We start from the raw sequence: 69,950 nt of genomic DNA, 5'->3' as shown, positions 1-69,950 counted from the left end.
TCTGCTTCCATGGTAATGTAACTATGAACTTCAGTGTGCTTCTGTAGTTCCTGTAGGTCAGATTGGAAATGTGTGCCCTAGACTCAATGAGCATCTCTTCCCTGTGGGTTTCCTTACAGTTGACTAGGCCGAAGGTTGTATAAAGATGGCGAAGCCCAATATGGTGGATCAGCTAATACAGGTGTCGGCAACCTGCGGCTCTCCAGATGTTCATGGACTACAATTCCCATCAGCCCCTGCCAGCATGGCCAATTGGATCCACCCCCCCCCCCCCCCACCCCCCCCCCCCCCCACCCCCCCCCCCCCCCACCCCCCCCCCCCCCCACCCCCCCCCCCCCCCACCCCCCCCCCCCCCCACCCCCCCCCCCCCCCACCCCCCCCCCCCCCCACCCCCCCCCCCCCCCACCCCCCCCCCCCCCCACCCCCCCCCCCCCCCACCCCCCCCCCCCCCCACCCCCCCCCCCCCCCACCCCCCCCCCCCCCCACCCCCCCCCCCCCCCACCCCCCCCCCCCCCCACCCCCCCCCCCCCCCACCCCCCCCCCCCCCCACCCCCCCCCCCCCCCACCCCCCCCCCCCCCCACCCCCCCCCCCCCCCACCCCCCCCCCCCCCCACCCCCCCCCCCCCCCACCCCCCCCCCCCCCCACCCCCCCCCCCCCCCACCCCCCCCCCCCCCCACCCCCCCCCCCCCCCACCCCCCCCCCCCCCCACCCCCCCCCCCCCCCACCCCCCCCCCCCCCCACCCCCCCCCCCCCCCACCCCCCCCCCCCCCCACCCCCCCCCCCCCCCACCCCCCCCCCCCCCCACCCCCCCCCCCCCCCACCCCCCCCCCCCCCCACCCCCCCCCCCCCCCACCCCCCCCCCCCCCCACCCCCCCCCCCCCCCACCCCCCCCCCCCCCCACCCCCCCCCCCCCCCACCCCCCCCCCCCCCCACCCCCCCCCCCCCCCACCCCCCCCCCCCCCCACCCCCCCCCCCCCCCACCCCCCCCCCCCCCCACCCCCCCCCCCCCCCACCCCCCCCCCCCCCCACCCCCCCCCCCCCCCACCCCCCCCCCCCCCCACCCCCCCCCCCCCCCACCCCCCCCCCCCCCCACCCCCCCCCCCCCCCACCCCCCCCCCCCCCCACCCCCCCCCCCCCCCACCCCCCCCCCCCCCCACCCCCCCCCCCCCCCACCCCCCCCCCCCCCCACCCCCCCCCCCCCCCACCCCCCCCCCCCCCCACCCCCCCCCCCCCCCACCCCCCCCCCCCCCCACCCCCCCCCCCCCCCACCCCCCCCCCCCCCCACCCCCCCCCCCCCCCACCCCCCCCCCCCCCCACCCCCCCCCCCCCCCACCCCCCCCCCCCCCCACCCCCCCCCCCCCCCACCCCCCCCCCCCCCCACCCCCCCCCCCCCCCACCCCCCCCCCCCCCCACCCCCCCCCCCCCCCACCCCCCCCCCCCCCCACCCCCCCCCCCCCCCACCCCCCCCCCCCCCCACCCCCCCCCCCCCCCACCCCCCCCCCCCCCCACCCCCCCCCCCCCCCACCCCCCCCCCCCCCCACCCCCCCCCCCCCCCACCCCCCCCCCCCCCCACCCCCCCCCCCCCCCACCCCCCCCCCCCCCCACCCCCCCCCCCCCCCACCCCCCCCCCCCCCCACCCCCCCCCCCCCCCACCCCCCCCCCCCCCCACCCCCCCCCCCCCCCACCCCCCCCCCCCCCCACCCCCCCCCCCCCCCACCCCCCCCCCCCCCCACCCCCCCCCCCCCCCACCCCCCCCCCCCCCCACCCCCCCCCCCCCCCACCCCCCCCCCCCCCCACCCCCCCCCCCCCCCACCCCCCCCCCCCCCCACCCCCCCCCCCCCCCACCCCCCCCCCCCCCCACCCCCCCCCCCCCCCACCCCCCCCCCCCCCCACCCCCCCCCCCCCCCACCCCCCCCCCCCCCCACCCCCCCCCCCCCCCACCCCCCCCCCCCCCCACCCCCCCCCCCCCCCACCCCCCCCCCCCCCCACCCCCCCCCCCCCCCACCCCCCCCCCCCCCCACCCCCCCCCCCCCCCACCCCCCCCCCCCCCCACCCCCCCCCCCCCCCACCCCCCCCCCCCCCCACCCCCCCCCCCCCCCACCCCCCCCCCCCCCCACCCCCCCCCCCCCCCACCCCCCCCCCCCCCCACCCCCCCCCCCCCCCACCCCCCCCCCCCCCCACCCCCCCCCCCCCCCACCCCCCCCCCCCCCCACCCCCCCCCCCCCCCACCCCCCCCCCCCCCCACCCCCCCCCCCCCCCACCCCCCCCCCCCCCCACCCCCCCCCCCCCCCACCCCCCCCCCCCCCCACCCCCCCCCCCCCCCACCCCCCCCCCCCCCCACCCCCCCCCCCCCCCACCCCCCCCCCCCCCCACCCCCCCCCCCCCCCACCCCCCCCCCCCCCCACCCCCCCCCCCCCCCACCCCCCCCCCCCCCCACCCCCCCCCCCCCCCACCCCCCCCCCCCCCCACCCCCCCCCCCCCCCACCCCCCCCCCCCCCCACCCCCCCCCCCCCCCACCCCCCCCCCCCCCCACCCCCCCCCCCCCCCACCCCCCCCCCCCCCCACCCCCCCCCCCCCCCACCCCCCCCCCCCCCCACCCCCCCCCCCCCCCACCCCCCCCCCCCCCCACCCCCCCCCCCCCCCACCCCCCCCCCCCCCCACCCCCCCCCCCCCCCACCCCCCCCCCCCCCCACCCCCCCCCCCCCCCACCCCCCCCCCCCCCCACCCCCCCCCCCCCCCACCCCCCCCCCCCCCCACCCCCCCCCCCCCCCACCCCCCCCCCCCCCCACCCCCCCCCCCCCCCACCCCCCCCCCCCCCCACCCCCCCCCCCCCCCACCCCCCCCCCCCCCCACCCCCCCCCCCCCCCACCCCCCCCCCCCCCCACCCCCCCCCCCCCCCACCCCCCCCCCCCCCCACCCCCCCCCCCCCCCACCCCCCCCCCCCCCCACCCCCCCCCCCCCCCACCCCCCCCCCCCCCCACCCCCCCCCCCCCCCACCCCCCCCCCCCCCCACCCCCCCCCCCCCCCACCCCCCCCCCCCCCCACCCCCCCCCCCCCCCACCCCCCCCCCCCCCCACCCCCCCCCCCCCCCACCCCCCCCCCCCCCCACCCCCCCCCCCCCCCACCCCCCCCCCCCCCCACCCCCCCCCCCCCCCACCCCCCCCCCCCCCCACCCCCCCCCCCCCCCACCCCCCCCCCCCCCCACCCCCCCCCCCCCCCACCCCCCCCCCCCCCCACCCCCCCCCCCCCCCACCCCCCCCCCCCCCCACCCCCCCCCCCCCCCACCCCCCCCCCCCCCCACCCCCCCCCCCCCCCACCCCCCCCCCCCCCCACCCCCCCCCCCCCCCACCCCCCCCCCCCCCCACCCCCCCCCCCCCCCACCCCCCCCCCCCCCCACCCCCCCCCCCCCCCACCCCCCCCCCCCCCCACCCCCCCCCCCCCCCACCCCCCCCCCCCCCCACCCCCCCCCCCCCCCACCCCCCCCCCCCCCCACCCCCCCCCCCCCCCACCCCCCCCCCCCCCCACCCCCCCCCCCCCCCACCCCCCCCCCCCCCCACCCCCCCCCCCCCCCACCCCCCCCCCCCCCCACCCCCCCCCCCCCCCACCCCCCCCCCCCCCCACCCCCCCCCCCCCCCACCCCCCCCCCCCCCCACCCCCCCCCCCCCCCACCCCCCCCCCCCCCCACCCCCCCCCCCCCCCACCCCCCCCCCCCCCCACCCCCCCCCCCCCCCACCCCCCCCCCCCCCCACCCCCCCCCCCCCCCACCCCCCCCCCCCCCCACCCCCCCCCCCCCCCACCCCCCCCCCCCCCCACCCCCCCCCCCCCCCACCCCCCCCCCCCCCCACCCCCCCCCCCCCCCACCCCCCCCCCCCCCCACCCCCCCCCCCCCCCACCCCCCCCCCCCCCCACCCCCCCCCCCCCCCACCCCCCCCCCCCCCCACCCCCCCCCCCCCCCACCCCCCCCCCCCCCCACCCCCCCCCCCCCCCACCCCCCCCCCCCCCCACCCCCCCCCCCCCCCACCCCCCCCCCCCCCCACCCCCCCCCCCCCCCACCCCCCCCCCCCCCCACCCCCCCCCCCCCCCACCCCCCCCCCCCCCCACCCCCCCCCCCCCCCACCCCCCCCCCCCCCCACCCCCCCCCCCCCCCACCCCCCCCCCCCCCCACCCCCCCCCCCCCCCACCCCCCCCCCCCCCCACCCCCCCCCCCCCCCACCCCCCCCCCCCCCCACCCCCCCCCCCCCCCACCCCCCCCCCCCCCCACCCCCCCCCCCCCCCACCCCCCCCCCCCCCCACCCCCCCCCCCCCCCACCCCCCCCCCCCCCCACCCCCCCCCCCCCCCACCCCCCCCCCCCCCCACCCCCCCCCCCCCCCACCCCCCCCCCCCCCCACCCCCCCCCCCCCCCACCCCCCCCCCCCCCCACCCCCCCCCCCCCCCACCCCCCCCCCCCCCCACCCCCCCCCCCCCCCACCCCCCCCCCCCCCCACCCCCCCCCCCCCCCACCCCCCCCCCCCCCCACCCCCCCCCCCCCCCACCCCCCCCCCCCCCCACCCCCCCCCCCCCCCACCCCCCCCCCCCCCCACCCCCCCCCCCCCCCACCCCCCCCCCCCCCCACCCCCCCCCCCCCCCACCCCCCCCCCCCCCCACCCCCCCCCCCCCCCACCCCCCCCCCCCCCCACCCCCCCCCCCCCCCACCCCCCCCCCCCCCCACCCCCCCCCCCCCCCACCCCCCCCCCCCCCCACCCCCCCCCCCCCCCACCCCCCCCCCCCCCCACCCCCCCCCCCCCCCACCCCCCCCCCCCCCCACCCCCCCCCCCCCCCACCCCCCCCCCCCCCCACCCCCCCCCCCCCCCACCCCCCCCCCCCCCCACCCCCCCCCCCCCCCACCCCCCCCCCCCCCCACCCCCCCCCCCCCCCACCCCCCCCCCCCCCCACCCCCCCCCCCCCCCACCCCCCCCCCCCCCCACCCCCCCCCCCCCCCACCCCCCCCCCCCCCCACCCCCCCCCCCCCCCACCCCCCCCCCCCCCCACCCCCCCCCCCCCCCACCCCCCCCCCCCCCCACCCCCCCCCCCCCCCACCCCCCCCCCCCCCCACCCCCCCCCCCCCCCACCCCCCCCCCCCCCCACCCCCCCCCCCCCCCACCCCCCCCCCCCCCCACCCCCCCCCCCCCCCACCCCCCCCCCCCCCCACCCCCCCCCCCCCCCACCCCCCCCCCCCCCCACCCCCCCCCCCCCCCACCCCCCCCCCCCCCCACCCCCCCCCCCCCCCACCCCCCCCCCCCCCCACCCCCCCCCCCCCCCACCCCCCCCCCCCCCCACCCCCCCCCCCCCCCACCCCCCCCCCCCCCCACCCCCCCCCCCCCCCACCCCCCCCCCCCCCCACCCCCCCCCCCCCCCACCCCCCCCCCCCCCCACCCCCCCCCCCCCCCACCCCCCCCCCCCCCCACCCCCCCCCCCCCCCACCCCCCCCCCCCCCCACCCCCCCCCCCCCCCACCCCCCCCCCCCCCCACCCCCCCCCCCCCCCACCCCCCCCCCCCCCCACCCCCCCCCCCCCCCACCCCCCCCCCCCCCCACCCCCCCCCCCCCCCACCCCCCCCCCCCCCCACCCCCCCCCCCCCCCACCCCCCCCCCCCCCCACCCCCCCCCCCCCCCACCCCCCCCCCCCCCCACCCCCCCCCCCCCCCACCCCCCCCCCCCCCCACCCCCCCCCCCCCCCACCCCCCCCCCCCCCCACCCCCCCCCCCCCCCACCCCCCCCCCCCCCCACCCCCCCCCCCCCCCACCCCCCCCCCCCCCCACCCCCCCCCCCCCCCACCCCCCCCCCCCCCCACCCCCCCCCCCCCCCACCCCCCCCCCCCCCCACCCCCCCCCCCCCCCACCCCCCCCCCCCCCCACCCCCCCCCCCCCCCACCCCCCCCCCCCCCCACCCCCCCCCCCCCCCACCCCCCCCCCCCCCCACCCCCCCCCCCCCCCACCCCCCCCCCCCCCCACCCCCCCCCCCCCCCACCCCCCCCCCCCCCCACCCCCCCCCCCCCCCACCCCCCCCCCCCCCCACCCCCCCCCCCCCCCACCCCCCCCCCCCCCCACCCCCCCCCCCCCCCACCCCCCCCCCCCCCCACCCCCCCCCCCCCCCACCCCCCCCCCCCCCCACCCCCCCCCCCCCCCACCCCCCCCCCCCCCCACCCCCCCCCCCCCCCACCCCCCCCCCCCCCCACCCCCCCCCCCCCCCACCCCCCCCCCCCCCCACCCCCCCCCCCCCCCACCCCCCCCCCCCCCCACCCCCCCCCCCCCCCACCCCCCCCCCCCCCCACCCCCCCCCCCCCCCACCCCCCCCCCCCCCCACCCCCCCCCCCCCCCACCCCCCCCCCCCCCCACCCCCCCCCCCCCCCACCCCCCCCCCCCCCCACCCCCCCCCCCCCCCACCCCCCCCCCCCCCCACCCCCCCCCCCCCCCACCCCCCCCCCCCCCCACCCCCCCCCCCCCCCACCCCCCCCCCCCCCCACCCCCCCCCCCCCCCACCCCCCCCCCCCCCCACCCCCCCCCCCCCCCACCCCCCCCCCCCCCCACCCCCCCCCCCCCCCACCCCCCCCCCCCCCCACCCCCCCCCCCCCCCACCCCCCCCCCCCCCCACCCCCCCCCCCCCCCACCCCCCCCCCCCCCCACCCCCCCCCCCCCCCACCCCCCCCCCCCCCCACCCCCCCCCCCCCCCACCCCCCCCCCCCCCCACCCCCCCCCCCCCCCACCCCCCCCCCCCCCCACCCCCCCCCCCCCCCACCCCCCCCCCCCCCCACCCCCCCCCCCCCCCACCCCCCCCCCCCCCCACCCCCCCCCCCCCCCACCCCCCCCCCCCCCCACCCCCCCCCCCCCCCACCCCCCCCCCCCCCCACCCCCCCCCCCCCCCACCCCCCCCCCCCCCCACCCCCCCCCCCCCCCACCCCCCCCCCCCCCCACCCCCCCCCCCCCCCACCCCCCCCCCCCCCCACCCCCCCCCCCCCCCACCCCCCCCCCCCCCCACCCCCCCCCCCCCCCACCCCCCCCCCCCCCCACCCCCCCCCCCCCCCACCCCCCCCCCCCCCCACCCCCCCCCCCCCCCACCCCCCCCCCCCCCCACCCCCCCCCCCCCCCACCCCCCCCCCCCCCCACCCCCCCCCCCCCCCACCCCCCCCCCCCCCCACCCCCCCCCCCCCCCACCCCCCCCCCCCCCCACCCCCCCCCCCCCCCACCCCCCCCCCCCCCCACCCCCCCCCCCCCCCACCCCCCCCCCCCCCCACCCCCCCCCCCCCCCACCCCCCCCCCCCCCCACCCCCCCCCCCCCCCACCCCCCCCCCCCCCCACCCCCCCCCCCCCCCACCCCCCCCCCCCCCCACCCCCCCCCCCCCCCACCCCCCCCCCCCCCCACCCCCCCCCCCCCCCACCCCCCCCCCCCCCCACCCCCCCCCCCCCCCACCCCCCCCCCCCCCCACCCCCCCCCCCCCCCACCCCCCCCCCCCCCCACCCCCCCCCCCCCCCACCCCCCCCCCCCCCCACCCCCCCCCCCCCCCACCCCCCCCCCCCCCCACCCCCCCCCCCCCCCACCCCCCCCCCCCCCCACCCCCCCCCCCCCCCACCCCCCCCCCCCCCCACCCCCCCCCCCCCCCACCCCCCCCCCCCCCCACCCCCCCCCCCCCCCACCCCCCCCCCCCCCCACCCCCCCCCCCCCCCACCCCCCCCCCCCCCCACCCCCCCCCCCCCCCACCCCCCCCCCCCCCCACCCCCCCCCCCCCCCACCCCCCCCCCCCCCCACCCCCCCCCCCCCCCACCCCCCCCCCCCCCCACCCCCCCCCCCCCCCACCCCCCCCCCCCCCCACCCCCCCCCCCCCCCACCCCCCCCCCCCCCCACCCCCCCCCCCCCCCACCCCCCCCCCCCCCCACCCCCCCCCCCCCCCACCCCCCCCCCCCCCCACCCCCCCCCCCCCCCACCCCCCCCCCCCCCCACCCCCCCCCCCCCCCACCCCCCCCCCCCCCCACCCCCCCCCCCCCCCACCCCCCCCCCCCCCCACCCCCCCCCCCCCCCACCCCCCCCCCCCCCCACCCCCCCCCCCCCCCACCCCCCCCCCCCCCCACCCCCCCCCCCCCCCACCCCCCCCCCCCCCCACCCCCCCCCCCCCCCACCCCCCCCCCCCCCCACCCCCCCCCCCCCCCACCCCCCCCCCCCCCCACCCCCCCCCCCCCCCACCCCCCCCCCCCCCCACCCCCCCCCCCCCCCACCCCCCCCCCCCCCCACCCCCCCCCCCCCCCACCCCCCCCCCCCCCCACCCCCCCCCCCCCCCACCCCCCCCCCCCCCCACCCCCCCCCCCCCCCACCCCCCCCCCCCCCCACCCCCCCCCCCCCCCACCCCCCCCCCCCCCCACCCCCCCCCCCCCCCACCCCCCCCCCCCCCCACCCCCCCCCCCCCCCACCCCCCCCCCCCCCCACCCCCCCCCCCCCCCACCCCCCCCCCCCCCCACCCCCCCCCCCCCCCACCCCCCCCCCCCCCCACCCCCCCCCCCCCCCACCCCCCCCCCCCCCCACCCCCCCCCCCCCCCACCCCCCCCCCCCCCCACCCCCCCCCCCCCCCACCCCCCCCCCCCCCCACCCCCCCCCCCCCCCACCCCCCCCCCCCCCCACCCCCCCCCCCCCCCACCCCCCCCCCCCCCCACCCCCCCCCCCCCCCACCCCCCCCCCCCCCCACCCCCCCCCCCCCCCACCCCCCCCCCCCCCCACCCCCCCCCCCCCCCACCCCCCCCCCCCCCCACCCCCCCCCCCCCCCACCCCCCCCCCCCCCCACCCCCCCCCCCCCCCACCCCCCCCCCCCCCCACCCCCCCCCCCCCCCACCCCCCCCCCCCCCCACCCCCCCCCCCCCCCACCCCCCCCCCCCCCCACCCCCCCCCCCCCCCACCCCCCCCCCCCCCCACCCCCCCCCCCCCCCACCCCCCCCCCCCCCCACCCCCCCCCCCCCCCACCCCCCCCCCCCCCCACCCCCCCCCCCCCCCACCCCCCCCCCCCCCCACCCCCCCCCCCCCCCACCCCCCCCCCCCCCCACCCCCCCCCCCCCCCACCCCCCCCCCCCCCCACCCCCCCCCCCCCCCACCCCCCCCCCCCCCCACCCCCCCCCCCCCCCACCCCCCCCCCCCCCCACCCCCCCCCCCCCCCACCCCCCCCCCCCCCCACCCCCCCCCCCCCCCACCCCCCCCCCCCCCCACCCCCCCCCCCCCCCACCCCCCCCCCCCCCCACCCCCCCCCCCCCCCACCCCCCCCCCCCCCCACCCCCCCCCCCCCCCACCCCCCCCCCCCCCCACCCCCCCCCCCCCCCACCCCCCCCCCCCCCCACCCCCCCCCCCCCCCACCCCCCCCCCCCCCCACCCCCCCCCCCCCCCACCCCCCCCCCCCCCCACCCCCCCCCCCCCCCACCCCCCCCCCCCCCCACCCCCCCCCCCCCCCACCCCCCCCCCCCCCCACCCCCCCCCCCCCCCACCCCCCCCCCCCCCCACCCCCCCCCCCCCCCACCCCCCCCCCCCCCCACCCCCCCCCCCCCCCACCCCCCCCCCCCCCCACCCCCCCCCCCCCCCACCCCCCCCCCCCCCCACCCCCCCCCCCCCCCACCCCCCCCCCCCCCCACCCCCCCCCCCCCCCACCCCCCCCCCCCCCCACCCCCCCCCCCCCCCACCCCCCCCCCCCCCCACCCCCCCCCCCCCCCACCCCCCCCCCCCCCCACCCCCCCCCCCCCCCACCCCCCCCCCCCCCCACCCCCCCCCCCCCCCACCCCCCCCCCCCCCCACCCCCCCCCCCCCCCACCCCCCCCCCCCCCCACCCCCCCCCCCCCCCACCCCCCCCCCCCCCCACCCCCCCCCCCCCCCACCCCCCCCCCCCCCCACCCCCCCCCCCCCCCACCCCCCCCCCCCCCCACCCCCCCCCCCCCCCACCCCCCCCCCCCCCCACCCCCCCCCCCCCCCACCCCCCCCCCCCCCCACCCCCCCCCCCCCCCACCCCCCCCCCCCCCCACCCCCCCCCCCCCCCACCCCCCCCCCCCCCCACCCCCCCCCCCCCCCACCCCCCCCCCCCCCCACCCCCCCCCCCCCCCACCCCCCCCCCCCCCCACCCCCCCCCCCCCCCACCCCCCCCCCCCCCCACCCCCCCCCCCCCCCACCCCCCCCCCCCCCCACCCCCCCCCCCCCCCACCCCCCCCCCCCCCCACCCCCCCCCCCCCCCACCCCCCCCCCCCCCCACCCCCCCCCCCCCCCACCCCCCCCCCCCCCCACCCCCCCCCCCCCCCACCCCCCCCCCCCCCCACCCCCCCCCCCCCCCACCCCCCCCCCCCCCCACCCCCCCCCCCCCCCACCCCCCCCCCCCCCCACCCCCCCCCCCCCCCACCCCCCCCCCCCCCCACCCCCCCCCCCCCCCACCCCCCCCCCCCCCCACCCCCCCCCCCCCCCACCCCCCCCCCCCCCCACCCCCCCCCCCCCCCACCCCCCCCCCCCCCCACCCCCCCCCCCCCCCACCCCCCCCCCCCCCCACCCCCCCCCCCCCCCACCCCCCCCCCCCCCCACCCCCCCCCCCCCCCACCCCCCCCCCCCCCCACCCCCCCCCCCCCCCACCCCCCCCCCCCCCCACCCCCCCCCCCCCCCACCCCCCCCCCCCCCCACCCCCCCCCCCCCCCACCCCCCCCCCCCCCCACCCCCCCCCCCCCCCACCCCCCCCCCCCCCCACCCCCCCCCCCCCCCACCCCCCCCCCCCCCCACCCCCCCCCCCCCCCACCCCCCCCCCCCCCCACCCCCCCCCCCCCCCACCCCCCCCCCCCCCCACCCCCCCCCCCCCCCACCCCCCCCCCCCCCCACCCCCCCCCCCCCCCACCCCCCCCCCCCCCCACCCCCCCCCCCCCCCACCCCCCCCCCCCCCCACCCCCCCCCCCCCCCACCCCCCCCCCCCCCCACCCCCCCCCCCCCCCACCCCCCCCCCCCCCCACCCCCCCCCCCCCCCACCCCCCCCCCCCCCCACCCCCCCCCCCCCCCACCCCCCCCCCCCCCCACCCCCCCCCCCCCCCACCCCCCCCCCCCCCCACCCCCCCCCCCCCCCACCCCCCCCCCCCCCCACCCCCCCCCCCCCCCACCCCCCCCCCCCCCCACCCCCCCCCCCCCCCACCCCCCCCCCCCCCCACCCCCCCCCCCCCCCACCCCCCCCCCCCCCCACCCCCCCCCCCCCCCACCCCCCCCCCCCCCCACCCCCCCCCCCCCCCACCCCCCCCCCCCCCCACCCCCCCCCCCCCCCACCCCCCCCCCCCCCCACCCCCCCCCCCCCCCACCCCCCCCCCCCCCCACCCCCCCCCCCCCCCACCCCCCCCCCCCCCCACCCCCCCCCCCCCCCACCCCCCCCCCCCCCCACCCCCCCCCCCCCCCACCCCCCCCCCCCCCCACCCCCCCCCCCCCCCACCCCCCCCCCCCCCCACCCCCCCCCCCCCCCACCCCCCCCCCCCCCCACCCCCCCCCCCCCCCACCCCCCCCCCCCCCCACCCCCCCCCCCCCCCACCCCCCCCCCCCCCCACCCCCCCCCCCCCCCACCCCCCCCCCCCCCCACCCCCCCCCCCCCCCACCCCCCCCCCCCCCCACCCCCCCCCCCCCCCACCCCCCCCCCCCCCCACCCCCCCCCCCCCCCACCCCCCCCCCCCCCCACCCCCCCCCCCCCCCACCCCCCCCCCCCCCCACCCCCCCCCCCCCCCACCCCCCCCCCCCCCCACCCCCCCCCCCCCCCACCCCCCCCCCCCCCCACCCCCCCCCCCCCCCACCCCCCCCCCCCCCCACCCCCCCCCCCCCCCACCCCCCCCCCCCCCCACCCCCCCCCCCCCCCACCCCCCCCCCCCCCCACCCCCCCCCCCCCCCACCCCCCCCCCCCCCCACCCCCCCCCCCCCCCACCCCCCCCCCCCCCCACCCCCCCCCCCCCCCACCCCCCCCCCCCCCCACCCCCCCCCCCCCCCACCCCCCCCCCCCCCCACCCCCCCCCCCCCCCACCCCCCCCCCCCCCCACCCCCCCCCCCCCCCACCCCCCCCCCCCCCCACCCCCCCCCCCCCCCACCCCCCCCCCCCCCCACCCCCCCCCCCCCCCACCCCCCCCCCCCCCCACCCCCCCCCCCCCCCACCCCCCCCCCCCCCCACCCCCCCCCCCCCCCACCCCCCCCCCCCCCCACCCCCCCCCCCCCCCACCCCCCCCCCCCCCCACCCCCCCCCCCCCCCACCCCCCCCCCCCCCCACCCCCCCCCCCCCCCACCCCCCCCCCCCCCCACCCCCCCCCCCCCCCACCCCCCCCCCCCCCCACCCCCCCCCCCCCCCACCCCCCCCCCCCCCCACCCCCCCCCCCCCCCACCCCCCCCCCCCCCCACCCCCCCCCCCCCCCACCCCCCCCCCCCCCCACCCCCCCCCCCCCCCACCCCCCCCCCCCCCCACCCCCCCCCCCCCCCACCCCCCCCCCCCCCCACCCCCCCCCCCCCCCACCCCCCCCCCCCCCCACCCCCCCCCCCCCCCACCCCCCCCCCCCCCCACCCCCCCCCCCCCCCACCCCCCCCCCCCCCCACCCCCCCCCCCCCCCACCCCCCCCCCCCCCCACCCCCCCCCCCCCCCACCCCCCCCCCCCCCCACCCCCCCCCCCCCCCACCCCCCCCCCCCCCCACCCCCCCCCCCCCCCACCCCCCCCCCCCCCCACCCCCCCCCCCCCCCACCCCCCCCCCCCCCCACCCCCCCCCCCCCCCACCCCCCCCCCCCCCCACCCCCCCCCCCCCCCACCCCCCCCCCCCCCCACCCCCCCCCCCCCCCACCCCCCCCCCCCCCCACCCCCCCCCCCCCCCACCCCCCCCCCCCCCCACCCCCCCCCCCCCCCACCCCCCCCCCCCCCCACCCCCCCCCCCCCCCACCCCCCCCCCCCCCCACCCCCCCCCCCCCCCACCCCCCCCCCCCCCCACCCCCCCCCCCCCCCACCCCCCCCCCCCCCCACCCCCCCCCCCCCCCACCCCCCCCCCCCCCCACCCCCCCCCCCCCCCACCCCCCCCCCCCCCCACCCCCCCCCCCCCCCACCCCCCCCCCCCCCCACCCCCCCCCCCCCCCACCCCCCCCCCCCCCCACCCCCCCCCCCCCCCACCCCCCCCCCCCCCCACCCCCCCCCCCCCCCACCCCCCCCCCCCCCCACCCCCCCCCCCCCCCACCCCCCCCCCCCCCCACCCCCCCCCCCCCCCACCCCCCCCCCCCCCCACCCCCCCCCCCCCCCACCCCCCCCCCCCCCCACCCCCCCCCCCCCCCACCCCCCCCCCCCCCCACCCCCCCCCCCCCCCACCCCCCCCCCCCCCCACCCCCCCCCCCCCCCACCCCCCCCCCCCCCCACCCCCCCCCCCCCCCACCCCCCCCCCCCCCCACCCCCCCCCCCCCCCACCCCCCCCCCCCCCCACCCCCCCCCCCCCCCACCCCCCCCCCCCCCCACCCCCCCCCCCCCCCACCCCCCCCCCCCCCCACCCCCCCCCCCCCCCACCCCCCCCCCCCCCCACCCCCCCCCCCCCCCACCCCCCCCCCCCCCCACCCCCCCCCCCCCCCACCCCCCCCCCCCCCCACCCCCCCCCCCCCCCACCCCCCCCCCCCCCCACCCCCCCCCCCCCCCACCCCCCCCCCCCCCCACCCCCCCCCCCCCCCACCCCCCCCCCCCCCCACCCCCCCCCCCCCCCACCCCCCCCCCCCCCCACCCCCCCCCCCCCCCACCCCCCCCCCCCCCCACCCCCCCCCCCCCCCACCCCCCCCCCCCCCCACCCCCCCCCCCCCCCACCCCCCCCCCCCCCCACCCCCCCCCCCCCCCACCCCCCCCCCCCCCCACCCCCCCCCCCCCCCACCCCCCCCCCCCCCCACCCCCCCCCCCCCCCACCCCCCCCCCCCCCCACCCCCCCCCCCCCCCACCCCCCCCCCCCCCCACCCCCCCCCCCCCCCACCCCCCCCCCCCCCCACCCCCCCCCCCCCCCACCCCCCCCCCCCCCCACCCCCCCCCCCCCCCACCCCCCCCCCCCCCCACCCCCCCCCCCCCCCACCCCCCCCCCCCCCCACCCCCCCCCCCCCCCACCCCCCCCCCCCCCCACCCCCCCCCCCCCCCACCCCCCCCCCCCCCCACCCCCCCCCCCCCCCACCCCCCCCCCCCCCCACCCCCCCCCCCCCCCACCCCCCCCCCCCCCCACCCCCCCCCCCCCCCACCCCCCCCCCCCCCCACCCCCCCCCCCCCCCACCCCCCCCCCCCCCCACCCCCCCCCCCCCCCACCCCCCCCCCCCCCCACCCCCCCCCCCCCCCACCCCCCCCCCCCCCCACCCCCCCCCCCCCCCACCCCCCCCCCCCCCCACCCCCCCCCCCCCCCACCCCCCCCCCCCCCCACCCCCCCCCCCCCCCACCCCCCCCCCCCCCCACCCCCCCCCCCCCCCACCCCCCCCCCCCCCCACCCCCCCCCCCCCCCACCCCCCCCCCCCCCCACCCCCCCCCCCCCCCACCCCCCCCCCCCCCCACCCCCCCCCCCCCCCACCCCCCCCCCCCCCCACCCCCCCCCCCCCCCACCCCCCCCCCCCCCCACCCCCCCCCCCCCCCACCCCCCCCCCCCCCCACCCCCCCCCCCCCCCACCCCCCCCCCCCCCCACCCCCCCCCCCCCCCACCCCCCCCCCCCCCCACCCCCCCCCCCCCCCACCCCCCCCCCCCCCCACCCCCCCCCCCCCCCACCCCCCCCCCCCCCCACCCCCCCCCCCCCCCACCCCCCCCCCCCCCCACCCCCCCCCCCCCCCACCCCCCCCCCCCCCCACCCCCCCCCCCCCCCACCCCCCCCCCCCCCCACCCCCCCCCCCCCCCACCCCCCCCCCCCCCCACCCCCCCCCCCCCCCACCCCCCCCCCCCCCCACCCCCCCCCCCCCCCACCCCCCCCCCCCCCCACCCCCCCCCCCCCCCACCCCCCCCCCCCCCCACCCCCCCCCCCCCCCACCCCCCCCCCCCCCCACCCCCCCCCCCCCCCACCCCCCCCCCCCCCCACCCCCCCCCCCCCCCACCCCCCCCCCCCCCCACCCCCCCCCCCCCCCACCCCCCCCCCCCCCCACCCCCCCCCCCCCCCACCCCCCCCCCCCCCCACCCCCCCCCCCCCCCACCCCCCCCCCCCCCCACCCCCCCCCCCCCCCACCCCCCCCCCCCCCCACCCCCCCCCCCCCCCACCCCCCCCCCCCCCCACCCCCCCCCCCCCCCACCCCCCCCCCCCCCCACCCCCCCCCCCCCCCACCCCCCCCCCCCCCCACCCCCCCCCCCCCCCACCCCCCCCCCCCCCCACCCCCCCCCCCCCCCACCCCCCCCCCCCCCCACCCCCCCCCCCCCCCACCCCCCCCCCCCCCCACCCCCCCCCCCCCCCACCCCCCCCCCCCCCCACCCCCCCCCCCCCCCACCCCCCCCCCCCCCCACCCCCCCCCCCCCCCACCCCCCCCCCCCCCCACCCCCCCCCCCCCCCACCCCCCCCCCCCCCCACCCCCCCCCCCCCCCACCCCCCCCCCCCCCCACCCCCCCCCCCCCCCACCCCCCCCCCCCCCCACCCCCCCCCCCCCCCACCCCCCCCCCCCCCCACCCCCCCCCCCCCCCACCCCCCCCCCCCCCCACCCCCCCCCCCCCCCACCCCCCCCCCCCCCCACCCCCCCCCCCCCCCACCCCCCCCCCCCCCCACCCCCCCCCCCCCCCACCCCCCCCCCCCCCCACCCCCCCCCCCCCCCACCCCCCCCCCCCCCCACCCCCCCCCCCCCCCACCCCCCCCCCCCCCCACCCCCCCCCCCCCCCACCCCCCCCCCCCCCCACCCCCCCCCCCCCCCACCCCCCCCCCCCCCCACCCCCCCCCCCCCCCACCCCCCCCCCCCCCCACCCCCCCCCCCCCCCACCCCCCCCCCCCCCCACCCCCCCCCCCCCCCACCCCCCCCCCCCCCCACCCCCCCCCCCCCCCACCCCCCCCCCCCCCCACCCCCCCCCCCCCCCACCCCCCCCCCCCCCCACCCCCCCCCCCCCCCACCCCCCCCCCCCCCCACCCCCCCCCCCCCCCACCCCCCCCCCCCCCCACCCCCCCCCCCCCCCACCCCCCCCCCCCCCCACCCCCCCCCCCCCCCACCCCCCCCCCCCCCCACCCCCCCCCCCCCCCACCCCCCCCCCCCCCCACCCCCCCCCCCCCCCACCCCCCCCCCCCCCCACCCCCCCCCCCCCCCACCCCCCCCCCCCCCCACCCCCCCCCCCCCCCACCCCCCCCCCCCCCCACCCCCCCCCCCCCCCACCCCCCCCCCCCCCCACCCCCCCCCCCCCCCACCCCCCCCCCCCCCCACCCCCCCCCCCCCCCACCCCCCCCCCCCCCCACCCCCCCCCCCCCCCACCCCCCCCCCCCCCCACCCCCCCCCCCCCCCACCCCCCCCCCCCCCCACCCCCCCCCCCCCCCACCCCCCCCCCCCCCCACCCCCCCCCCCCCCCACCCCCCCCCCCCCCCACCCCCCCCCCCCCCCACCCCCCCCCCCCCCCACCCCCCCCCCCCCCCACCCCCCCCCCCCCCCACCCCCCCCCCCCCCCACCCCCCCCCCCCCCCACCCCCCCCCCCCCCCACCCCCCCCCCCCCCCACCCCCCCCCCCCCCCACCCCCCCCCCCCCCCACCCCCCCCCCCCCCCACCCCCCCCCCCCCCCACCCCCCCCCCCCCCCACCCCCCCCCCCCCCCACCCCCCCCCCCCCCCACCCCCCCCCCCCCCCACCCCCCCCCCCCCCCACCCCCCCCCCCCCCCACCCCCCCCCCCCCCCACCCCCCCCCCCCCCCACCCCCCCCCCCCCCCACCCCCCCCCCCCCCCACCCCCCCCCCCCCCCACCCCCCCCCCCCCCCACCCCCCCCCCCCCCCACCCCCCCCCCCCCCCACCCCCCCCCCCCCCCACCCCCCCCCCCCCCCACCCCCCCCCCCCCCCACCCCCCCCCCCCCCCACCCCCCCCCCCCCCCACCCCCCCCCCCCCCCACCCCCCCCCCCCCCCACCCCCCCCCCCCCCCACCCCCCCCCCCCCCCACCCCCCCCCCCCCCCACCCCCCCCCCCCCCCACCCCCCCCCCCCCCCACCCCCCCCCCCCCCCACCCCCCCCCCCCCCCACCCCCCCCCCCCCCCACCCCCCCCCCCCCCCACCCCCCCCCCCCCCCACCCCCCCCCCCCCCCACCCCCCCCCCCCCCCACCCCCCCCCCCCCCCACCCCCCCCCCCCCCCACCCCCCCCCCCCCCCACCCCCCCCCCCCCCCACCCCCCCCCCCCCCCACCCCCCCCCCCCCCCACCCCCCCCCCCCCCCACCCCCCCCCCCCCCCACCCCCCCCCCCCCCCACCCCCCCCCCCCCCCACCCCCCCCCCCCCCCACCCCCCCCCCCCCCCACCCCCCCCCCCCCCCACCCCCCCCCCCCCCCACCCCCCCCCCCCCCCACCCCCCCCCCCCCCCACCCCCCCCCCCCCCCACCCCCCCCCCCCCCCACCCCCCCCCCCCCCCACCCCCCCCCCCCCCCACCCCCCCCCCCCCCCACCCCCCCCCCCCCCCACCCCCCCCCCCCCCCACCCCCCCCCCCCCCCACCCCCCCCCCCCCCCACCCCCCCCCCCCCCCACCCCCCCCCCCCCCCACCCCCCCCCCCCCCCACCCCCCCCCCCCCCCACCCCCCCCCCCCCCCACCCCCCCCCCCCCCCACCCCCCCCCCCCCCCACCCCCCCCCCCCCCCACCCCCCCCCCCCCCCACCCCCCCCCCCCCCCACCCCCCCCCCCCCCCACCCCCCCCCCCCCCCACCCCCCCCCCCCCCCACCCCCCCCCCCCCCCACCCCCCCCCCCCCCCACCCCCCCCCCCCCCCACCCCCCCCCCCCCCCACCCCCCCCCCCCCCCACCCCCCCCCCCCCCCACCCCCCCCCCCCCCCACCCCCCCCCCCCCCCACCCCCCCCCCCCCCCACCCCCCCCCCCCCCCACCCCCCCCCCCCCCCACCCCCCCCCCCCCCCACCCCCCCCCCCCCCCACCCCCCCCCCCCCCCACCCCCCCCCCCCCCCACCCCCCCCCCCCCCCACCCCCCCCCCCCCCCACCCCCCCCCCCCCCCACCCCCCCCCCCCCCCACCCCCCCCCCCCCCCACCCCCCCCCCCCCCCACCCCCCCCCCCCCCCACCCCCCCCCCCCCCCACCCCCCCCCCCCCCCACCCCCCCCCCCCCCCACCCCCCCCCCCCCCCACCCCCCCCCCCCCCCACCCCCCCCCCCCCCCACCCCCCCCCCCCCCCACCCCCCCCCCCCCCCACCCCCCCCCCCCCCCACCCCCCCCCCCCCCCACCCCCCCCCCCCCCCACCCCCCCCCCCCCCCACCCCCCCCCCCCCCCACCCCCCCCCCCCCCCACCCCCCCCCCCCCCCACCCCCCCCCCCCCCCACCCCCCCCCCCCCCCACCCCCCCCCCCCCCCACCCCCCCCCCCCCCCACCCCCCCCCCCCCCCACCCCCCCCCCCCCCCACCCCCCCCCCCCCCCACCCCCCCCCCCCCCCACCCCCCCCCCCCCCCACCCCCCCCCCCCCCCACCCCCCCCCCCCCCCACCCCCCCCCCCCCCCACCCCCCCCCCCCCCCACCCCCCCCCCCCCCCACCCCCCCCCCCCCCCACCCCCCCCCCCCCCCACCCCCCCCCCCCCCCACCCCCCCCCCCCCCCACCCCCCCCCCCCCCCACCCCCCCCCCCCCCCACCCCCCCCCCCCCCCACCCCCCCCCCCCCCCACCCCCCCCCCCCCCCACCCCCCCCCCCCCCCACCCCCCCCCCCCCCCACCCCCCCCCCCCCCCACCCCCCCCCCCCCCCACCCCCCCCCCCCCCCACCCCCCCCCCCCCCCACCCCCCCCCCCCCCCACCCCCCCCCCCCCCCACCCCCCCCCCCCCCCACCCCCCCCCCCCCCCACCCCCCCCCCCCCCCACCCCCCCCCCCCCCCACCCCCCCCCCCCCCCACCCCCCCCCCCCCCCACCCCCCCCCCCCCCCACCCCCCCCCCCCCCCACCCCCCCCCCCCCCCACCCCCCCCCCCCCCCACCCCCCCCCCCCCCCACCCCCCCCCCCCCCCACCCCCCCCCCCCCCCACCCCCCCCCCCCCCCACCCCCCCCCCCCCCCACCCCCCCCCCCCCCCACCCCCCCCCCCCCCCACCCCCCCCCCCCCCCACCCCCCCCCCCCCCCACCCCCCCCCCCCCCCACCCCCCCCCCCCCCCACCCCCCCCCCCCCCCACCCCCCCCCCCCCCCACCCCCCCCCCCCCCCACCCCCCCCCCCCCCCACCCCCCCCCCCCCCCACCCCCCCCCCCCCCCACCCCCCCCCCCCCCCACCCCCCCCCCCCCCCACCCCCCCCCCCCCCCACCCCCCCCCCCCCCCACCCCCCCCCCCCCCCACCCCCCCCCCCCCCCACCCCCCCCCCCCCCCACCCCCCCCCCCCCCCACCCCCCCCCCCCCCCACCCCCCCCCCCCCCCACCCCCCCCCCCCCCCACCCCCCCCCCCCCCCACCCCCCCCCCCCCCCACCCCCCCCCCCCCCCACCCCCCCCCCCCCCCACCCCCCCCCCCCCCCACCCCCCCCCCCCCCCACCCCCCCCCCCCCCCACCCCCCCCCCCCCCCACCCCCCCCCCCCCCCACCCCCCCCCCCCCCCACCCCCCCCCCCCCCCACCCCCCCCCCCCCCCACCCCCCCCCCCCCCCACCCCCCCCCCCCCCCACCCCCCCCCCCCCCCACCCCCCCCCCCCCCCACCCCCCCCCCCCCCCACCCCCCCCCCCCCCCACCCCCCCCCCCCCCCACCCCCCCCCCCCCCCACCCCCCCCCCCCCCCACCCCCCCCCCCCCCCACCCCCCCCCCCCCCCACCCCCCCCCCCCCCCACCCCCCCCCCCCCCCACCCCCCCCCCCCCCCACCCCCCCCCCCCCCCACCCCCCCCCCCCCCCACCCCCCCCCCCCCCCACCCCCCCCCCCCCCCACCCCCCCCCCCCCCCACCCCCCCCCCCCCCCACCCCCCCCCCCCCCCACCCCCCCCCCCCCCCACCCCCCCCCCCCCCCACCCCCCCCCCCCCCCACCCCCCCCCCCCCCCACCCCCCCCCCCCCCCACCCCCCCCCCCCCCCACCCCCCCCCCCCCCCACCCCCCCCCCCCCCCACCCCCCCCCCCCCCCACCCCCCCCCCCCCCCACCCCCCCCCCCCCCCACCCCCCCCCCCCCCCACCCCCCCCCCCCCCCACCCCCCCCCCCCCCCACCCCCCCCCCCCCCCACCCCCCCCCCCCCCCACCCCCCCCCCCCCCCACCCCCCCCCCCCCCCACCCCCCCCCCCCCCCACCCCCCCCCCCCCCCACCCCCCCCCCCCCCCACCCCCCCCCCCCCCCACCCCCCCCCCCCCCCACCCCCCCCCCCCCCCACCCCCCCCCCCCCCCACCCCCCCCCCCCCCCACCCCCCCCCCCCCCCACCCCCCCCCCCCCCCACCCCCCCCCCCCCCCACCCCCCCCCCCCCCCACCCCCCCCCCCCCCCACCCCCCCCCCCCCCCACCCCCCCCCCCCCCCACCCCCCCCCCCCCCCACCCCCCCCCCCCCCCACCCCCCCCCCCCCCCACCCCCCCCCCCCCCCACCCCCCCCCCCCCCCACCCCCCCCCCCCCCCACCCCCCCCCCCCCCCACCCCCCCCCCCCCCCACCCCCCCCCCCCCCCACCCCCCCCCCCCCCCACCCCCCCCCCCCCCCACCCCCCCCCCCCCCCACCCCCCCCCCCCCCCACCCCCCCCCCCCCCCACCCCCCCCCCCCCCCACCCCCCCCCCCCCCCACCCCCCCCCCCCCCCACCCCCCCCCCCCCCCACCCCCCCCCCCCCCCACCCCCCCCCCCCCCCACCCCCCCCCCCCCCCACCCCCCCCCCCCCCCACCCCCCCCCCCCCCCACCCCCCCCCCCCCCCACCCCCCCCCCCCCCCACCCCCCCCCCCCCCCACCCCCCCCCCCCCCCACCCCCCCCCCCCCCCACCCCCCCCCCCCCCCACCCCCCCCCCCCCCCACCCCCCCCCCCCCCCACCCCCCCCCCCCCCCACCCCCCCCCCCCCCCACCCCCCCCCCCCCCCACCCCCCCCCCCCCCCACCCCCCCCCCCCCCCACCCCCCCCCCCCCCCACCCCCCCCCCCCCCCACCCCCCCCCCCCCCCACCCCCCCCCCCCCCCACCCCCCCCCCCCCCCACCCCCCCCCCCCCCCACCCCCCCCCCCCCCCACCCCCCCCCCCCCCCACCCCCCCCCCCCCCCACCCCCCCCCCCCCCCACCCCCCCCCCCCCCCACCCCCCCCCCCCCCCACCCCCCCCCCCCCCCACCCCCCCCCCCCCCCACCCCCCCCCCCCCCCACCCCCCCCCCCCCCCACCCCCCCCCCCCCCCACCCCCCCCCCCCCCCACCCCCCCCCCCCCCCACCCCCCCCCCCCCCCACCCCCCCCCCCCCCCACCCCCCCCCCCCCCCACCCCCCCCCCCCCCCACCCCCCCCCCCCCCCACCCCCCCCCCCCCCCACCCCCCCCCCCCCCCACCCCCCCCCCCCCCCACCCCCCCCCCCCCCCACCCCCCCCCCCCCCCACCCCCCCCCCCCCCCACCCCCCCCCCCCCCCACCCCCCCCCCCCCCCACCCCCCCCCCCCCCCACCCCCCCCCCCCCCCACCCCCCCCCCCCCCCACCCCCCCCCCCCCCCACCCCCCCCCCCCCCCACCCCCCCCCCCCCCCACCCCCCCCCCCCCCCACCCCCCCCCCCCCCCACCCCCCCCCCCCCCCACCCCCCCCCCCCCCCACCCCCCCCCCCCCCCACCCCCCCCCCCCCCCACCCCCCCCCCCCCCCACCCCCCCCCCCCCCCACCCCCCCCCCCCCCCACCCCCCCCCCCCCCCACCCCCCCCCCCCCCCACCCCCCCCCCCCCCCACCCCCCCCCCCCCCCACCCCCCCCCCCCCCCACCCCCCCCCCCCCCCACCCCCCCCCCCCCCCACCCCCCCCCCCCCCCACCCCCCCCCCCCCCCACCCCCCCCCCCCCCCACCCCCCCCCCCCCCCACCCCCCCCCCCCCCCACCCCCCCCCCCCCCCACCCCCCCCCCCCCCCACCCCCCCCCCCCCCCACCCCCCCCCCCCCCCACCCCCCCCCCCCCCCACCCCCCCCCCCCCCCACCCCCCCCCCCCCCCACCCCCCCCCCCCCCCACCCCCCCCCCCCCCCACCCCCCCCCCCCCCCACCCCCCCCCCCCCCCACCCCCCCCCCCCCCCACCCCCCCCCCCCCCCACCCCCCCCCCCCCCCACCCCCCCCCCCCCCCACCCCCCCCCCCCCCCACCCCCCCCCCCCCCCACCCCCCCCCCCCCCCACCCCCCCCCCCCCCCACCCCCCCCCCCCCCCACCCCCCCCCCCCCCCACCCCCCCCCCCCCCCACCCCCCCCCCCCCCCACCCCCCCCCCCCCCCACCCCCCCCCCCCCCCACCCCCCCCCCCCCCCACCCCCCCCCCCCCCCACCCCCCCCCCCCCCCACCCCCCCCCCCCCCCACCCCCCCCCCCCCCCACCCCCCCCCCCCCCCACCCCCCCCCCCCCCCACCCCCCCCCCCCCCCACCCCCCCCCCCCCCCACCCCCCCCCCCCCCCACCCCCCCCCCCCCCCACCCCCCCCCCCCCCCACCCCCCCCCCCCCCCACCCCCCCCCCCCCCCACCCCCCCCCCCCCCCACCCCCCCCCCCCCCCACCCCCCCCCCCCCCCACCCCCCCCCCCCCCCACCCCCCCCCCCCCCCACCCCCCCCCCCCCCCACCCCCCCCCCCCCCCACCCCCCCCCCCCCCCACCCCCCCCCCCCCCCACCCCCCCCCCCCCCCACCCCCCCCCCCCCCCACCCCCCCCCCCCCCCACCCCCCCCCCCCCCCACCCCCCCCCCCCCCCACCCCCCCCCCCCCCCACCCCCCCCCCCCCCCACCCCCCCCCCCCCCCACCCCCCCCCCCCCCCACCCCCCCCCCCCCCCACCCCCCCCCCCCCCCACCCCCCCCCCCCCCCACCCCCCCCCCCCCCCACCCCCCCCCCCCCCCACCCCCCCCCCCCCCCACCCCCCCCCCCCCCCACCCCCCCCCCCCCCCACCCCCCCCCCCCCCCACCCCCCCCCCCCCCCACCCCCCCCCCCCCCCACCCCCCCCCCCCCCCACCCCCCCCCCCCCCCACCCCCCCCCCCCCCCACCCCCCCCCCCCCCCACCCCCCCCCCCCCCCACCCCCCCCCCCCCCCACCCCCCCCCCCCCCCACCCCCCCCCCCCCCCACCCCCCCCCCCCCCCACCCCCCCCCCCCCCCACCCCCCCCCCCCCCCACCCCCCCCCCCCCCCACCCCCCCCCCCCCCCACCCCCCCCCCCCCCCACCCCCCCCCCCCCCCACCCCCCCCCCCCCCCACCCCCCCCCCCCCCCACCCCCCCCCCCCCCCACCCCCCCCCCCCCCCACCCCCCCCCCCCCCCACCCCCCCCCCCCCCCACCCCCCCCCCCCCCCACCCCCCCCCCCCCCCACCCCCCCCCCCCCCCACCCCCCCCCCCCCCCACCCCCCCCCCCCCCCACCCCCCCCCCCCCCCACCCCCCCCCCCCCCCACCCCCCCCCCCCCCCACCCCCCCCCCCCCCCACCCCCCCCCCCCCCCACCCCCCCCCCCCCCCACCCCCCCCCCCCCCCACCCCCCCCCCCCCCCACCCCCCCCCCCCCCCACCCCCCCCCCCCCCCACCCCCCCCCCCCCCCACCCCCCCCCCCCCCCACCCCCCCCCCCCCCCACCCCCCCCCCCCCCCACCCCCCCCCCCCCCCACCCCCCCCCCCCCCCACCCCCCCCCCCCCCCACCCCCCCCCCCCCCCACCCCCCCCCCCCCCCACCCCCCCCCCCCCCCACCCCCCCCCCCCCCCACCCCCCCCCCCCCCCACCCCCCCCCCCCCCCACCCCCCCCCCCCCCCACCCCCCCCCCCCCCCACCCCCCCCCCCCCCCACCCCCCCCCCCCCCCACCCCCCCCCCCCCCCACCCCCCCCCCCCCCCACCCCCCCCCCCCCCCACCCCCCCCCCCCCCCACCCCCCCCCCCCCCCACCCCCCCCCCCCCCCACCCCCCCCCCCCCCCACCCCCCCCCCCCCCCACCCCCCCCCCCCCCCACCCCCCCCCCCCCCCACCCCCCCCCCCCCCCACCCCCCCCCCCCCCCACCCCCCCCCCCCCCCACCCCCCCCCCCCCCCACCCCCCCCCCCCCCCACCCCCCCCCCCCCCCACCCCCCCCCCCCCCCACCCCCCCCCCCCCCCACCCCCCCCCCCCCCCACCCCCCCCCCCCCCCACCCCCCCCCCCCCCCACCCCCCCCCCCCCCCACCCCCCCCCCCCCCCACCCCCCCCCCCCCCCACCCCCCCCCCCCCCCACCCCCCCCCCCCCCCACCCCCCCCCCCCCCCACCCCCCCCCCCCCCCACCCCCCCCCCCCCCCACCCCCCCCCCCCCCCACCCCCCCCCCCCCCCACCCCCCCCCCCCCCCACCCCCCCCCCCCCCCACCCCCCCCCCCCCCCACCCCCCCCCCCCCCCACCCCCCCCCCCCCCCACCCCCCCCCCCCCCCACCCCCCCCCCCCCCCACCCCCCCCCCCCCCCACCCCCCCCCCCCCCCACCCCCCCCCCCCCCCACCCCCCCCCCCCCCCACCCCCCCCCCCCCCCACCCCCCCCCCCCCCCACCCCCCCCCCCCCCCACCCCCCCCCCCCCCCACCCCCCCCCCCCCCCACCCCCCCCCCCCCCCACCCCCCCCCCCCCCCACCCCCCCCCCCCCCCACCCCCCCCCCCCCCCACCCCCCCCCCCCCCCACCCCCCCCCCCCCCCACCCCCCCCCCCCCCCACCCCCCCCCCCCCCCACCCCCCCCCCCCCCCACCCCCCCCCCCCCCCACCCCCCCCCCCCCCCACCCCCCCCCCCCCCCACCCCCCCCCCCCCCCACCCCCCCCCCCCCCCACCCCCCCCCCCCCCCACCCCCCCCCCCCCCCACCCCCCCCCCCCCCCACCCCCCCCCCCCCCCACCCCCCCCCCCCCCCACCCCCCCCCCCCCCCACCCCCCCCCCCCCCCACCCCCCCCCCCCCCCACCCCCCCCCCCCCCCACCCCCCCCCCCCCCCACCCCCCCCCCCCCCCACCCCCCCCCCCCCCCACCCCCCCCCCCCCCCACCCCCCCCCCCCCCCACCCCCAGGGGGGAGGCAGAGAAGAAGGCAGAGGAGAGCGAAGCAGAGAAGGAGGCTGAGAAAGCGACTGAAAGGGGGGAGGCAGAGAAGAAGGCAGAGGAGAGCGAAGCAGAGGCAGAGAAAGCAGCTGAAAGGGGGAGGAAAGAGAAGAAGGCAGGAGAGAGCGAAGACGGGAGAGGGGGAATGCCACACATGAATTAAGTGGGACCCTTACTCACGCATAAGTCGAGGGGGGGCTTTTTCAGCACAAAAGATCTGCTGAAAAAGTAGACTTATATGCAAGTATATAAGGTATGCTACGTCCACAGCATTCCCTTCATCTACCAAGCTTGTCACTCTATCAGTTGTAGTTTTACTCATCCAAAGAGAGCCAGTCTTTCCATGTTTTTGGTCCCTGACTCTCAGGATTGCTAACAGGTTCAAACTGATTTTTCAGCTGGGCCCACAATCTGCAAAGATGCCAGCTTGGCTGACATATAACTGGGCTTATCTAGGAGGTTAAGAGCTCATGTATCTAATCTGGAGGAACCGGGTTTGATTCCCGGCTCTGCCGCCTGAGCTGTGGAGGCTGCTCTGGGGAATTCAGATTAGCCTGTGTGCTCCCACACACGCCAGCTGGGTGACCTTGGGCTAGTCACAGCTTCTCGGAGCTCTCTCAGCCCCACTTACCTCACAGGGTGTTTGTTGTGAGGGGGGAAGAGCAAGGAGATTGTAAGCCCCTTTGAGTCTCCTACAGGAGAGAAAGGGGGGATATAAATCCAAACTACTCCTCCTCCTCCTCCTCCTCCTCTTCTTCTTCTTCTTCTTCTTCTCATCACTGCTAGTCCCATTTAGGATTCTAGTTGACGCGGATCCTCACAGCGTGTTTAGCTGCGTGGTGGGTCCATTCTGACAGTCCGCCTGGACAACCAAAGATCATATACAGCTTCCAACCAAACAAGCTCTGGCTAGGAACCAATCAGGGCATAGAATTCCCCACAAGATGTCAGGGGCGGGCGGGTTGACTGCGGAGCTAGGATTTCTGGCTTCACGTTCTAGTTCTGCTGTGAATAATTGGTGCCTGACAATGTGGAGGGCATGTCTGGAAATGCCCACCCCCCAGTGTGAAAATGGGCAAAGTAGCTTTCTCAGTCTGCTCTGCCGCTCATTCTGCTGCAGTCAAGGATAGGGCAAAGCAGAGAAAGTAGAAACCTGCCGTGGTGACCGGGGCTTGGTATGGCATCTGCACTGCTAATTAGGTCATTCTGGGACTTGTCACTCTGGCCTACAAGGTATTTTGTCCAGGAAGCCTTCCCAGAGCCCAGGAAAATCACACCTGTTTGCGTAAGGAGACTTCTCCCTGTGCTTCTCCTCCTTGTGGTTCTCCCCACTCGACACCCCGCTGTTCAGGGCAGAGACATAGCTGGGCCATACTGTGCCCAGTGCGCACGCTGTGTTTTCCGCCCCTGCCCCGCCCCCCGCGATGCCCCGCCCCCGCCCCACCCCTCACAAACTTTCCTTAGTGAAACAGTGCTGGCTTGAGAATTGGCCTGTTCCCTTCAGGCTGAAAACGACCTGGTGGGAACTACACTTCCCATGAGACCTTGGGGTTTGCAAGGTCTCCTGGGAAGTGTAGTTCCCACCAGGCCGTTTTCATCCTGAAGGGAACAGGCCGCTTCTGCAGCCTGCACTGCTTCACTAAGGTAAGTGTGGGGCGGCACCGCGGTAAGGGCAGGGGTGATTTCCTCCCCGGCCCAGTGCAACGTGCGCCCCCCTCTGGTTCGGGGCCTCGGGGGGGGGGTCAGTTCCTGACCAGCTGTCCTGTGGGTTTTCTGTACCTCTCCTCCTCCTCTGTCTCCACAGGTCCGCACCCGGTCAGTGGGCGAGTGCGTGGAGTACTATTACATGTGGAAGAAGTCGGAGCGCTACGATTACTTCGCCCAGCAGACACGGTTCGGAAGGAAGAAGTACGTCCTCCAACCTGGAGCCACGTGCGTGGACCTTGATCAGTAATGTTTATCACGGCTGGGCCTTAAGAAGCCGAGCACAGGGGAGCCCAGTGCCCAAGCTCCGGCAGGAGCAGAGCCGGGAGCGCTGGGACAGGTCCAGAGCACAAGTCAACCTGGAAGCAGGAACCAGTTTGCGAGCCTGAGGCGGCCTGTCTTGCAGAGAGCTGGAATGGGGGAGCAGCAGATGGGGAAGCAGGCGGGAGGGAGGTGGGTGACAGGCAGCTTGCGAGGAAGCTCACCTGGTTGCCTTTCTGGTAGCCTTCCTGTTTGGCGTCTCCCATCTTGAGACCAGTCTGTGGCTGGAGCCAGAGAGCTGAGGGCAATGGAAGTCTCAGCTGTGCAAGGGGAATGTAACCAGACAGCATCCTTGTTTTTTGGCCTCTCTTTAAACAGCAGCCTCTGATGCGGCACGTTAATCCACTAGGGTCTGCAACCTGTGGCTCTCTAATTGGCCATGCTGGCAGGGGCTGATGGGAGTTGTAGTCCATGAACATCTGGAGAGCCACAGGTTGCAGACCCCTGCACTAGGGTATTGAGTACACGTGTGGCTCTGGCAGCCGCAACGCCAGCCCTGCCGTGCCTCTGCCCTACTCACAGGGATTCGCCGGTAATAATCTCTGCGTCTTTTGTCCCCCCTGGAGTGCCAAAGGTTTGCCACCACGGCACTAGGGTCTGCAACCTATGGCTCTCCAATTGGCCATGCTGGCAGGGGCTGATGGGAATTGTAGTCCATGAACATCTGGAGAGCCACAGGTTGCAGGCCCCTGCACTAGGGTATTGAGTACATGTGTGGCTCTGGCAGCCGCAACGCCAGCCCTGCCGTGCCTCTGCCCTACTCACAGGGATTCGCCGGTAATAATCTCTGCGTCTTTTGTCACCCCTGCAGAGATTATGCGGATAATTTTCTAGACGGCGGCGAAGTCGAAAGCGGCGGCCGCTCCCGTGGCTCCCCACCCCTCCCTTCGGCCACAGGGTGCCTGGATCCTCGCTTCAATCCAGATCACCTGGCAATGGAGAGTGCAGGTAATGCCTTCAGGTTGGGACTGCCTTGCTGTTGGCCTCGAGGCCCAGAAAACTCCCAGGCGCAGGAACGCATGTGTGGTTGCGTGGACTGTCATTCCGTGGACATTTAGAGGAGGGCAGTCTGCAGTTGCTTAGAGGATTTTTCCTTGCTTCTGTGTGTGGAGGACTGGCAGCTCCTGGCCTCTATGAGAGATTCAGCATCCGGGCCTGACATTGTTTTCCTTAAAAGAATAGGGTAGGGTAGGGTAGGGTAAGGTAGGGTAGGGTAGGGTAGGGTAGGGTAGGGTAAAGTAGGGTAGGGTAGGGTAGGGTAAGATAGGGTAGGGTAAGGTAGGGTAGGGTTAGGTAGGGTAGGGTAGGGTTGGGGGCCCCAGTGTTTTTGAGTCTGTGGGCATGTTTGGAATTTTGACCATACCAGAAAAGGGCTTTCATGCAAGGGAGAACCCAATGGAATACCTCCCTCCTCACATCTTCTGGGAAGAAGGAAGTCCTGAAGGTTGAATGGAACCACACTGACAAAGGAAAGCCCAGGTGCTCTTATGTGGAAAACCCTTTCATGTGAATGATGACCACCAGCAGAGGCGTAGCTGGGTCAAACTGCGCCCGGAGCAGGCTCTGTAGGTTCTGCCCCCCCTTGCCCCTTGGGCCCTTCTCCTGCCCTGCCCCGCAGCCCCCCCCCCCCCACTTACCTTAGTTTTTAGTTTCAGGCTTAGTTTCAGGCTGAAAAGCGGCCTGTTCCATTCAAGCTGGAAAAAGCCCGGGTGGGAACTACACTACCCAGGAGACCTTGGGGCCCTCAAGGTCTCCTGGGTAGTGTAGTTCCCACAAGGGCCCATTTCAGCCTGAATGGAACAGTCTGCTTTTCAGCCTGAAACAAAGAACTAAGGTAAGAGGGGGCATGGAGGGAGGGGCAATTTTCCACCCCCACCCCAGGTGTGCATCCGGTGCATGGCGCACCCCCATACCTTTGTAGCTTCGCCTATGACAAGAGTCTGCAACCTGCGGTTCTCCAGATGTTCATGGACTACAAATCCCATCAGCTGATGAGAAATGTAGTCCATGAACATCTGGAGAGCCACAGGTTGCAGACCCCTGGCCTATGACCACCAGTGCAAGCTCTTTGTTACAATAGTCGCACCCACTTGCCGAAAACCTCACTGGAAGACCAGGTAAGTACTGGTGGGCACCACGTTGGGGATCCTGATCCCATTGACCCCCTGCTGTTAACTTAATTTGTACGATGAAGCTAACAGCAGAGTTCTTTGCAAGTATTACCTGCAATCACCTCGTTCGTTTTATCTGGCTCTTCCTTGGAATCGCTCAGTGACTCAGTGAGCATGACCAGCTGCCCTGTGAAGCAGCGCTCCTCAGCCTCTCCACGCATAGGTTCCACCTGTCACCTTCCTGGTGAGCAGCGGAGGAGCCACTGGACTTCAGGCGGGGGGCTGGGAAGTGACCTGCCACCCTGGTCACGTGAGAGAAAGCCCATTGCTTAAAAAAGAATCTGTCACTGATTCAGTGCATCTAACCCGCCTGCTGCTCCTTTCAGCGCTCAACTCAGAGAGAAACAGCCCCTTCCTCTCTGTGGGCGGGAAGTAGCAGTCGCTCCTTCCAAGAAGCAGTAGAAAGAAATAGGGTGGCCTGGAGCCTTGCGTGGCGGGGCCGCCTCTCCAGATAGGCTCCCCAAAGAGCCTCCTGCTGTGGAATATGCTGCCACAGGAGGTGGTGATGGCCACTCACCTGGATAGCTTTAAAAAGGGCTTGCACAGACTTATGGAGGAGAAGTCGATCTTTGGCTCCCAATCTTGATCCTCCTTGATCTGAGGTTGCAAATGCCTGAGCAGACCAGGTGCTCGGGAGCAGCAGCAGCATAAGGCCATTGCTTTCACATCCTGCAGGTGAGCTCCCAAAGGCACCTGGTGGGCCACTGCGAGTAGCAGAATTCTGGGCTAGGTGGACTCTGGTCTGATCCAGCAGGCTTTTTCTTATGTTCTTGCTGGTGATCCCCGGGCCAAAAGCAGTCCGCCTGTCCTCAGCCAGGGCCAGGACTTCGTCGGCCCTGACTCCAATATGGCGGAATGCTTTGTCAAATGAGACCAGGACCCTGCAGGATTTGCCACAGTGCTGCTGGGCATGTAAGACAGCGGTATTCCACCTGGCCTTTGGGCGTAGACATCAATGGTATTACATCTGTTTGACCTCCCCTTTCCTCTCACTTGCCCTTCGCTTTTCCTTCCCCTTCCCCTTTCCATTTTATTTTATTTTGCCCCTTTCCCCGAGCCAGTAGGAATGGAGTTATGAGTACAGTCTTATCATCCCTCCGCTTAGGATACTGTATTATGAAGGTGAATGTTAGATGATTTTTAATGCATTTATTATATTTATTTATTTATTTTTCATGTTTTTTATCCTGCCCTATCCCAACTTTTTATGTTGTATGATGCTCTGAGCCCACATGGGGAAGGGTGTCTTATAAATTGAATGAAGAACAGCAGCAGCAACAACTTTTTAAAACATGCCATCGCTTCCTTGCACTGAGCAAGGTCTGTTGACCTCAGTCTGGCCTCGATGGTGAGAATGGAAGTGGTTGAGAGAAGGCTAGCCTTTTTCGGTCCAGAGACTAAGCCCATGGGGAATTTCTGTGCAGGCTGCACATTTTTGAAGATAGAGGCACCAGACTTTCAAGGTGGCTCCAGGAGGCCCTCCTGGTAATAGCATCCACACTTGGTAAACTTTGCTTCGGGAGGCGGGGGGAGGTTGAGAAAGTTCTGAGAGAACTCAGCCAGCAGGCTTCACGTGTACGAGCGGGAAAACAAAATAAGTATTTTGGGGGCCCATAAAATTGAACCCCCAGAAGCAAAGTTCACCAAGCCAGGATGCGATTAGCAGGAGTGCCTCCTAGAGCCACCTTGAAAGTCTGGTGCCTCTATCTTCAAAAATGTGCGGCCTGCTTGCACTCAGAAGTTCCCCATTGGCTACAATGGAGCCAAGGCACTGCAGAGCAGAGAATCTGGGCAGATTTATTGGGGTGCCCATCAGGGGCGCATTTTTAAAGCTACTGACACCAAAACTGTCCTGATGATACCACCTGAGTTTGGTGAAGTTTGGTCCAGGGAGTCCAAAGTTTGGTTCAGGGTAGCCCCCATCTCCTGTTAGCTCCCATTGGAAACAATGGGGGATGGGGGTCGATAACTTTGCCCCCCCCAACCAAACTTCACTAAACTTAGGTGACATCATCAGGACAGTTCCAAATGATATCCTGAAATTTTGGTGCCGCTAGCTTTAAAAATACACCCCCTGCAGGCTGAAATGTGAAAAATACTTTAAAAAGCCCAAATGCCTTGCATTCGGATTCGTTCATATTCGGGCAGGACATATTCGGGCCAATTCAGGCCTGAATATACTCAAATGCGCCCAGATTCGGGCCAAATCTGGGATTCGGTGCACCTGAATCTCCAAGCCTATTCCTGAATGTCAGGGCTGTTCGGCAGTGGAATTCACTGCCTTGGAGAATTGTGGAATCTCCTTCTTTGGAGGTCTTTAAACAGAGGCTGGATGAATACAGTGGTACCTCGGTTATCGTTGACTTCGGTTTTCGTCGACTTTTTCTGGGCAAAATTTGTCTCGGTTTTCGTCGATTCCCTTGGTTTTTGTCTTCAAACCCAGAAAAAATTTGCTCAGAAAAAGTCCACAAAACCCGAAACCCACGAAAAGTCCACGAAAGCCGAAACCGGCTGGGGTTTGAGGAAGCCCATCCGGGAGGCAGAGGGAGCTCCTTATTTGGGCAGTGACACCCCCTGATGTCACTGCCCAAATAAGGAGCTCCCTCTGCCTCCTGGCTGGGCTTCCTCAAACCCCAGCCAGCGGAGAGGCAGAGGGAGCTCCTTATTTGGGCAGTGACATCAGGGGGTGTCACTGCCCAAATAAGGAGCTCCCTCTGTCTCCCAGCTGGCTGGGGTTTGAGGAAACCCACTTTTTGGAGTGCCTCCAGCGGGTTAATTTGATTTGCATTGATTCCATGGGAAATGGTGCCTCGGTTTTCGTCGATTTCATTTTTCATCAATTCCTTTCGGACGAATTGTCAACGAAAACTGAGGTGCCACTGTATATGTCGGGAGTGCTTTGATTGTGGTTTCCTGCATTGCAGGGGGTTGGACTTGATGGCCCTTGGGGTCTCTTCCAACTTTATGATTCCTGGCTGTCCCCATATCTCAGCTTTCCCTGTTTCCATCTCTCGTTCCTACCCACCAGCCAACCAACCTTTAATCTGCCCTTCTTCAAGTATATAGCCTGATATAGTCTGATCTTCTCAGATCTCAGAAGCTAAGCACAGTCAGTACACGGAAAGGAGACTACCAAGGAAAACTTTTCAGAGGAAGGTGATGGCAAACCAATTGGCCATGCTGGCAGGGGCTGATGGGAATTGTAGTCCATGAACATCTGGAGAGCCACAGGTTGCATACCCCTGTCCTAGACCTTTTTTGGCAATACAACAGGTATGTGTACTACGTACTAAAATATAGGCATTAAAAAAAACGCCTAGTACACTGGCTGGCAATTACTGAGACCCAAATATATTGACTTAAATGAGTCAGCAGTCAGCAGTGGCGTAGGAGTTTAAGAGCTCGTGTATCTAATCTGGAGGAACCGGGTTTGATTCCCAGCTCTGCCGTCTGAGCTGTGGAGGCTTATCTGGGGAATTCAGATTAGTCTGCGCACTCCCACACACGCCAGCTGGGTGACCTTGGGCTAGTCACAGCTTCTCGGAGCTCTCTCAGCCCCACCCGCCTCGCAGGGTGTTTGTTGTGAGGGGGGAAGGGCAAGGAGATTGTAAACCCCTCTGAGTCTCCTGCAGGAGAGAAAGAGGGGATATAAATCCAAACTCTTCTTCAATACACACACACACACAGAGATGTGTGTGTGTGTGTGTGTGTGTGTGTGTGTTTGGGTTTCAGTAATTGCCATTTTTTGAATGCCTAGATCTTTTTTGCACAAGGCTGGGAGAAGAGGGGATTGCCGAAGGTGTCTGATCAGACGAGCAGGATGAGATCTGAGCGGAGAGCCCTGTTTAAACAAAGAAGCCAACTGCACCCGCTCGGCAGCCACTTGCCTCTGTGAATGGGCCGTCGTATAGCTGTTGATGTCTTAACATGCTTTTATTCCACTCTTCCTCTGGTATCCATGACACCCATCCACTTTTATTCTCACAACAACCCTATGAAGCTGGTTAGGCTGAGAATGAGGGGCTGGCCTGGGATCACCTGGTGAGCCTTCATGGCAATGAGCATGACCGATCTATGGCAATGCATTTATTATTGCCGGGAGGTCCCTTTTCCTTATCTTTTTACACGGGCAGCTATGCAGGTGCAGCCAATCGCGTTGCATGGCTGCGGGGGTTCGTTTCTGTATGCTTGCGCAGCTGCACACGTGTCGCAGGAAACAAAGAGAGACGCGTCTCTGCGTGAAGGCGCAAAAACAACCCGGATTGTTTCCATGGGCTCCAATTGCTGTCTAAACGGGGGGGAGGGCACACATGCAAATGGGAGAAAGGAAAATAGATTCCTTTATAATGACGGCAACTCATTCTACATACGCTGTGCGGAATCCACGTCAGTCTATTTCAAGGAGACTTGTCTTCTCGTAATGTGGCCGAAGTACGATAGCCTCAGTTTGGTGATTTTAGCCTCTTGTGGAAGTTCAGTCTTGAGTTCATCTAGAAGAAGAAGAAGAGTTTGGATTTATATCCCCCCTTTCTCTCCTGTAGGAGACTCAAATGGGCTTACAATCTCCTTGCCCTTCCCCCCTCACAACAAATACCCTGTGAGGTGGGTGGGGCTGAGAGAGCTCCGAGAAGCTGTGACTAGCCCAAGGTCACCCAGCTGGCGTGTGTGGGAGTGCACAGGCTAATCTGAATTCCCCAGATAAGCCTCCACAGCTCAGGCGGCAGAGCTGGGAATCAAACCCGGTTCCTCCAGATTAGATACACGAGCTCTTAACCTCCTATGCCACTGCAGGGGTCTGCAACCTGTGGCTCTCCAGATGTTCCTGGACTACAATTCCCATCAGCCCCTGCCAGCATGGCCAATTGGAGAGCCACAGGTTGCACACCCCTGCCCTAGTGGATTAACGTGCTGCATCTCGGAGGCTTAGTTTCAGGCTGAAAAGCCCAGGTGGGAACTACACTACCCAGGAGACCTTGGGGCCCTCAAGGTCTCCTGGTTAGTGTAGTTCCCACAAGGGCCCATTTCAGCCTGAACGGAACAGTCTGCTTTTCAGCCTGAAACAAAGAACTAAGGTAAGGGGGGGGCATGGGGGATGGTGCAATTTTCCGCAACCACCCCAGGCGTGCGCCCGGTGCGTGGCGCACCCCCATCCCTTTGTACCTTCACCTATGACAAGAGTCTGCAACCTGCGGCTCTCCAGATGTTCATGGACTACAATTCCCATCAGCCCCTGCCAGCATGGCCAATTGGAATTGTGGTCCATGAACATCTAGAGAGCCGCAGGTTGCAGACCCCTGATCTAGGACCCACTGATTTGTCTTTTTCGGTGGTTTCAGGTCTAGGATTCATTCGATGATGGACTCTGGGATTTATCACGTAGTACTCTTGATTGACCTGAACACTGAATCCCTGGCTTTTGCAAAGCCAGTTCTGATGCACCTCCCCCCCCTACACACACACACACCAAATGCCCATAGCTTTATTACCTCTTCTGTCCATTCCCTCAGCAGTGGAGCAGCAGTGGCGTCGTGGTTAAGAGCGGGTATACTCTAATCTGGAGGAACTGGGTTTGATTCCCCGCTCTGCCACTTGAGCTGTGGAGGCTTATCTGGGGAATTCAGGTTAGCTTGTGCACTCCAACAAATGCCAGCTGGGTATCTTGGGCGAGTCACAGTTCTTCTGAGCTCTCTCAGCCCCGCCTACCTCACAGGATGTTTGTTGTGGGGGTGGGGAGGGAAAGGAGTTTATCAGCCCCTTTGAGTCTCCTCACAGGAGAGAAAGGTGGAGTATAAATCCAACTCTTCTTCTTCTTCCCCTGCCCCCAACTACAAAAAGTAAAAATGGGAAAAGCGAGAGGACAACCCCCCCCCCCCCGGTTTTGTGGAGAAGACCAGAGGTGCCTCTGTTATCTACTGTTTCAAGCAAGCAAAGGGAGTGCAAAGGAATAAAGGAAGACTCGGAAACCCAAAGAGGGCCCCAGACATTAACACACACTGACAGGTGGTTGGTGAAACACTCCTCCAACACCCCATTTCAAAGGAACCGACTTCCTTCCCATCAGCATTGTCAACTTTCACACCCAGATGTAGTCATAGGGAATACGATGAGTCTTTTTTTTTTCCAGAAAGCCTTTATTGGCATGTTAAAAGAACGCCGCAGCTACAAAACAAACCAATACAGCAAAACACATCCAATGCAAACCCGCAAGACACATCAGTCCATGTTCACATCTTCAACAAAAAGAAGGCCACCAATTCACATTCCACTGGGCCCGAACCACCCAACAACAAGCAAATTCTGTCTGCATCATACTGGCCATGTTTGTTATGATTACTATTAGCAAGAGACAGAAATTAAGACACACATTAAATCTACAATTAATACCGCAGATAAACATTTCAGAGCTGCTACAGAGACATGCTAAATTCCAAGGTTAATATATTGTAGTGTAGCAATAAAATATTAAAGTAAGGTGGCATAATAAGGAAGAGAGAAGTTAATTGCTTATGCTCTAAACATACTTAGACCCATTACTGGATGAGTCGAATTGTCTTGAGTAGTAGAGGATACGGCAGACGTCTCTGCCTGAAACCCCCGAGTGCCGCTGCCAGTCTGAGTGGGCTACGCCAAGCCCGGTGGACTCCGTTAAAGGCACACATTCATGTATGAATCTGTCGTTTGCCCCTCTGCAGAGCCCCTGAGCATCGAGAGCGCCGCGTGCAGCTTGGGCAGCACAAGCGAGTCGGGGCACGGGTACGAGTGCAGCACCCCTTCGGAAACAAACTGTTCCTTCGACCCCACCGAAGAGATACCCGTGGGCGGTGGCGGCAGCACACCTGCTTTCCTGCAGCACCCGCCCAACCCCTCGGAAGCTGGGTTCTACCCGCTAGCGGCTGCAGACAAACAAGAAACTGTGCAATGCACTGGGGAGGCCATCGCTGTGGACTTCGCCCTCCCAGGGAACGTTTCAGAGGGGCTGCCGTTAATTTCGGGCCACGTGGGACTGGGCCGGGGCCCAGAGACGTCGGCGGCTCCCACTCAAGTGTCCTTATCGGTCCCTGACTTCAGCCTCCTCGGCATCGGAGATGTAAATACCTTCCTGGCCGCGCCGCAGGCCTGCCCGACACCAGTGACTCGCTCGGAATCCTTGTCGCAGTGAAAGTCCCCGAGGATGGGTTCGTTGCGGACCAAGTGTTGATTTGGACCGGACTGGATCGAAATCCCTGGGGAGCACGGAGGCAGGTTGGAGTGGCGGGTCGGTCGTCCCCCTTCCCTGGGCGGTGCGCCTTCCCGAACCGCTGGCAGGTCAGCTACTTCCTTCTGCCCTTCCTTGACGTCCCGATTGCTCTCCATCGGAACCAAACGCCTCCAGCGCACTCTGGTGCAGCTTTACCAAGCCGGTAGAAGGGGGCCTACGACCCCCATGGGGTCACCGTTGACGGGAGGCCAAAGCCATGCGCAGGGCGGAGGAGCTGTGGACTCTCCCCCAAGCCAAGCATCCCGTGTCGCCAGCCGAGGTGCTCCAGCACAAAAAGGGATGCCCCAGGGCGGTGGGAGAGCAGAAGGGATCCTTGAGCACCTTTTGAAGGGGGAGGCTAGGTTAGGGTGAGGCGGAGGGGCTTCGGGCAGTTGGCCATAGAGGTAAGAATCAGAAAATGGAGGGAGATCCTCAGTTTCAGGTTGCAGCAGCAGAAATAGGTACCTCTTCTTTTCTTTTCTTGTATTTTTCTTCATATTTTTTGGATTGGGGGGGGGGCAACGTTGCCAAATCTTAAAACTGTGTCCCACGCCTCTAGGCTGGGTGACCTATCTTTGCTTCTGTTTGTCCACCTTAGAGCCTCATCTGCCCTCTTATTCTCGATTGCCCAGAAAGGGGAAGACCCTTTCCGGCTTGGCTCATCGTCCCCACCCACCCATCCCGTCCCGGCAAGGACACCTGTTTACCATGTGGCTTTTCAAGGCTCAGGTGCTGAGCTGCTGCCTGTGTGGCACACGCACAGAGGGAGGCTGGAGCGAAGGCAGGGGGGGTGGCCACAGAGAACGACCACGAAGGGGCTGCCGCTCTCTTGCCCAAGCTCCCTGGCTCACAGGCCCAGCAGGGGGCACATTCCAGAACTGTGGCGTCCACCGGGGGCATCTTGGGGTGCCGGCGTCCCAGCACGGCTCCCGGTATTCAGCAAGGCCAAGCTGTACCTTCTGTAGCAAGCTTAGGGGTGGGGGATCAAAGTCAGCGAAAGAATGTGTTCACTTTTCCCAGAGCTTTGACGGCAACCGGGAAACGTTGAAAGGTGCCAAACTGAAATTGTGTGTGTGTGTGTGGGGTGTTAGCACAGAGGAGGGCAGCCCCCCTCCCTACCGATCCTTGGCCAGGGCAGGCTGGCTCTGGTGTAGCCGTCGTCCCCTTAGCCCAGTGCCCTTTGGAAAAGATCCTGTGCCCCGGCTTCTTCTGGGCTTCCTCCTACATCCGTTGCACACGCAGCCAGCGCATTGTACGTCTGCCCCCCATGATTTCTGCAGGCATATCAGGCAAGGAAATGTGAAAAACGCCCTTCTGCTATTTTTCTCCCAGCTTCATCCCTGCCAGGACCCCCCCCCCCAAAAAAAACCCCTTAAAAAGAGCATCCAGCCATTGGGGGCAGCAGAATTAGGATGCAGGCATATAGCAGTTGCCTCCATACCCCACCCGTAATACGCATATTACTAGCCCTCATCCCCTCCTTCCACGGTTCACACCAGATGTGCGAACACTCGGGAGAGACTCCGGGGGACCCGTGCCTACCTGGGAACAGGGGTAAGAAAACTGGCCAGGATTGGTTGCCAAAGGAACAGAGGAAGAGGTGACTGAGACTCATGGAAATGCTCACACCTGCTTCTGTCCCCTCTGACGTCTCAGCGTATAGTTTTGCCTGAGAGTCCTGAGTAGCATTCTGCTACTGTCGTTCCCCGCACCGCCTCCCATTTACCCCCCCTCCCTCCCGCCCTGGGTGACTTCTGGCCTGGCACTTTGCTGCCTTTGTATCTGACGGTTCAGTGGCTGATTGTCAACCCCGTCTCTGACGGCATCGCAGCGTCTGTCAAGAGGTGGGCATTGCCAGGCAAGCCGTAGCCCGGCCTCTTTTCCTTTGACCCATTTCTCGGCCCCACTTTGTTTTGGGGGCGGGGGGAGATTTTGCTCTTTGCCCCTCGGTCAGTTCACTATGCTCAGGGCTTCCATTTCTTCCGTGGTACTTCCACTTCCTGTGAATGTCCTGGGTCCTCTAGGTTTCGCACGCCAGCCCTTGTGGCTTGAGGGTCATTTTGCACACGGCGGGGCTTTGGTTTGGAGGGGCCGGGAGAGCAGGGCTGGCCGTTTTCACCCTTCCCGAAACGGGGGCGTCGGTCAGTTTTGCACAGTTGTGCTTCCTCAGGATGGAGGGCTTCCGGAACCAGTGCGCCGGTGCCCCAAACGGAATTGCACCCCTTTCTGCCTGCCAGTGAGCCAACGCACGGAACAAGCAGTGTGGTCCTTGCAGTCCCCGTCCCTCAGGGCAAAACCGGGCCAAGGAGCAATTCCCGTGCGGCCTTTGCTCCTGAAGGGCCAGTGGAAAAGGGAAAGCAGCCAATGGAAAAGGGAAACCAAACTCAACCCCTTATCTTCAGTAAGGAGCCCCGGGCGTCCCGGTTCATGACGACCCCTTTGCCAAACACGTCTTCCCGGCCTCCAAAGGGACATGTTCGGTGCTCTGCAGGTTGGCGGCACGGGGAGCCTCCTCGTTCTCTCTCTCGCTCCGCCCACCACGATCTGTTTTCATTTCCATTTTCATATTTCAAATATGTCTTATTATTTATACGTATAAATATATATATATATTTCAGTTTCGTTTACAAATTTGGGGGAGGCAGGCTGCCTTTAAAAAGGGAGGTAAAGCGTGGGTGGGCTATCCGCCAGGAAGTGGGAGGAACTGACAGCTCTTGGGGGCTTGCTTCTTTCGGGGAGGGGGGGCATCATGCGAAAAAGCGGCTTCCTTCCAACTTCCTGTGTCCTACATTCCCCTCCCCCCCCTCCCGGCAGCTAGGAAGCCTCCACTGTGAAGTTCTGATGCCTTGAAATACCCTTCACCATTTATTTATTTAATTAAAAGGCCTACGTTGAAAAACCACCCTGCGTGTCGAATCCGTCTTCTTTTTCTGTTTTAATTTAAAAAAAATCCGTCTAGTGCTCTTGGGCCGTGCAATTGTGGAGACAGAGGGAGAGAGATCCTTCCTCTCCAGTGGCAGCAACCCACATCATCTTAGGAGCAGCAGTGGCGTAGGAGGTTAAGAGCAATAATATCTAGTCTGGGAGGGCGGGTTTGATTCTGGCTCCCCTGCCGCCCTAGGCTGTGCAGGCTTCTCTGGCGAATTCAGATTAGCCTGTACACTCCCACACACGCCAGCTGGGTGACCTTGGGCAAGTCACAGCTTCTTGGAGCTCTCTCAGCCCCACCTACCTCACAGGGTGTTTGTTGTGAGGGGGGAAGGGCAAGGAGATTGTAAGCCCATTTGAGTCTCCTACAGGAGAGAAAGGGGGGATATAAATCCAAACTCTTCTTCTTCTTACTCAAGAGAGCTGAGGAAGGCCGGTGGATGGGCGGGGTATGGAGGCAACCAGAAGTCGGGCTGGGGCCGATGGGAGGGGGTTTGGTGGGTTGAGAAAAGGAGAGAACCAGAGAGACCCCTCCCCACAGGGTGAGTAGGCCACGACCAGATGCCCGGCACCCTCCCTTCCCCTCCCCCAAGGTGGGCCACAACCAGAGAGCAGCCCCTCCCCCAAAGTGGTTGCCATTAAGTTCCACCCAAACCTTTCTTGGTATGGAGTCGTTGCTAAGCTGTGGCTGGCAGAAGGATCTGAGCCTTGTTCTTACCAGCAGAGTTTAAAGCAGAGTCACTCGGGTAAGATGAGAAGGTTTAGTAGTCATCTTGCACTCACTGCAACCTTCTACCACACTTGGAAAAGAATACTCTCCACTCAAGATGTTCTTTCCATAGGAAGGGTTTACTTTAGCAGTTGCAAGGTTGCACAAGTCTATTCTATACAAGACTATAATGCTATACAGAACTCCTCCATAATAATCAAGGCAGGTGTACAATAGATACTGTCACAAATATTACACCAATGCGTACTCCCAACTCACTGAGTGAGTATCCTTTCAATGTTATCTTTCTATCAAAAATGTACAAAAACAATTCCACAAGCTAGTTCACCGCCTCTCCCACTTTTGTTTGCTCTTATAGAAGAAGAGCCATACAAGTGAAATCTGAAACTCGGTTTGGAAATTATGTAGGTCAATTTTCACAGTGAAAAGTGTTGTATTGTATTATTATTCATATGAAAATTTAGGTTTAATATTGAATAATATGAATGTTTTATTTTTATGTAGCTTAAGAAAAAAACAGTTGTGCTCCTAGAGGAGTAAGGAAAGAAAATACTTTGTACAACAATTGTAAGTCCATATGGAAGGGTAGTTTGGGTTTTTGGTTAATTATATGAAAATGAAAGCATTAGACAGACTTTTACATATTGATACCTGTATTTGTACACTTCAGATTGGCTTGACAAAGGACTGCTGAAATAAAAACCTAATCTAGAGGTTTTATAGCCATACTGGACGGTGAACTTACTTGTGGAATTGTTTTTGTACATTTTTTTTTAGAAAGATAATATTGAAAGGATACTCACTCAGTGAGTTGGAGTACGCATTGGTGTAATATTTGTGACAATATACAGAACTCCCCAGCAAGAACAAAGCTCAACACATACAGAACTTAATTCAGACTCTATCTATCTTAGCACAGCATATGCAATGCATACATCCAACAGGATACTTTTCCCCGCCCAGACATCAGCCTCTCATTGGTCTAGAATCACAGTTGAATTCACCAATCATGTTAAAGGTCAATCTTTGCTACTTTTGCCCCTAGACTGACTGTCCCCGTCCTCTGGGTTTTGCAAACTTCTGCTAACTCAGAAGATGACCTTTTGGTGAACCTTTACTCTTTTTAATATGTATCATGACAGTTCTTTGGTGCCAGAAAGGCCTTATCCAACACAGTCTCTGCACGGGATGCTTTGGGTGTGTCTCCTTAACACAGTCAGGAAGCAGGTTGGAATGCGGCACATCCCAGGGCCAGGCTAGGCCTGTCCGGGCAGGTGGGAAAGAGGCGAGACTGCCCCATAACGTGTGCCCAGCATGGCCCAGAAGGCCTGTTCATCTCCCTAGAGGGTGCCAGGCGGCTCTGCCAGTCGCCTCCCTAGCCCAGTCCAGGCAGCCCAAGTTGATGGACTGACTGATTTTCTGAACAAGGATCCTGTGTTTGGGATTCTTCTTCTGGACATCTTGGTCATAGCGTGGGAAGCATCAGAGGATCCCCAGTGCGCCCTGCATGAGGCCGGCATAGACTACTGATTGCACCTGTCATGGGTGAAGAAGAGTTTGGATGTATACAGAGGTGGGATCCAGCAGGTTCTTACCAGTTCCCGAGAGTGGGTTACTAATTATTTGTGTGTGCCGAGAGGGGGGGTTACTAATTGGGTCTGCTTTTCCATTAGAAATTCCATTAGGTCCAAAAATCCTCCAAAGTCCATATTGTTTTCCCTATGTGGCAGTTAGTGAAGGTAGAATTTGGCAGGATAATTTCTCCCTCATTGGGCTGTTTTAAAAACAGGTTTTAGAAATATGGTCAAGTTCCTTGTTTAAGGAAAGTATCCTTCTTTTGATTTCTAGAAACAAAATTGAGTATTTGAAAGTATTAAGTATTTGACAGGCAGTCAATTAGAGGAGAAGTAGTGGTTTCTGTTGGCAGTAGACGATAGGACTTGCTAGAATCATGAGTTTAAATTATGGACAGAAAGAGACCAGCTGGAAATTAGGAACTTTTTTTACAGTAAGAGTTTTTTACAGTAACAGAGAAATTATTAATGCCCCGCCCCCGGAATGCCCCGCCCCGCCCCCATCGTGCCCCGCCCAGCCCCATTGGCACTACGCCACTGTTTGAATCCCACCACCATGGGAACCTGTTACTAAAATTTTTGGATCCCACCACTGGATGTATACCCCCCTTTCCTGTGAACAGACCCAAGGGGCTTACAAACTCCTTTTCGATGTATTGTCGAAGGCTTTCATGGCCGGAATCACTAGGGTGTTGTGGGTTTTCCGGGTTGTATGGCCGTGCTCCAGTAGCATTTTCTCCTGACGTTTCGCCTGCATCTGTAGCTGGCATCTTCAGATGATCTTCCTCTGAAGATGCCAGCTGCAGATGCAGGTGAAACGTCAGAAGAAAATGCTACCGGAACACGGCCATACAACCCAGAAAACCCACGACACCCTAGAAACTTCTTTTCCCTTCCGAACCCACAGCAAACATCTACCTGGAGAGCCCTGCCTGGTAGGGCTGAGAGAGTTCTGAGAGAACTGTGACTAGCCCAAGGTCACCCAGCAGGCTTCATGTGTTGGAGCAGGGACACACACCCAGTTCTCCAGATCAGAGCCCGCTGTTCTTAACCTCTGCACCATGCTGGACGGGGGCTTAAATTTTTAAGATGTTCTTCATTCCTTCCTGCCACGCTCTTGTGTGTCCAGGAACACAATTTGGGAGGCAAGGAATTTTGCCAGTGAAACAGGATGCCTATAGACTTGCTATCCTTGTTTAGTGGGTTCCATGCAACACCCTCTGTGAAACCACTGCTAAGGTGAGAGTGTTTTTGCTTTATCATCTGGGATCCTATGAGAATGGGGGACCATTTTGGGGGCTCCTTTCATTGCAATATGGGAAAGGGTGTGTAGGGATTGGAGAAGGTGGCAAGGGATGGCATGGGGTGGGGGGAGGGTGGGAAGGGGTGGCTATGGATTGGAGGGGGTGTCAAGGGATTGCTAGGGTGGGGGATATGGGAATGGGTGGCTAGGAGTGGGAGAGGGTGAGCAGCAGTGGAGTAGCGGTTAAGAGCAGGTTCATTCTAATCTGGAGGAACCGGGTTTGATTCCCCGCTCTGCTGCTTGAGCTGTGGAGGCTTATCTGAGGAATTCAGATTAGCCTGTACAGTCCCACACAAGCCAGCTGGGTGACCTTGGGCGAGTCACAGTTCTTCTGAGCTCTCTCAGCCCCACCTACCTCACAGAGTGTTTGTTACAAGGTGGGAAGGGCAAGGAGATTGTAAGCCCCTTTGAGTCTCCTACAGGAGAGAAAGGGAGGATATGAATCCAAACTCTTCTTCTTCTTCCTAATGTTTAGCTGAAAAGTCTTCTGACAATTTCAATCCATTGGTTCTGGTTTGACCTTCCGGGGTCAATGGAAAACAACTCCACCATATTCTCAACATGATAGCCCTTCAAGTACTGGAAGATGATCATCAGTGGCGGAGTGGTTAAGAGCAGGTGTACTCTAATCTGGAGGAACCGGGTTTGATTCCCTGCTCTGCCGCTTGAGCTGTGGAGGCTTATCTGGGGAATTCAGATTAGCCTGTGTACTTCAACACATACAGGTGGGTGATCTTGGGCTAGTCACAGTTTTTCTGAGCTCTCTCAGCCCCACCTACCTCACAGGGTGTTTGTTGTGGAGGGGGGGGAAGGGAAAGGAGTTTGTGAGCCCCTTTGAGCCTCCTTGCAGGAGAGAAAGGGGGGATATAAATCCAATTCTTCATATCACCTCTCAGTCATCTCCTCTCCAGGCTAAACACCCAACTCCTGCAGACTTTCCTCAGAGGATTTGGTCTGCAGACCCCTCAACATCTTCATCGCCCTTCTCTGGACACGTTCCAGCTTGTCTACATCCTTCTCAAACTGTGGCGCCCAAAACTGAACAAACCTCTAGGTGAGGTGTAACCAGAGCAGAGTAAAGCGATTCCATCACTTTGTGCAGCTGGACAGTACTTGGTCTGTTGATGCAGACCAAAATCACATTTGCCTTTTCTGCTGCCACATCACATGACTGACTCATGGTCAACATCCGGTCTACGAACATTCCTAGATTCTTTTCACACATACTACTGCCACGACAAGTCTCCTCACCATCCCATAATTATGCATTTGATTTTTCCTGCCGAAATGCAGAACTCGGTATTTCTCTCCACTGAAATTAATTTTATTTGTTTTAGCCCTATTTTCCAGCTTGTCAGACCTACCTGTATCCTGATTCTTGTTTTCTGCGGTATTTGCTACGTCTCCCAGGGTACCAGATACTTAATGCAGAGGTAAAGGTAAAGTTTCCCCTTCAGTCGTGTCCAACCCTGGGGTACCACTGCAAGCAGTGGTTTCATAGGCGAGCCTCTTTGTGGGTAGTTTGCCATTGCTTTCCCCGGTTATTCTTTACCCTCTAGCTATGTGCTAGGTCAGCGATGGTGAACCTTTTTGAGACCGAGTGCCCAAATGGCAACCCGAAACCCACTTATTTAGCGCAAAGTGGCAACACAGCAATTTAACCTGAATACTGAGGTTTTAGTTTAGAAAAACGGTTGGCTCTGAGGCGTGCGTTACTTGGGAGTAAGCTTGGTGGTAGTTGGTGGCTTTGCTTTGAAGCAACTGTGCAACTCTTCCAATAGGTGTATCACGACCCTAGGAGGATTTACTCAGAAGCAAGCCCCATTGCCAGCAACTGAGCTTACTCCCAGATAAAGGATCGCGCTTTAGTTCTTGGCATGAAAATCAGTGGGGTTTAACAGCGCTTAACAGGGTTACCTACACTGCTTCCCCAAAATTAGGTTAAATGCTAATAATCGAGCCCAGCGGCCCAGGCCAGCCTAAATGTGTGTGTGTGGGGGGGGACTCTATTTGCTTGTGCCCACAGAGAGGGTTCTGAGTGCCACCTCTGGCTCCCGTGCCGTAGGTCTGTTGATGCACTGTGCTAGGTACTCATTTACTGACCAAGGAATGGGTGGATGGCTGGGTTGACCATAAGCCAGCTGCCAGGATATCGGACCCACAGGGGGCTCGAACTCCTGACCGTGTGAGTGGCAGTGCAAGCACTTAACCACTACACCACGCGGCTCCTTTTGGGAGAGGTAGGTAATGGCAAACCGCCTCTGAACTCCTCTTGCCTTGAAAATTCTACAGGGTTGCAGTCAGTCAACTATGACTTGATGGCAAAAAAAAGGAAGACAACTGTAAAAACGTTGCCCCCAAATTGCTGCTAAACCACCGAGATTTTGCCGAGTGGTGGCTCTCATCCTATCTCCGACTTATATATTTGTAATACTTCTGTCCTGCGCTCCTTAAAAGTGCGAAGCTTCCTGTACGGATCGAGGAAGAGCAAACATATTCTTTCAGAAGGAGTTACTGGTTGCTGCCATCACTGGTTGCTGTCACTTTGACGATTCGTTGGTGTTGCGTATGCAGGTTTACATGGCTCTTGCGCACAAGCACAAGGTCAGCAGTATTTACAGGTGCATCATTTATGCGTACACCGATGCTTTTCTATTGGAAAGTCCGTGTGGTGCACTGGGGACAGATTTGATGCAAGGAAAGGAAAACCAGACGGAAATAAAGAATCATGGTGTTAATTTGTACAAGGGAGAAACTACACTGAAATAGAGATTTTTCAGGTCAGAACTACACAGCTGAAACATTCAGAATCATCCCCCTGACACATCTCTTGCTCTTCTCCCACGTAGACTTCCCGTCTGCTGAGGCATCAGGTATTCTCAGACCAATCAGACCCTGGGGCTGCCCCTCCTTTCTTCTGATTGGCCAGCGGCCATTGGCCACTCCCCTTCATCATACAACTAGTGAGTCTACCTTTCCTATTCTCTCTCACTCACCTGTTGGTTGCATCCTTGGAGACTTCTGAAGGGGGTTGTTTTACAAAGCTAAATCAGAGCGACTGAGTCTCTTTCGAGGCTTCATTTGTGCCAAGACAGATCGTCCTGATCTCTGTGTCCAAACCACCCTAAATAAAATTCCTCTCAGCAGGTGGAGAGTGTATTCCCCATACCCCTAAGCAACTTCTGAGACCCCCCCACCTTTTAGGGACAAAGGTGGACAGTCTCCAGATCAGCGATTCGTAGCTGGCTTGAAGCCCAAAACCCGGTTATCCAAATAGAAAGGACTACGGGGAACCTCTCAGAATCTCTTCTTGCAGGTGAGTGCTGCCTTTTGAATTGTCTCCATAGGAAAAGTGGGATTAACGGCAGCGTGATTTAGATATTTCTATATAAGTGGATTATTTCCCTCAGCACACCTAGTGTTTTATAGGACTTGAATTGTTTCATCCCCAGCAGGCCGGCTGTTGCTTTCTTATTCCCTGTTTCCCTGAAAATAAGACAGGGTCTTATATTAATTTTTGCTCCCAAAGATGTGTTAGGGCTTATTTTCAGGGGATGTCTCCCCCCCCCATAATTTTGCACCCCCCGTGTGACCAGATCAGCTGCGCTGGGGAATCTGAAACTAGGGCTTATTTTTGGAGTCGTGCTTATATTTCAAGCATCCTCCAAAAATCCTGAAAAAACCATGTTAGGGCTTATTTTCTGGGAAATGATGGTTCTTGTTCTCTGTCTATGCTCAGAGACTTCATGTCTCCAGCTTCTCTCTCTCCATTAAACTCTACTGCTGTCCTTTGAGCATGTCTGAGGATTGCTGTGTTTGCTGCAACTAAGAGACATTACATGGTGTCAGAATAAGGACTGTTTTCGACCCCCACGTCCTCTTGACTGAAAATTGGAGGCATTGGGAGCAAGCCTTTCGACTCTAATGACAGCTGGTGTTGATAATGTTGCAGACAAATGGCAAGGGGCTATTTTCCGAACTGTGTGAGAGGGGAAGCAACGTTGGTCCGCAATACGTTTGTGTGTTTTTTCTGATGACCAGCCAAAGATTGTGGAGGAAGTTCTTGAGCGGTTTAAAAAGCACTGTGCTCCTCGAAAGAATGTGACATCCAAACGTTATTCTTTCTGGAATCACTCTTGGAGATATGGCGATACCGTTTGGGCAGTCGGTGACAGAACTGAAGCTTAAAGCTAACAGCCAGGGAATTTGGTTCAGCAGCTAACGCAGGGGTCTGCAACCTGTGGCTCTCCAGATGTTCATGGACTACAATTCCCGTCAGCCCTTGCCAGCATGGCCAATTGGCCATGCTTGGTGGGGGCTGATAGGAGTTGTAGTCCATGTACATCTGGAGAGCCACAGGTTAGCCATAGATAAAATTGTATTTAGTGCAACGGAGGAGGAGGAGGAGGAGGAGGAGTTTGGATTTATATCCCCCCTTTCTCTCCTGTAGGAGACTCAAAGGGGCTTACAATCTCCTTGCCCTTCCCCCCTCACAACAAACACCCTGTGAGGTAGGTGGGGCTGAGAGAACTCCGAGAAGCTGTGACTAGCCCAAGGTCACCCAGCTGGCGTGTGTGGGAGTGTACAAGCTAATCTGAATTCCCCAGATAAGCCTCCACAGCTCAGGCGGCAGAGCGGGGAATCAAACCCAGTTCCTCCAGATTAGATACACGAGCTCTTAACCTCCTAGCCACTGCTGCTCCTGAAGGAAAGCCTCACCTTACTCTAGAGAAGGCAATTGAGATGTGCCAAGTGGCTGAAGTAACTTCTGCTCAGCTGCAAACTCTGGCTACTTTTTTCTAAGCAACCTGGTGGATCCTCTGCGATCAGCAAGTAATGTGAAGAGATTCCAGAAACTTGGACATAAGAAATGACACGTTGCGTGTAGAAATAACAACCAAAAAAATGTGTTCAGGGTGGCATTGGGCACGGTCCTCAAAAACGTTCAGCGTTTGGAAAGAATTGTTATAAATGCAGGAAGAGAAACCGCTTAGCTAAAGTGTGTCAGGCAGTGGTAACAAATTACAAGAAAGGTCAACAAAAAAAAAACCAAGTTGCATGACTTGGATGCTACACAATCATTTGCTCATAGCAGTGCATTAGGAGGAGTTAAGAGCTCATGTATCTAATCTGGAGGAACTGGGTTTGATTCCCAGCTCTGCTGCACGCTGCGGAAAAACTTATCTGAGGCTCAGACCAGCCTGTACACTCCCATACATGCCAACTTCTGTTGACCTTGGTTCTAGTCAGAGCTTCTCAGAGCTCTCTCGCCCGCACCTACCTAACTGAGGGAGGGTGTAACTTCAAGTAAAATCGCAGGACCCAAAAAATCACCCCAGTAAATAGCCCCCTCTCAGCACACACAAGTAATTAGTAACCTACTCTCGGGAACCTGTGAGAACCTGCTGGATCCCACCTCTGAATTTACCACTGGGGGTTTTTTTTGGTGGGGGGGGGGGTCTGACTCATTTCATGACTCAGGAAAGTACTTCAAAAACTCCACAAGAAAAAACAGCAGAGGAATCCTCGCTCCATATCTTCCCCTCCACCTTAGTTTATTACTCGTCCTCGTGAAAACGTCAAAGGGCCCAGAGCTGTGTGAAAAATTAATTATCTCACTAACAGAGACAGACACTCAGAAGAAAGCTGACCGTCATTTGCAACAGGTCACACATACATAAGATAAATGGGAAGAAGCAGTGTTTTTTTATTTACACCCTGGCTTTCTGTCCTGTAGAGAGACTAAAGACAGCTTGCAAACTCTTTTTCCCTTCCTCTCCCCACTATAGGCATCTTGTCAGGAGGTAGGGCTGAGAGAGTTTTGAGAGAACTGTGATTGGCCCAAGGTCACCCAGCAGGCTTCATGTGTAGGAGCAGGGGGGGAAATCCAGTTCACCAGATAAGAGCCCACCGCTCACGTGGAGGAGTGTGGAATCAATTGAACCCTGTTCTCCAGATTAGAGTCCGCCTGTTCTTAACCACTACACCATGCTGGAAGTTAGGTGGGTGTATGCAGTGGTGGGATTCAAATAATTTAACAACTGGTTGTTTACAAGCACCATTTTAACAACTGGTTCTGCCGAAGTGGTGCGCACCGGCTGAATCCCACCACTGGGTGTACGTACTTAGGTGATCTGTGTGTTACACAAAGCCTACCTGGAGCCAAAGATGAATAAATGACCTGGATAGAACCAGAAAAAGGGTTGATAGAATGAAAAGCAGAGTTCACACCTGTAACAGTGGCCCCTTCCGCACATGCAGAATAATGCACTTTCAATCCACTTTCACAATTGTTTGCAGCTGGATTTTGTTATTCTGCACAGTAAAATCCAGCTGCAAATGCATTGAAAGTGGATTGAAAGTGCATTATTCTGCATGTGCGGAAGGGGCCAGTGAGTTAAGGGAAGGCAAATTCCACTGTTGTGATTCTTACTGTACTTTGTCTTCGGCGACTTGTTCCCCTCCCTTATCTACTAAAACAGGAAGATTTAACCCCCCCCCAAAAGCCATTTTGCAGAGCCCCCCTCCGTGTTCAAGAGGTTCTGACTTCAATTTCTGGCATTTCCAGTTAAAAGTATCCTAGGAAGAAGAAGAAGAAGAAGAAGAAGAAGAAGAAGAAGAAGAAGAAGAAGAAGAAGAAGAAGAAGAAGAGAAAAGAAGAAGAGAAGGAGGAGGAGGAGGAGGAGGAGGAGGAGGAGGAGGAGGAGGAGGAGGAGGAAGGAGGAAGGAGGGAGGAGGAGGAGGAGGGAGGAGGAGGAGGAGGAGGAGGAGGAGGAGGAGGAGTTTGGATTTATATCCCCCCTTTCTCTCCTGTAGGAGACTCAAAGGGGCTTACAATCTCCTTGCCCTTCCCCCCTCACAACAAACACCCTGGGAGGTAGGTGGGGCTGAGAGAGCTCTGAAGAACTGTGACTAGCCCAAGGTCACCCAGCTGGCATGTGTGGGAGTGCACAAGCTAACCTAGTTCCCCAGATAAGCCTCCACAGCTCAAGTGGCAGAGCGGGAATCAAACCCGGTTCCTCCAGATTAGAATGCACCTGCTCTTGACCACTATGCCACTGCTGCTCCCTAAGGGGCCAGGGTACAAGAGACTCCTGCCTTTGTGCTTTCTTTCTCATGCCAGGCACGCAGCAAGATAACGCTGACCGGGTGCTACTGTTCGACGCAGGGACAGCAGACTTGAGAGTGTTGGCTTCCTCACAGGCCAAATATAACGGCTGTAGGACGTTATATAAACCGTTGGGGGGGGGGGGGCTTCACACAGGTCCTGTTCCCAAAATGAGTTTGGCCCATTTTATTCCCCTCAACCCGGGATTTTAAAAAAAATGACTAAGCCAGCGATCCTGCTACACGATCCCAAGTTGGAGGCACTCCTGTGCAAACACCACAAGCAGGAGACACTTTGTTTCCCTCCCAGTTGTTGGCTTTAAATTCTGTACTGTCCGCCGTCAGGGAGAATCCACCCACTCCCCATTCTGTACGGGTCGCCCAGCACATTTGTTGGCAGATTCTCTGAGCGCCCCACAGTGTACAAAGTACCCCAGTGGTGGGATCCAAAAATTTTAGTAACAGGTTCCCATGGTGGTGGGATTCCAACTGTGGCATAGCGCCAATGGGAGTAGAGGCTGGGACATGGCAGAGGCGTGGCTTGAGCACTCAGTGAGGGCATTCCCTGGAGCAGGGCACTGTGTGGACGCAGCCGCTGCATGGCAGGGGTCCTTAGGCTGAAGCAGATGCATATGGCGCAGGCTGCCACACATGCCGGTGCACCTCCTGCTAGACTGCTTCAAGTTCTGCGCGCTATGCTGAGAGGAGGGGCGTAACTAAGGCAAAAATCACGTGGCAAAATCACCAATTAGTAACCCCCTCTCAGCACACACAAATAATTAGTAACCTACTCTCGGGAACCTGTGAGAACCTGCTGGATCCCACCTCTGAAAGTCCCCCAATGTCATTTTCTCCCTGGGGCAGCGAGTACGACCGATCTACAGCAATACGCTCATTATCGCCTGACCATTTCTTTTGTGTGCGCAGCTACATGCGCAGCTACATAGGTGCAGCCAATCAGATTGTGGGGGTTCCTTTCTGTGTGCCTGCCAGAGCCGTAGCGAGAGGGAACTGGGCGCGGGGCATCTGGAGTGCCACAGGTTCACCACCACGGCTCTAGAACGTCCCTGCCACACCCACACCCACACTATGGTCCATTCCGCACTTGCGTTATCAACCTAAGTTCGAGCTGCGTTCGACCTAAGTGCTCCGCACAACCACTGGGATCGACGTGGTTTTGTACCAGCTTTGCCCCGTGTAACGGTCAAATTTCCAACTCCAGTTGGGAACGACTACTTTTTCAGGAACCTACGCTCCCGAACTCAGCACCGATTCCAGTAAAAGTCACGGAATCTCTGGTGCCAGGAGTCCCCCATTCCAATAATCACGGCTGAGTGTTTCGGGCATGCGTATAAGCTGGCCAATAAAAAAACGCATACCGCCGTTCCCTCATCCCTGTGGCGGTTTTTTTTATAACGCATTAATGAGGATAGATGGAACATGAATTGCATTAGAACAGTAGCCAATCAGAACGGAGTGGCGAGAAGGCTGGGATAGTTCCTTCCCTCGGGCGCTGGGATCCAAGCTGGTTGCAGTGGAGAACAACAAAGGCTTCGACCTAGGTGGTACCAGCCTCAGGGAACTGGGTCGAAGACCTATTTTACTCATGTGCTTGGAGATAAGCCCTATCAGCAGAGTTCAAAGGCAGAATCACTCTGGGTAAGATGAGAAGGTTCCCAATAGTCTTCTCTTGCACTCACTGCGCCTTCTAGCGCACTTGGGAAAGAATACTCTCCACGCAAGATGTTGCACCATGAGAGAGGCTTTTGCTTTAGCAGTTTACCGGAGTTACACAAGTCTATTCTATCCAAGACTATCAGACTATACAGAACTCTTCAGCAAGAACAAAGTTCAACATACATAGAACTTAACTCAGTCTCTATCTCAGTCTCAGCATACATCAGGGATACTTTTCCCCGCCCACCCAACAGCCTCTCATTGGTCTAGAATCACAGTTGAACTCACCAATCATGTTAAAGGTTTACTGTAACCACCTCTTGCCCCCAGACTGACTGTCTCCGGCCTTTGGGTTCGCAAACCTCTGCTAACTCAGAAGATGACCTTTTAGTGAACTTTTACTCTCTCTTTTTTATATATCATGACACACACTTCCACCACACCCCCTCACTGGCGTGCACCCGGTGCATCACACAACACCCTCCCCCCTGTCCCCTTGGCGCTACGCCACTGACAACTGCATAGCTATGCATGTGTCGCAGGAAATAGAAGAAGAAGAGTTTGGATTTATATCCCCCCTTTCTCTCCTTGTAGGAGACTCAAAGGGGCTTACAATCTCCATGCCCTTCCCCCCTCACAACAAACACCCTGTGACGTACCGTGTTTCCCCGAATACAAGACAGTGTCTTATATTAATTTTTGATCCCAAAGATGCGCTATGTCTTATTTTCAGGGGATGTCTTATTTTTTTGCGTTCTGTTCTTTGGGCATGCTTCCAAACAAAAACTTTGCTATGTCTTACTTTCGGGGGATGCCTTATATTTCGCACTTCAGCAAAACCTCTACTATGTCTTATTTTTTGGGGATGTCTTATATTAGGGGAAACAGGGTAGGTGGGGCTGAGAGAGCTCCGAGAAGCTGTGACTAGCCCAAGGTCACCCAGCTGGCGTGTGTGGGAGTGCACAGACTAATCTGAATTCCCCAGATTAGCCTCCACAGCTCAGGCGGCAGAGCTGGGAATCAAACCCGGTTCCTCCAGATTAGATACACGAGCTCTTAACCTCCTGCGCCACTTCTCAATGAAGGTGCAAAAGCAATCTGGATTGGTTCCATGGGCTCCAATCGCTTCCTGAACAGGTGACGGGCGCACATGTGACCGGAAAACAGGTTCCTTTATAATTACTGCAACCTGTTAAACATATGCTGTGTGGAATCCACCAGTGTCTCCACCAGAGGCAAGAAGTGTGTACTGGAGGGAGCTGTCCCAACCCAAGCGGTTTTGCTTGTATCCTGCCCACTCCCAACAGAAGCCCAGTTCCCCTCCCTCCCTTCCTTTGCGAGCCACCCCTCACCCCTCCCTCCCTCCCCTTCCCTTGCATGCCATCCTTCCTCCTCTCCCTCTGCTAGGGTGGGTGGGCCATGTCCAGATGCTGGACTCCCTCCTCCTCCCTTCCTTCCTTTGCATGTCACCCCTCACTAAGCAGTGGCGTAGGAGGTTAAGAGCTCGTGTATGTAAGCTGGATTAACCGGGTTTGATTCCCTGCTCTGCCGCCTGAGCTGTGGAGGCCTATCTGGGGAATTCAGATTAGCCTGTGCACTCCCACACACGCCAGCTGGGTGACCTTGGGCTAGTCACAGTTCTTCAGAGCTCTCTCAGCCCCACCTACCTCACAGGGTATTTGTTGTGAGGGGGGAAGGGCAAGGAGATTGTAAGCCCCTTTGAGTCTCCAGCAGGAGAGAAAGGGGGGATATAAATCCAAACTCCTCCTACTCCTCCTCCTCCTCCTCCTCCTCCTCTTCTTCTTCTTCTTCTTCTTCTTCTTCTTCTTCTTCTTCTTCTTCTTCTTCTTCTTCTTCTTCTTCTTCTTCTTCTTCTTCTTCTTCTTCTTCTTCTTCTTCTTCTTCTTCTTCTTCTTCTTCTTCTTCTCCTCACTCCCCTTCCCTTGCATACCACCCCTTACATAACCAGGGATGCTAAAGCATGGACATTGTAAGAGACTGGGGTGCTGTGTGGTTTCCGGGCTGTATGGCTGTGTCCTAGTAGCATTTTCTCCTGACGTTTCACCTGCATCTGTGGCTGGCATCTTCAGAGGATTCTGGCAACCTCTGGGTCTGTACCAGAAGTTGGCTATGGCAGAGGGGGCTAGGGATGTTCCTCCTGGAAAGAAATCTCAGGAAGTGAGGAGCTCTGGGTTGAATGGGAATCATTGGGGGAGGAGCAGCAGTGGCGTAGTGGTTAAGAGCAGGTGTACTCGAATCTGGAGGAACCGGGTTTGATTCCCCGCTCTGCCACTTGAGCTGTGGAGGCTAATCTGGGGAATTCAGATTAGCCTGTGCACTCCCACACACGCCAGTTGGGTGACCTTGGGCTAGTCACAGTTTTCTCAGAGCTCTCTCAGCCCCACCCACTTCACAGGGTGTTTGTTGTGAGGGGAGAAGGGAAAGGACTTTGGAGGAAGAAGAAGAGGAGGAGGAGGAGGAGAAGGAGGAGGAGTTTGGATTATATCCCCCCTTTCTCTCCCATAGGAGACTCAAAGGGGCTTACAAACTCCTTTCCCTTCCCCCCTCACAACAAACACTCTGTGAGGTAAGTGGGGCTGAGAGAGCTCCGGAAAGCTGTGACTAGCCCACGGTCACCCAGCTGGCGTGTGTGGGAGTGTACAGGCTAATCTGAATTCCCCAGATAAGCCTCCACAACTCAGGCAGCAGAGCTGGGAATCAAACCCGGTTCCTCCAGATCAAAGTGCACCTGCTCTTAGCCACTACGCCACTGCTGCTCTTTGCCCCTTTGAGTCCTCTTACAGCCCCTTTGAGTCCTCCTACAGGAGAGAAAGGGGGATATCAGTCCAACTCTCCTCCTCCTCCTCCTCCTCCTCTCAAGCAATCTCCTCCTTTCCCAACGAGTCTTCCTCTGACACCAAGGGTGAGCTTTGGCAGGCCCAGAGTCACTGCCGGTGGGAGCAGACAGCAGGTCAGTTAGTGGCTTGAGTCCACGGGTGGACTTCTTCGTTCAAGCTTCAACCCAGAACTGCAACATACAGTCTGACAAACAGAGAATATTTTGCAAATATTCCTCTTGGCCCTCAGCCCTGAGTTCCCGACCAGGGGGATGGTCAGGATGGATAATTTTGAGCAGGAACGTTTCCCATCCCCCTCTCCTCTGCCCTCAAACCAGAGGATGTCCTACCCCAGTGGTGGCGAATCTATGGCATGGGTGCCAGAGGTGGTACTCAGAGCCCTGTCTGTGGGCACGTGCAAACAGAGTTTGTCATGTGATAATAGTGTAATTATTTCAGGGAGATTATTAGCATTAAACCTAAGACCTAGTTTTGGGGAAGCAGTGTAGGCAACCCTGTTAAGCGCTGTTAAACCCCACTGATTTTCATGGGAAGAATGAAAGCGTGAACCTTTTCCTGGGAATAAGCTCGGTTTCTGGCAATGAGGTTTGCTTCTGAGTAAACCCTCCTAGGGTCGTGATTCACCCGCTCGAAGTGTTGCACAGTTGCTTCAAAGCAAAGCCACTGACTACCACCAAGCTTACTCCCGAGTAACGCACGCCTTGGAGTCCACCGTTTTTTCTATACTAAAACCTCAGTATTCAGGTTAAATTGCCGTGTTGGCACTTTGCGATAAATAAGTGGCTTTTGGGTTGCAGTTTGGGCACTCGGTCTCGAAAAGGTTCGCCATCCCTGTCCTACCCAGATGATGTCTCCAGTGAAGAAACAGAGCATCCGCTTTTTATTAGAACAGTCATAATGATCGATTGCGGCGACTGTGCGCTTCACCCCTCCCACCTACTCCCCGCACTTCGTGTCAAGAGAACTGTTCCCCTCCTTATCAATCAACCTGACGGCTTCTAGGCATCAGCCTTTGGCGATGTCATCCGTTTAACGCAACCGCCTGCTTCCTGATGTGTCACCCGAGTGTTAAAGAACAACACCGGGAGAGTTCCACATTCAGTGCTTACAAACCCTTCAGCTGTTCCCAAGGTGAGGTGAAGAGCTGCAGGTTGCACCTTGGCATTTCAGATCCGACATGACTCCTCTCTCAGTGATGTCAGAAGGGAGGAGGGAGTCTTCGAGAATCATCTTTCGGATCTTGCTCTTGATTGGCTTATAGTGGCCAGGGGGGTCCAGTTTCCTGTCAATTTACCCTATAACTATCCAGCACCAGTTTTTCCAAGCATGACCCAATAACACTGTCAGGATCCATAAAGGGCCAAGGAGGTCTGGCAGCATTTCCCACCTGCTGCTTCACTGCTTATGCTGATCTGAAGAGGCTGTGACCTTCCAGTCCTCATGTGTGTAAGTTAGGCTGACCAGACGTCCCGCTTTTGGTGGGACAGTCCCGCCTTAAAACAATTTGTCCCGCGTCCTGCGGGTTATTTCAAGTGTCCCGATTTTTTGAAGGCTGCCGCGCTGCCTTCTGGGGCGCAAGGCAGTGCAGCAGCCTCCCGTGCGTGGCCGCAGGAGCGCACCATCTTCTGGGGCGCTCTCGTTTCCCGCCCTGTCACAGGGTGGGAAACGGGAGCGCCCCAGAAGGCAGTGCACTACTGCGGCCATGCGCACATGCACGCTTGGCCACCCACTTACCCGCCCGTCCCAGTTCACAAAGGTGACCATCTGGTCACCTTAGTGTAAGTGAATGTTAGGGAGCTGGATTTTATTATTTAATTACATCTGCTTGTCTTTTGCCTGATGCCAGAGGCATAACTACAAGGGGGCCGGGGTGCGCTCGTCACACCGGGCTCACGCCTAGGGCGGGGGGGGGGGGGGGCAGCAAACATTTCAGGTTTGTTTTTCGTATTTTTCAGTGTTTTTCAGTTTTTGGCCTGCAGGAGGTGCAGTTTTTAGGCTAGCAGCACCAAAATTTCAGAGAGTTTTTGGAGGACTCTCCTGATGATACCATCCAGGTGAGGTGAGGTTTGATTCAGGGAGTCCAAAGATATGGAATCCCAAAGGGGGTGCCCCATCCTCCATTGTTTCCAATGGGAGCTAATAGGAGATGGGGGCTACATCTTTGAGGGTCCTTAACTTTGGACCCCCTGAACCAAAATTCACCAAACCTGGCTGGTATCATCAGGAGAGTCTCCTAAAGGTACCCTGAAATGTTTATGCTGCTAGCCTAAAAACTGCTCCCTCTGCAGTCCAAAAGCTGAAAAAACACTAAAAATTATAAAAAACACGAACGAACATGGGGGGGCAGCAAAACTCAGATTTTACACCGAGCTCAATTTTCCCTAGTTACGCGTCTGCCTGATGCGTAAGTCTGAACCTTTTCTTTAACCTTTTCAATATAGCCTGTCGCTTTTATTGGTGTGTTCAAAGTCAGTTTCGGTCAAAGGACATTTATTCCAAGGTTCCAGGTTTGTGGGGTGGGGGAATTAAATCATCCTTGAAACCTCTGACTTTGACACACTGTTTAAGAGCAAAAAAATATGAGTAGACTTTTCCCCCCCTCTATCTGACCTGTTTCACTTTGTGACTTTCAGAATGTGGTTGATTTTGGCATGGACCCTGGCTCTACTCAGCCCCATCTCCTGCTCAGGTAAGAGAGAAAAGGGAAGAGAGTTTGTATCTGGGATTCGTGGCTATCTGTTCGAATTGGGGATTTTTAAAAAGTAAACTAGGGCTGTTCATTCTTGACCAGCTCGAAGGTCACCGAAAGCCATTCTCCTGTTCTTTGGGCATATTTTGCAAGCAGGCAATTTCCAACGAAGTGTTGAGCTAATGGCCTATTACTAAATGCATTGATTTATTGCGCCCCCTAGAAATTTAGATCAGGTGGTAAGAATGCAACAGGTAGTAAACCCAGAGGGCAGTAGTGTGAGTAGTCAATAGATCTGTGGATCAGCACAACAATGCTAGACTTCAGTAGTGAATATCTGGAGGTGGTGAAGCAAGATGAGAAAACACTAGGATGCTGAGCCAGTTGGACAAGCTGTGAAAGTCAGTGTGTGTAGCTTTTTTTAAAAAAATTATAATTGTATCATTTGAATTTTATAGTAATTTCCTTCTTCATACATTTTCAAACAATACTTTCCCCCCCTCTTCTCCCTCCCCCCGTTACTTCTTCTTCATAGTTTTGTCACACAAACAGCAGTAAGTTCGTTCTCCGTCGCCTCTTCTCCCAGATTTCTTCATTGACTCGAGCTTCGTTCATCCCAGGGGCGTACCTAGGCAAACTGGAGCCCCGGGCAAAACCTGAGTTTGATGCCCCCCCACTTCCCCACAGGCTGACCAACCTCTCCACAGTAACCAAACAATGATTTTTTTTTTCCGCGGGTTGTTTCAAAGTCCACCATCATCATTTATAGAACATGCCCCAACTCACTGAAAATCTGAACACCTTAGCAATATTTTTTGAACATTTTCAAAATGCTTTGAAATGTTTATTACTGCTACTGAAAACTTTCGTTTTTATAGTGTTGCTATCCAATCCCCAATTGGGAGAGCAGCATCACTTTCCAATGTTAATTTAAACAAGAGGACCCCCAGATTCTCCCTTTAAGGTGGATTTAAAGGAGAATCTGGGCTCCCCCTAGATTTAAACAAGTGATGCTGGAATCCACCCTAAACAGCATTATTTTTCAATGGTGTTTAAACTAGGGGAGGCAGAATTTCTCCTTTTAAATCCACCTTAAAGGAGGGTAGGGTCTTACGTTCCCCAATTCACGACATTAGAAAGTGTCTTTCTTTAGAGGTGGATTCTCCCACCCTGAAATTAACATCACTGTCAATGTTTAGAAGCTGGGGACCTCCAGATTCTTTCTTTAAAATCTATGCCGAGAAGGGGATGGATTTAATAATAATAATAATAATAATAATAATAATAATAATAACCTTTATTGGGCATTGAGAGAATAAAGAAAGAAGAAACAAGCATTGGCAGGGAAGGGGTGGATTTAAGAAGGGAGAATCTGAGGAAATTTGGGGGTTGCCTGCTGTCAGGGATGCAATTATTAAGATAGCAGCACCAAAATTTCACAGTATCTTCGTTGCCAGAGACCCTACAGTGATGCACCTTGGGTTTGAGGTGAAGTTTGGTTCAGGGGTCCCAAAGTTATGGACCCTCAAAGGTGTAACTCTCATCTCCTATTGAAAGCTCCCACTGGGAAACAATGGAGGATGGGGGCACTCCTTTTCAGGAGTCCCGCGCTTTAACTTGAACTCCTCACAACAAACCTGGGTGATATCAGGAGAGTCTTTCGAAGAATCCGAATTTTACGGTGCTGCTAATAAAACTTCACGCCCTCTGCGGGCGTAAAAATGGAAAAACACTGAGAACTACAAAAAAAAATCCACAAACAGGCTACCTTCCCAAGGCTAGCCCAGGGAGCCAACTGCCCACTTTGCCCAATGGGAGGAACGCCTCTGGTTCATCCAGTCCACATATATTATCCATATCTTCAAAATTTCATTTCTGTTTATCTTGCCACGTCTTATTTTTTTGGTTGAGTATATGAAAACATCAAGTGTCACTTGTTACCTGATATATTCCTAGCCATTTCTGAAGTCATCCATTTTTCCTTTCTTTTCAGCCCAAGGGCTATTGTTCCATGGGCTGCTTTGGTTATTATTTTATACATATAACAATATTGTTTATCCACCCATGGTCTTCCATTACACCCATGAACATTAAGTCATTATTTAAATCAATATTTATCTTCACCAGTTTCTTGATATACATTAATACAGTTATCCAAAAAAAATTCACTTCTGCACATTCTATCCACATATGCCTCTTGGTCTCCACAGTGCCAGCATTTGGAACTAAGTCCTTTTATCAAATATGCTAGTTGTTTTGGACCTAGGTTGAAACACTTGACCATTCTTTTTGTTTCTATGCCCTAAATGCAATAAGATACACATGGAAATACATGAGATTCCATTTTCTTGCACAATGCTCTCCAATTGGCATGAGTGTTATAAGATACCCAATCTCCTGAACAGCTCCTGATGTACTCTTTTCTGAAACTGTTACCAAATTTTATACTGGAAATTAGTAATTTTAACTGTATTTCTTAACCTTGTTTTGTTTTAAAATTTTGTCCTGTTTTATATGCCAATAAAGGCTTGTGTGTTGTTGTTGTAGTTGTTTTGGTGTTCTGTACCATTTTAATACCACTTTTCTTTCTAACTCCATATATTTCTCGATCTTTATATTTTTCCAACTGTCTATTAATTTTTCAGTATTACCAGTGTCTAGAAATCCTTCCTTCTCCCATTTTTGTTTCAGCCAGTTTATGTATCGGACAGAATGCCAGGCTAGAATCCTGGGCAACCCAGGTCTGAATCCCCTCTTCTACCATGGACGCCCACTGGGTCCCCTTGAGCCCACTGCAAACTCTCAGCTTGGCCTATTTCACAAGGTTGTTGTTGTGAGAAAATGAAGGCAGGGAGAATAATGCCCTAAGCCAGAGGTTCTCAACCTGTGGGTCGCGACCCCTTTGGGGGTCAAATGACTTTTTCACAGGGGTCGCCTTAGACCACTGGAAAACACATTTATTTGTAATTAGAAATAAATATTTCACAATGTATAATATTGTTTTTTGTGATTACCGGTAGTCCCTATGCTTTAATTATGTTCAATTTGTAACAGTGAAAATACATCCTGCATATCAGATATTTACATTACTATTCATAACAGTAGCAAAATTACAGTTTAATTACTGTATATATTTTTGTTCTGGTCTTTGACTGTAATAAATAATAATATAATAATACAGTTATTTATTTATTTATTTATTTATTTATTTATTTATTATGGGATTTATAAGCCGCCTCACTGAAGAATTTCGAGAGTATACAACGAAAATAATTTTATGGTTAGAAGGTCCACCACAACATGAGGAACTGTATTAAAGGAGTGCATTAGCATTAGGAAGGGTTGGAGAACCACCTGCCTAAGACTCTCTGCATCAGTATTCTCCATCTGTAAAATGGATACATGTTAGGGTTGAGAGTGCCTTCACAAAAGCTTACTTGAGGAACTGTATTATTAAAGGGTAGAGTGGCATTAGGAAGGTTGAGGGAACCACTGCCACAAAGACTCTCACCATCAGTGTTCTCCATCTGTAAAATGGATCAATGTTAGGAGTTGGGGGTCCCTCTACAACGCAGAGGAACTGTATTCAAGGGGTGGCGGCATTAGGAAGGTTGAGAACCACTGCCTAAGACTCTCTGCATCAGTGTTCTCCATCTGTAAAATGGATAAATGTTAGGGTTGGGGAGTCCTGCCTACAACATGAGGAACATATTAAAGAAGGCCATTGGCATTAGGAAGATTAGGGAACCACTGCCTGGAACTCTCTGCATCAGCGTTCTCCATCTGTAAAATGGATAAATGTTAGAGATTTGAGGGTCACCACAACATGAGGAACTAATATTCAAGGGTGTAGCGGCATTAGGAAGGTTGAGAACCACCTGCCTAAGACTCTCTCTGCATTCAAGCTTGTTCTCCATCTGTAAAATGGATAAATGTTAGGGTTGAGGGTGCCCTGACAACATGAGGAACTTCTATTAAACCGTCAGCGGCATTAGGAAGGTTGAGAACCACTGCCTAAGACTCTCTGCATCAAGCGTTCTCCATCTGTAAAATGGATATATGTTAGGAGTTGGGGGAGTCACCACAACATGAGGAACTATATTATTAAATTGTGCGGCATTAGGAAGGTTGAGAACCACTGCCCTAAGACTCTGCATCCAGCGTTCTCCATCTGTAAAATGGGTAAATGTTAGGGTTAGAGGGGTCACCCACAACATGAGGAACTTGTATTAAAGAATTCGCGGCATTAGGAAGGTTAGGAGAACCACTGCCTAGAACTCTCTGCATCCAGCGTTCTCCATCTGTAAAATGGATATATGTTAGGGGTTCAGGGGTCACCACAACACTTGAGGTGCTAATATTAAGGTCAGCGGCATTAGGAAGGTTGAGAACCACTGCCTAGAATACTCTGCATCAAGCGTTCTCCATCCTGTAAAATGGATAAATGTTAGGGTTGGGGGTCACCACAACATGAGGAACTATGTCCAAAGGGTCGTGACATTAGGAAGGTTGAGAACCACTGCCTAAGACTCTGCATCGAATTAGTGTTCTCCATCTGTCAAATGGATCGAAATTGCTAGGATTGGGGTCCACCACAACATGAGGAACTGTATTCAAGGAATTGTGACATTAGGAAGGTTGAGAACCACTACTGCCTAAGACTCTCTGCATCAGTGTTCTCCATCTGTCAAATGGATCAATGTGTTAGGGTTAGGGGTCATCACAACATGAGAACTGTATTCAGAATTGGCTGGCGATTAGAAGGGTTTGAGAGCCACTGCACCTAAGACTCTCTGCATCCAGTGATTTTACTCCATCTGTCAAATGGATCAATGCTAGAAGTTAGGGTCACACCACAACATGAGGAACTGTATTCAAAGAGGTTAGTGACATTAGGAAGGTTGAGAACCACTGCCTAAGACTCTCTGCATCAGTGTTCTCCATCTATCCAAATGGATCAATGTGTTAGGGTTGGGGAGTCATCACAACATGAGGGAACTGTATTATTCAAGGAATGTAGCATTAGGAAGGGTTGAGAACCACTGCCTAAGACTCTCTGCATCAGTGTTCTCCATCTGTCAAATGGATCAATGTTAGGGTTGGGGTCACCACAACATAGCAGGGAACTAATATTCAAAGAATTCGGCATTAGGAAGGTTTGAGAACCACTGCCTAAGACTCCTCTGCATCCGAGTGTTTCTCCATCTGTCAAATGGATCAATGCTAGGATTGGGGAGGTCACCACAACACTTGAGGAGACTGTATTCAAGAGATTGTGACATTAGGAAGGTTGAGAGCCACTGCCTAAGACTCTCTGCATCAGTGTTCTCCATCTGTAAAAATGGATAAAATGTTAGGAGTTTGGGGGTCACCACAACATGAGGAGACTAACAGTAAAAGGAATTGTAGCTTATTTGGAAGGAGTTTAGGGAACCACCTGCCTAAGACTCTCTGCATCAAGCGTTCTCCATCTGTAAAATGGATCAATGTGTGTTAGGGTTGGGGTCCCCACAGCATGAGAACTGTATTAAAGTGCATTACAGCAGCGACTGGAAGGTTAGGAACCACTGGTGTGAGTGATTAAGAACAGGTGGGTTTCTAATCACAGGCTTGGGTTTTGATTCCATACTCACCTCCACCTGAGTGGCAGAGGCTTGTCCTGGTGAGGAGCCAGATGTAGCTTCGCACTCCCCACATTCCTGCTTTCAAGGTGATCCTTGGAGGCTAGTCACCGGAGTCTTCTAGGAACTCTCTCAGCCCCACCTTGCCTTACTAGGTGTCCTTGTGCCAGGAGAGGAAGAGGGAAAGGAACTCACCGTAAACCACCTTAGGAGTCTCCCTTACAGGAGAGATGAGTCTTGATACAGGTACATCCAAATTCCTCCTACTACTCCTTCTCTTCTTCTTTCACAATGCCTCCATATTGTGTGTCACTCAAGAGCCGTTAAATGCAAGAGGATACAAACTCCGCAGGGCATCCAATGCTGGAGGAGAGAGGTGAAAATTAAAGTTTTTTTGGACGCAAATGTTTTCCACCACCTGAGAGAGAGAGAGAGAGAGAGAGAGAGAGAGAGAGAGAGAGCAGATTCTGAGCAGTGATGGGAAAGGGAAGAAGCAGGCAAAGGAGGCTGGCAGGTTCTCGAAGCTTGGTTTGGTGCCACCCCTTTCCTTCCAGAGGCGTTCACTCCCGACTGGAGCCAAAGTGGAGCAGTTGCCCAGAAGCTGCTTGTGAGGCAATTTCAAAACTGCACAGGTTAGTTTTGTGGGATTTTTTGTATTTTCTGAAGGTGTTTTCCGTTTGTTGGCCTGCAAAAGGTGCGTTTTAGGCTGGCAACGCACCAAAACTTCAGGGATTTTCAGGAGACCCACTCTGGTGGTATCACCCAAGGTTTGGTGAGGTTTGGTTCAAGGGAGTCCAAAGAGTTATGGACTCCCACAAGGGAATGTCCCCATCACTCCATTTGTTTCCAGCAGGAGCTAATAGGGAGATGGGGGCTACACCTGAGGGTCCATAACTTTGGACCCCCCTAGACAAACACTTCAGACCTGGTCAGGGGAAAAAAATCGTTGTTTGAGTCCGCTTGGAGTGGGAGAGAATTGTGGCTGCCCATGGGGGGGGGCATCAAACTCAGGTTTTGCCCAGGGCTCCAGTTTGCCTAGGTACGCCACTGCTCCCCGCCCAGTTGGCGGAGGTACTTCTTGGCTAGCTCCTTCGCTGCTCTCTGGGGTTCTCCCTCCAGCCCTGGCGTGTTCGCGGCGAGCTATTTTTCTCCTCTGGAGCCGTGTTGGGTGCTGTGCCATATGGCCAAAAATGTATTGTTGTTATTATTATTTTCACCGCCAAACCTGAGAGAACATTGTGTGCAGAAGCTGTTTAGAATTGCTGGAATACAGCGAGGCCAGATCTAGTGCCTCGGGTTCTTGCACAGGGGAAGCTGAGCTCGTCAGCCCCCCCCTCCCCCTCCAGAGGCGCCAAGTGGCTTTGTGGGAGTGAAGTACCATGTGGGGGGGGGGGGGCAGACAAATGTGCAGAAACAGCCGGGCTTAACTGCTCACCTCTTGATCAGCAAAGAACATCTGTTAAAACCTCGCCAACAGTCGTTCTCCGGTAGAGCGTGCTATCAACAGCTTGAAGAACAAATTGACTGGATAATTGCAACGGCCGATCGAGGAGAATGCCCGCTGTCTCTCTGCACGAGGCTCTGCTCTATCAGTTTATGTAGCAGGCTCCATCCCCCAAATCTTTCTCCAAGAAGAAGGAGGAGGAGGAGGAGGAGGAAGAGGAGGAGGAGGAGGATGAGGATGAGGAGGGAGAGGAGGAGGAGGAGAGAGAAAGAGAAAGAAGAAGAAGAAGAAAGAAGAAAGAAGAAGAAGAAAGAAGAAGAAGAAAGAAGAAGAAGAAGAAGAAGAAGAAGAAGAAGAAAGAAGAAAGAAGAAGAAGAAAGAAGAAGAAGAAAGAAGAAAGAAAGAGGCGAGGAGGAGGAGGGAGGGAGGAGGGAGGAGTTTGGGTTATATCTCCCCCTTTCTCTCCTGCAGGGAGACTCAAGGGGCCCCACAATCTCCCTTGCCTTCCCCCCTCACAGCTCATGCCCTGTGAGTGGGGTGGGGCTGAGAAGAGCTCCAGAGAGCTGCTGGCTAGCCCAAGGTCACTCAGCCCCAGCGTGTGTGGGAGTGCAGGCTAATCTGGAGTGCCCCAGACAAGAGCCTCCACAGCTCAGGCGGCAGAGCTGGGAATCAAACCCAGCTCCTCCAGATTAGATACATGAGCTCTTAACCTCCTACGCCATTGCTGCTCCTTTTTCCATTTCTTTAGGAAATGGTAGGTTAGCACAAGATCCCAAAATCACACAAGACCCAAATCAGGCAATGAGTTCCATGGCAAGGGACTGAACTTGGGTCTCCACAATGTCATCCTGACCTGGATGTCCCAAACCAACCTGACCTTGTCAGAGCTTGGAAGCTAAGGAGGGTCGGTCCTGGCTAGTACTTGGATGGGAGACCGCCAAGGTAGTACAGGGTGTGCACAGAGGCAGGGAATATTAAAATGCCTCTGCACATCTCTTACCTTGCAAACTCTGAAGTTGTCATTAGTGCGCTGCAACTTGATCGCACTTCTGACCACGACCACTTCCACAATACTAATCTGGCACTTTAACCGCTATACCAGTGAATTTGGGAACCTATGGAACAGGGTGCCAGAGGGTGGCCTCAGAGCCCTGTCTGTGGAGCGCGGCTTGTGCACAGAGTTTGTCATGCTGATAGTGAGGCTGGAGATTCAGGGAGATTATTGGCATTAATTGACCCCTAAGACCTTAGTTTTTTTGGGGAAGCAGTGCTTAGATAACCCTGTTAAAGCGCTGTTAAACCCTACTGATTTTCATGGGAAGAACTAAAAGCGTGATCCTTTTCCTGGGAGTAAGCACCGGTTTGCTGTTGTGCAATATGGGGCTTGCTTCAGAGTACAAACCCCTCCTAGGGTTGTGATTCCACCCGTTCGGGATCGCGTTGCTGACAGTTACTTCAAAAGCAAAGCCACCGGGACTACCACCGAAGCTTTACTCCTGGAGTAACACACACCCTCGGAGAACCAACCGTTTTTTCTTACTAATAAGAGCACCAGTATTCCAGGTTACAATAGTCATGTGCTGGCACTTTGCGATACATTAGTGGCTTTTGGGTTGCAGTTTGAGCACTCGGTCTCGAAAAGGTTCGCCATCACTGCGCTATACCCTACTGTCTATCAGACTGGGAAAGCCTCTCTTCCACCATCCAAGATCCCAACCGAAATCTGATTTTTTAAAAAAAGCTTTGTAAAAACCTGTCACGTATTTACGCGGCCAAGATAAGAGACAAGGGGAGTAAGCAGACAAGGAGACTGCCTTGAGTCCCATTGGTCGTGACCAACGAGAGCCAGCGTGGTGTAGTGGTTAAAAGCAGGTGGACTCCGATCTGGAGGACTGGGTTTGATTCCCCGCTCCTCCACCTAGGCAAGCAGTAGACTCTTATTCTGGTGGGCTGGGATTACTCCCCATTCCTACTGAAGTCCAGCTGGGTGACCCTTAGGCTACCAATCCATATAGTTCTTTCAACAGCTTTCCTCAGCCTCACCACGACCCTCCCACAAGAGGGGGGGTTTGCTCATGCGTGGGGAGAGGAAGGGAAGGAGTTGTGTAAGCCGCCTTGAACCACCTTGCAAGAGAGAAAGGTGAGGGATTAATCCAGATTCTTCTCCTCTAAGTTCTGTCGGCTGGAGGAGGAGGAGGAGGAGGAGGAAGAGAGGAGGAGGAGGAGGAGAGGAGGAGGAGAGGAGGAGGAGGAGGAGGGGAGGAGGAGAGGAGGAGGAGGAGGGGGGGAGGAGGAGGAGGAGGAGGAGAAGAAGAAGAAGAAGAAGAAGAACAACAACAACAACAACAACAACAACACCCCTGTTTTAACCCCCTCCACGGTGGCTTTGGAAGTTGCACCAGTGCAGTGGTAAATGAGCGCCCAACTGGAGTGCAGGAGGAGTGATGCCCCAGTCACGTGCTGTGGCAGGGGCGTGGTGTTCTGGGGGCATTCTGGGGGAGGGGCGGGTGCTGCAGCAGCAGCAGGGGCACAGGGCGTACGCGCGCCCCAGGCACAGTTTCCCCTCACTCCGCCCCTGCACAAACAACATACTTTACCGCTGGAGCAAACAGAGGTGTAAAACCACTGCTGTGTTTGGCCTCCAGTCTCCCCATTTGTCAACACTGGTCTTGTGCTGTCTTGCTCAACACATCGCAAGCCTTCCACACACACCCTGACGACGGTGACACCGCGTTGTTGTTCCGCTTTGCCGCGATAATCGTTTGGCAGCGATGGAAACCGGTCCCTTCTCGACGAGGAGGCAGCCTGCCGCTTTCTATCTGTTGGTCTCTCCCTCTGCCAAGGTAGCTACTGCTGAGGGTGGCTGTAAGCGTCCCAATTTCACCCTCCACGTGGCTCTCTGACATTTTCCCCCAGAGCAAGCTCCACTAATCCTTCCATCTGTCCACAGAGGAGGAGGAGAGACACGAGGCAGTTTCCCCACAGCCTTCCAGTTTAGTATTAATCACTTAATTTTTTAAAAAAAATGCAACAGAAAAAGTTATTTATTGTCATCATAGCACAGATCTTGGCAGCAATCTGGGGCAGGTGGTCAGCAGGGAGAATGGCAAGCCCAGAGAACCTCAAAGGGGGCCAGGTTATCAGCAGAGTTTAAAGCGGAGACACTCGGGTAAGATGAGAAGTCTTTAGTAGTCTTCTTGCACTCACTGCAGCCTCCTATCACACTTGGAAAAGAAGACTCTCTCCACATAAGATGTTCTTTCCATAGGAAGGTTTTACTTTTACTTTAGCAGCTGTACAGGTTACACTGGAAGTCCTATGCTGTACAGAGACTATAAGACTATACAGAACCTTCTTTCAGCAAGAACACAGTGAACACAATTACGCGAGAACTTAACACTCTGAATTAATGGGCTCAACTTAGCATGGCGGTACAATGCATTGCTTCCATACATCCAACAAGGATCATTTTCTCCCCTTGCCCGGCAACAGCCTTCCTCATTGGTCCCTAGAAGAGTCCACAGATTGAGACTCCTGACCAATCATGTTAGGAGTTCTTTCAACTGTCGATCGCCAGCCCTAGACACAGCTGTTTCTGGCCTCTTTGTTGGGCAAACTTCTGCTGACTAGAAAATGAACCTTTTGTGAACCTTTTTTTAAAAAAATATCATGACAAACCATTCTTCGGGGAACATAAACAGAAGGACAAGAGCTGAGCTGATTGTGCCGAAGCCAGGGAAACGGTTCAGAAACACTCCAGAGTCTGTTGTCTCCTGTGCTAGTTATAAATAAACCCTAGCAGTTTGTGCAAAGGCATAATTTTTCAGCTACTTTAGCAGGAAGTGCACCTGGGCCATGAAAAGCTTGCCTGCCTACATGCATGCCAACACTGGGTTAAAAAACACTCCGCACACAATCCCTCATCCGAGACAAGTTTGGTGGAAGTAAACACAAAGATGAACACATAAACATGCCTTCTCGAAAGTCCGCATAAATTCGGCTTACCCGATCGAAGTCAGCATCGTTTGTACCTGTCGCTGAAGGCTTTGCGGCCGGAATAGCTAATCTAGGGCTTTTGTGGGAGTTTTTTTCCGGGTTGTGTGGCGTGTTCCAGTAGCATTTTCTCCTGACGTTTAAGCCTGCCGTCTGTGGCTGGCCTCTTTTCAATTCAGATCTAAGATCCTCTAGAAGATGCCAGCCACAGGTCCATGGCGGTAAAGCGCCAGGAGAGAAAATGCTACCGTCCGCAACCATACAACCGGAAATTCTGTTTCCCTTAACTACAACTTCGGCTTTAGAACAGTGATAGGCGAACCTTTTCCAGACCCGAGTGCCCAAATTGCAAACACAAAACCCACATTTTATTGCAAAGTGCCAACATGGCAATTTAACCTGAATACTGAGGTTTTTCGTTTTAGAGAAAAAAAACGGGTTTGGCTCTTAAATGCGTCATTTACTTGGGAATAAGCTTAGCGGTAGTCGGTGGCTCTGCTTTGAAGCAACCGTGCAACTCTTCTTCCAACGGTTTAGTCACGACCACAGGAGGTTTTACTCAGAAGCAAGACATTGCTCCAGTAGCGGCAGGGCTTACTTCCCAGGTAAAGGATAAAAGCACCTCAGTTCTTAGCGATATTGAAAATCCAAGTGGGGTTTAACAGCACTTCTATTTAGGGTTACCTAACCCCTGCTTCCCCAAAACTAGGTCTTCGCCGTTTGGCCGCTAATAACCTTGAGTCAGCTCGCGGCCCAGGCCAGCCTAGATGTGGCCGGGGGGGTGGGGGGGGGGGGACTCTGTTTGCATGTGCCCACAGAAAGGGCTCTGAGTGCCACCACTGCCCTAGAAGTCAGTATTGTCTGCTCATACTGGCAGCTACTGTTCAAAGTCAGAGGTGGAGATTTTCCACATTGCCTACCACCTGATCCTTTTAGCTGGAGATGCCGAGGGTTTAAACTGCTCTGCCATAAGAACATTTTATTAGTCCTAATTCTTCCCCCCAGCATTTTCAATGTATGCCCCCTGGTTCTAGTATTGTGAGAAAGAGAGAAAAATTTCTCTCTGTCAACATTTTCTACCCCATGCATAATTTTATAGACTTCAATCATATCTCCCCTCAGACGTCTCCTCTCCAAGCTAAAGCCGTAGACCTTTCCTGGTGGTACAACTGAAACTGTTGGCCCTGGAATGTTAACAAATTGCTCCCGCTTTCCTTTCAGGAAAGTGAAAGGTCACACAACAAAGAACCTTTATTGGCATAACAACATTATATACACAGATCCACTAGGCAAACAGAGGGAA

The 69,950-nt window shown here is 65.2% G+C and overlaps 1 protein-coding gene across 1 annotated transcript; it reads left to right on the top strand.

Moving 5' to 3' along the window:
* Positions 1 to 27,063: 27,063 nt before the first annotated feature.
* Positions 27,064 to 39,625, top strand: MIER2 (MIER family member 2). Its single transcript, XM_048498800.1, has 3 exons — positions 27,064 to 27,198; positions 28,127 to 28,263; positions 36,179 to 39,625. Exons 1-3 carry the CDS (start codon positions 27,137 to 27,139, stop codon positions 36,643 to 36,645), a joined length of 666 nt encoding a protein of 221 aa, XP_048354757.1. The 5' UTR covers positions 27,064 to 27,136; the 3' UTR covers positions 36,646 to 39,625.
* The last annotated feature ends 30,325 nt before the right edge of the window (positions 39,626 to 69,950 follow it).

This window comes from Sphaerodactylus townsendi, linkage group LG05 (genome assembly GCF_021028975.2).
Source record: "Sphaerodactylus townsendi isolate TG3544 linkage group LG05, MPM_Stown_v2.3, whole genome shotgun sequence".
Classification (NCBI taxonomy): domain Eukaryota; kingdom Metazoa; phylum Chordata; class Lepidosauria; order Squamata; family Sphaerodactylidae; genus Sphaerodactylus; species Sphaerodactylus townsendi.
Note: the sequence above shows the minus strand (reverse complement) of the source record. Positions and strands in the feature narration are given on the sequence as shown.

What these genes read in the sequence shown, in the direction of transcription:
- MIER2 (XM_048498800.1), top strand. Translation starts at nt 27,137, where the DNA reads ATGTGGAAGAAGTCGGAGCGCTACGATTACTTCGCCCAGCAGACACGG. An exon ending in ACACGGTTCGGAAGGAAGAA is followed by an intron (nt 27,199 to 28,126) that starts GTACGTCCTCCA and finishes TCACCCCTGCAG; the next exon opens with AGATTATGCGGATAATTTTC. An exon ending in CCTGGCAATGGAGAGTGCAG is followed by an intron (nt 28,264 to 36,178) that starts GTAATGCCTTCA and finishes GCCCCTCTGCAG; the next exon opens with AGCCCCTGAGCATCGAGAGC.